Genomic DNA, 72,089 nt, shown 5'->3' with positions numbered 1-72,089 from the left:
ACTCATCAAAAGTTTGATAACTGCCAATGCACGACATTCTCAGAGTGTGTGTGTGTGTGTGAGTGCGTGTGTGTGTGTGTATGTGTGTGTGTGGGTGTGTGTTTGACTTCAGTTGACTTTTATCTTACTATTTTATCTTTGTTCTTGTATTACTCTGGTGGACATTGATGTGGTTGTGGTGGTGGTGGTGGTGATGGTGATGGTGGTTGTGGTGGTGGTGGTGGCAGTGGTAGTGATGGTAGTGGTGGTGGTGGTGGTGGTGGTAGCAACAGTGGTGTTGTTCTTAGCGGTGGTAGTATTGGTGTTGTTCTTTGTGTTTGTAGCATTGGTTGTTGTCAGTGGTCATGATTGTGGTAGTGGTGGTGGTGGTATTTGGTGGTACTTGGTAAGAAAATGGAAAACATAAAAAAAAATGGTAAAAATATGCAGACACAATGACACACAAGACAGTAACACAATACACCCCACCCAAACACACACACACACACATATACAGACTCACCCCCCCCACACACACACACACACATGTTGACAACATCTTGATGTCACTTAACAACAAAAAAAACCCAAGATATAAATACAATCAGTTACAGTAGGGGATAATCCCTGAAATTATTTAAACGGCTTCAGTAGTGTGATAAATAATTTATAACAAATTAATTTGTAGTTGATTAATTGATTGATTTACTGATTAATCAGTTAACAATAAAACTGAAGTGAACAATAGTGCATGTGTGTGTCTGTTTGCTTATTGGCAAAATGACCCTTCCAATGTACAACATTTGTATGTGTATGCATGTACATATCATTTCCTCCAGCCCCTGTGCCAGTGGCACGTAAAAAGCACTCACTACACTCATGCAGTAGTTGGCATCAGGAAGGGCATCCAGCTGTAGAAACACTGCCAGATCAGACTGGAGCCTGGTGCAGCCTTCCAGCTTGCCAGCCCTGCTCAAACCGTCCAACTCATGCCAGCATGGAAAACAGACGTTAAACAATGATGATGATGATGATGATGATTTTCCAAGCTCTCATGAGGACATAATTTGTTGAGGTGGATTTATGTGTGTGTGTGTGTGTGTAATCTCCTCCTTCTCTTCCTCCTCATCAACACCAGCACCATCATCATCATCTTTATCACTTAATGTCTATTTTCCATGCTGGCATGGGTTGAACAGTTTGAACAATTTGACAGGATTGAGCAAGCTGCAGGGCTGTACTGAGAAACCAGAATTGGGTAGAGGGCCAAGCATTGTGTCCTACTATAGAGGAGATATATGGCTATATGTGTATGCTTCTCTGGATGTGCAATGTCAGTGTGCATGTTAGAGTTTAAGCGTCTTGAGAGAAAAGTTAGGCATCAGATGTGGTGTGCAGTGGTATCTCTCTTTCTCTTTTACTTGTTTCAGTCATTTGACTGTGGCCATGCTGGAGTACCGCCTTTAGTCGAGGACTTATTCTTTGTAAGCCCAGTACTTATTCTATCGGTCTCTTTTGCCGAACCACTAAGTGACGGGGACGTAAACACACCAGCATCGGTTGTCAAGCAATGCTAGGGGGACAGACACAAACATATACACACACATACATATATATATATATATATATATATATATATATATATATATATATATATAATATATATATTATATATATATATATATATATACACATATATACGACAGGCTTCTTTCAGTTTCTGTCTACCAAATCCACTCACAAGGCATTGGTCGGCCCGGGGTTATAGCAGAAGACACTTGCCCAAGATGCCACGCAGTGGGACTGAACCCGGAACCATGTGGTTGGTTATCAAGCTACTTACCACACAGCCACTCCTGCGCCACACTCCTCCATGATGTATGGTCATGTGATGTGTATGGATGAGGAAGCTGTGTAAAGAAGTACCAATCTCTAACTGTGGAGGGAGCCTGTGGTAGAGGTAGACCCAGGAAGACATGGGACGAAGTGGTGGAGCATGATCTTCAAACTTTGAGCCTCATAGAAGGAATGACTAGTGGCCTGGACCTTTGGCGATATGCTGTGCTTGAGAAGACCCATCAAACCAAGGGAAATCGTTTTCATGGTTGATGCTGGAGTCACGTAATTGGCACATAAAGATCATCTTTCGAGCGTTAGGCCTTACAGAGGCAAAGTGGCTGAGTTCTTTTGTAGCCTTCAAGTTTACCAGCCCTGGTCAAACTGTCCAACCCATGACAACATGGATAACAGATGTTGAATAATGGTGATGATGATGATATATATATATATCATCATCATCATCATCATTGTTTAACATCCGTTTTCCATGCTGGCATGGGTTGGACGGTTTGACTGAAGTCTGGAGACCCAGCAGCTGTACCAGGCTCCAATCTGATCTGGCAAGGTTTCTACAGCTGGATCCCCTTCCTAATGCCAACCACTCCGATAGTGTAGTAGATGCTTTTTACATGCCACTGGCACTGGAGCCAGTCAGTGGGTACTGGCATCGACCATGTTCGGATGATGCATGCATATACACACATATATATATACATATATATATATAAATATGTGTGTGTATAAAAAAAAAAGAGTCACATGTCCTTCCTGAGCCATGGGCTCATAAAGCTGGTTTTCTAGATTCTGTGGCTTATATCATTCCCCCTGGATAGGATGCCAGTCACTTGCAAGTCAGCTGGATGAACTGAATTAATGTGAAGCGAAGTGTTTTGCCCCAGAGCACATTGCATCACCCAATCCAGGAATAGAAACTGTAATCTTATGATTGTGAGTTGAAAACTCTCTCCCATACTCACTGGGCTTCTTTAGTGTCTGAATACTAATTTCAGTGGGGAGGCATTGCCTGCTCATAGTTATAGTACGGTATGCCAGGCAACAGTATCCATGCAGTGGGACCAAGCCCCTGGCTGTGTGGTTTCAAAGCAAACATCTTAATCACTGACCCCTGCCTGCACACACACACACACACACGCGCGCACACGCGCACACACACACGCGCACACACACACACACACACACACACACACACACCACACACACACACACACACACACACACACACATGCACATGGATAAATGTTCTGCTCAGAGAATCCTTTAGTAAAACCCTTTAGCATTCAAAGGATTCTCTCAAATGCAATTCTCGTTTATTCTGATTGTTTCCATTAATTACGTATTATCTTGTAGCTTCAAGATTTCCATGATACGACTCTATATTTTTAGAATGACAGGGAGGGCATAAAAAGCTGGATCTAACCAGTTTGAACACAAAACAGGTATATTAATTGGGCCAGATGTGGCTGGTTTAAATGCTAAATGGTTAATGAAGGATCTGACAACCTCTTTAATGCTGGTGCTGTGAGAAAAGCATTGAATACATTCTATAAACTGGTTGGTGTTTGAAAAGGCATCAAGCTGTTGAAAGGTTTTATTTATCAACTTCAGAAATATAAACAACAAAATCACTGACATTGTTCAGATTTGAACCCAGAACATAAAAAGGAGTCACTAAGCAATAAAATATTTTAAAATATTTTGTCTATCAAAATGACTCACTCAATAAGATATTAAATTATTTTAATGTGCAATTTATTTGATATCTTGAGTCAGTGATTGTGTATTCAACTGTAAAGGACAACTGGGTATAACTTGCAGTGTCACAGGATTGAACTGGAAAAACTCGTTAGGTAAACATCATTGTTTACATTTATTTACAATGGTTGGCCAGGTGTCCTCATTTCCTTTGTTGCTATCACGTTTCAACTGATGTACTCTCCAGCCTTCATCAGGTGTTCTGGTGGAATTTCAAACCCAACCCTCTATTTGACTAATGGGGTACACTGTTCTCATTTCCAGGGTATGTTGCTGGTGTTATTTTTCTGTGTGGGCAACTAAACGTGTCTGGACTGATGCATCACTTCAAATGGAGAATACTTTGAAGGCAATAAAAGTGTAAACATGTAAGACTAAGTGAATAAGATAATGTTGCAAAATTCCAGTTTCTTTACTACCCACAAGGGGCTAAACACAGAGAGGACAAACAAGGACAGACAAACGGATTAAGTCGATTACATCGAACCCCAGTGCGTAACTGGTACTTATCGACCCCCCAAAAGGATGAAAGGCAAAGTCAACCTCGGCAGAATTTGAACTCGGAACGTAACGACAGATGAAATACGGCTACGAATTTCGCCCGGTGTGCTAACGTTTCTACCAGCTCGCCGCCCTAGTATATATATATATATATAAATGTAATATGTGATAATTATTCGGTAGCCAAGATAAAGCTCTGAGTTTCAGATGTCGAGGTGGATAACTGAAGAGATAGTATTGTGGATTTCCACCTCAGCATCCGAAACTCAGAGTTTTATCATGGCTACCGAATAATTGTCACGTATTACATTTACAGATAAATTCCTTTATTTACATAATATTGAGGTCTCTTTCTTTCTTTTTTTATCTTACCGTTTTTCCCAATATATATATATATATATATATATATGATGGTTGTCTACTCCTTATGCAGAGTTTGACCACCTCTTGTACCTACACCTGAGACCCATCATGGCATCTGATGTGGCTTTTTAAACCAGACAATGTATTGAAAAGACACCCACATAGATTGCACAACTGATTTGGTCACCCAAGAGCTGCAGTTAATTTCTGATCTTTGTGTATTTCAAGATGTCTTTTGAGGTTTTGAGGCCTCCTTTAAAATTGCAGACCTTATGGCATACACGGCATTGAAAGGTGTGCACAGATATATAGGCAGAATAGTTGGTGGAGGTTCGTTTTTCATGGGTCCGTCATTATGAGATTTGAGCCCAGCCAAAGAAAGACATGGTCTATCAAACTGTGTACACAAAAAGGTCAGAGATTCACCTTGATCCCAACATTCTTCTTTAAATCTTACTTGAGTCTTGCATATATTATCCTACCCTCCTCAAATGCTTTCACTTTGCTCCACACATTTGTTCGCAATCAAAGCTCAATCCAAAGCAAGGGTTTCTATGGCCTTTGGATCAACTCCAAGTGACTTCATGGTAGTCCTTATGCTGTCCTTAAACCTCTTTATATATAATAGTACGTAAACACTTTATGTATTTGAAACCAATTCAGCATATATTGATGTCCTCCACTTTCCACTGTTCATTTTCTTGCATTGAATTAAACATTGAATTAAACCTTTGTTGTCAATGGGTATTGAAAATAAATGCAAATGGCTTTCAATTTCAAACTAGGCTTTCAAACTGTACTTATTATACTACAACATTGCAAGTTCTATTGAGATTTTATTTATAGTTGAGCACATTCTCAATGAATATAATTATACACAGATGTTATATATCTACACATACACACATACATACATACAAATATATATATATATAATAATATAAATAATATATAAATATATGCATATATACACACATACAAACAAACATACACATGTATATATACAACAGGCTTCTTTCAGTTTCCATCTATCAAATCCACTCACAAGGCTTTGGTCAGCCTGAGGCTATAGTAGTAGACACTTGCCCAAGGTGCCATGCAGTGGGTCTGAATCCAGAACCATGTGGTTGGTAGGCAAGCTACTTACCACACAGCCACTCATTTATGTATATAAATATATATACTTACACTTTTTTCTTTCTTTCATTTGAATCCGTTTCCCCATGCTTGCCTTTCCTGGCACTAACTCTTATTGCTTTTTCCAAGTAAAGGATTATGTATTTTATACATCCCCAAAGTGAGATGTTGTTCACTTTAAGTTGTCAACAACAGAGATTTCATCAATCTAAGAAGGGAAAAATGTGCATGCACACATACATTCACACATATGCACATGCATATGCATAGATGTATATATAATTATATATATTTATATACATAAATGAGTGGCTGTGTGGTAAGTAGCTTGCCTACCAACCACATGGTTCTGGGTTCAGACCCACTGCATGGCACCTTGAGCGTCTTCTACTATAGCCTCAGGCTGACCAAAGTCTTGTAAGTGGATTTGATAGATGGAAACTGAAAGAAGCCTGTTGTATATATACATGTGTATGTTTGTTTGTATGTGTGTATATATGCATATATTTATATATTATTTATATTATTATTATTATTATATATATATATATGGCAGACTGTATGATGCATGTGTACGAACAGCCATGCTACATGGCAGTGAAACATGGGCCGTGACTGCTGAGGACATGCGTAAGCTCGTGAGGAATGAAGCCAGTATGCTCCGATGGATGTGTAATGTCAGTGTACTTACTCGACAGAGCGTTAGTACCTTGAGAGAAATGTTGTACCTAAGAAGCATCAGTTGTGGTGTGCAAGAGAGACGATTGCGCTGGTATGGTCATGTGGCGAGAATGGATGAAGATAGGTGTATGAGAAAGTGCCAATCCCTAGCAGTTGAGGGAACCTGTGGAAGAGGTAGACCCAGGAAAACCTGGGACGAGGTGGTGAAGCACGACCTTCGGACGTTAGGTCTCACCATGGAAATGACTAGAGACCGAGACCTATGGAAGTATGTTGTGCGTGAGAAGACCCGGCAAAACTAGTGAAGCCATAACCCGTGGCCCCTACCTGGGACTTAGTCAGTCCACTTGTGCATACCTTCCTTCTTGTGACACTTGTGAAGACCTGTTGAGGCAAGTGAAAATCAAAATCAAATCAAATCAAATCAAATCAAACCAAATGAAAATAGATGAACATCAATGGAATTTGTATCCTTGTGGTACCAGTGCTGGTGGCACATAAGAAAACCATCCGAACGTGACCATAGCCAGTACCGCATCGACTGGCCTCCGTGCTGAGAGCACGTAACAAACACCATCCGAGCGTGGCCGTTCGCCAGCCTCGTCTGGCACCTGTGTCGGTGACACATAAGAAAACACCATCCGAGCGTGGCCGTCTGCCAGCCTCGTCTGGCACCTGTGTCGGTGGCACATAAAAAACACCATCCGAGCGTGGCCGTCTGCCAGCCTCGTCTGGCACCTGTGTCGGTGGCACATAAAAAACACCATCCGAGCGTGGCCGTCTGCCAGCCTCGTCTGGCACCTGTGTCGGTGGCACATAAAATCACCCACTACACTCTCAGAGTGGTTGGCGTTAGGAAGGGCATCCAGCTGTAGAAACACAGCCAGATCTGACTGGCCTGGTGCAGCCTTCTGGCTTCCCAGACCCCAGTTGAACCGTCCAACCCATGCTAGCATGGAAAGCGGATGTTAAACGATGATGATGATGATGATATATTTGTATGTATGTATGTATGTATGTGTGTATGTGTAGATATATAACCATCTATATATAATTATATTCATTGAGAATGTGCTCAACTGTAAATAAAATCTCAATAGATGTATATATAATTATGCACGTGCATATATGAATGTATATATAATGATGCACTTGTATATATGAATGTCTAAACAAATACCTCCATCTCATACGTATACAGGCATGGACAAGCACCTTTAACCTGGGGGTGACCAAAGCCTCATGAGATTTAGAGGACGGAAACTGAAAGAAGACTACCATATGCATATGTATGTATGCACGCACACACACACACACAATTGAAAACCAAGAGGAGAGTAGAGATTTATTCACATCCAAAAATTTTCTTATTAAAAATTTTTCCACTGCATATATAACAATGACCAACATAGACGCAGGAGTGGCTGTGTGGTAAGTAGCTTGCTTACCAACCACATGGTTCCGGGTTCAGTCCCACTGCGTGGCATCTTGGGCAAGTGTCTTCTGCTATAGCCCCGGGCCGACCAATGCCTTGTGAGTGGATTTGGTAGACGGAAACTGAAAGAAGCCTGTCGTATATATGTATATATGTGTATGTGTGTGTGTTTGTGTGTGTGTGTGTTTGTCCCCCTAGCATTGCTTGACAACCGATGCTGGTGTGTTTACGTCCCCGTCACTTAGCGGTTCGGCAAAAGAGACCGATAGAATAAGTACTGGGCTTACAAAGAATAAGTCCCGGGGTCGATTTGCTCGACTAAAGGCGGTGCTCCAGCATGGCCGCAGTCAAATGACTGAAAAAAGTAAAAGAGTATATGTTTCTACTGCAGCAGCTACACATTGCTCTATAACCAATTATGCATCCTAGTCACTGCAATTTCCTCGAGGGACCACCACTTATGATGTCTTCAAAGTGAACTTATTCAAACAAGTTTCTTTTGATGGCATTCAGCTGAAGGTGGCGAGCTGGCAGAAACGTTAACACACCGGGTGAAATGCTCAGCGGTATTTCGTCTGCCGTTACGTTCTGAGTTCAAATTCCGCCAAGGTCGACTTTGCCTTTCATCCTTTCGGGGGTCGATTAAATAAGTACCAGTTATGCACTGGGTCGATATAATCGACTTAATCCATTTGTCTGTCCTTGTTTGTCCCCCCTGTATTTAGCTCCTTGTGGGTAGTAAAGAAATAGGTATTTCGTCTGCCGTTACGTTCTGAGTTCAAATTCCGCCGAGGTCGACTTTGCCTTTCATCCTTTCGAGGTCGATAAATAAAATACCAGTTGCGTACTGGGGTTGATCTAATCGACTGGCTCCCTCCCCAAAAATTTTGGGCCTTGTGCCTAGAGTAGAAAAGAATATCCGCAGTTCCTTTGTAAAATAAATGTCGATGTTAGCCATGTACGCTTGATTTTTCAGACACAGCTTCCTTTCAGCTCGTTTCAATTAAGACTGGTCACCCTGTTTGTGATCCCAGTTATGCACTGGGGTCGATATAATCAACTTAATCCGTTTGTCTGTCCTTGTTTGTCCCCTCTGTGTTTAGCCTCTTGTGGGTAGTAAGAAGTTGGTATTCAGCTGAAGATTATAGCATTACTTTTTAAATCAAATTGAATTTTGGTCTTATAATCACCGCTTTTGGTTTTACAGTTGAATCAGGGTTTTAAAATGTTTGTTTATATTACGATTAATTGTAGCAGTTTTGTTTACAGTTTACATTTATTCAGAGCTATTTCACTTATTTTGGGTTTATACCCTCAATTAATATTATTGTTATTATTATTATAATTATATTTATTAGTATTATTTGCATAAATATCATTAATTATCACAATAATTATTTTAACTCGTATAATTACTATAGATGGTAAGTTATGTTTCTTTAAATCATATAAATATATATATATTTAATCCAGTGTGGATATCTCATAGCCTGTTCCTGTCTAGTGTTTATAAGAGTAAATTTAGAAGTGAAAATTTGGTGCATTTTTTCCACACAAAAGTCACATACACAAGTACAACAGGGGTCGCCACCACCCCCTGCCGAAGCCTCGTGGTGCTTTAGGTTTTTCGCTCAATAAACACACACAACACCCGGTCTGGGAATCGAAACCGCGATATCCAACCATAATTCCACTGCCCTAACCATTGGGCCGTTGCGCCTCCACTGACGATGATGTTCTGAAAAGGTGGAAAGACAAAGTTAACCTAAGCAGGATTTGAACTCAGAATGTAAAAGGTTCCAAGTAAATATCACACACTTTCTGCCCTCTACTCTAACAATCCACCAAAATTGATAAAGGTTGTTAAAAATAATTGTTATCAACAACTTATATTACAAAAGTCATGTCATTGTCTTCTACGAACTGTATGAACCATTAGAACTTCAAATGATGTTGGCACTGCACTGTTAAAGATGTCCTTCATTGCTGATACCGAAATCTATACACGCAACTGATAACCTATGAAACAATCTTACGGTCTTAGTCAAAACTACGGCTGGAATTAACAAAAGACAACAGATAATCACAGAGAGATAAATAATTGCAGAGAAATAGAGAAGACGACAGGGAGAGAGAAGGAGGAGGGAACTTTCTGCTGTTTCTTCACTCCACCCCCACCCCCTTCTCTGAAAGGCAGTGGATCACTGATTGGGACAGTGTTCAGTTTGATAGCAAAATGTCAAATGAAATTATTGCTAAAAAATATAGCAATAAAACATGAACCTGTTTCGTTTGTCGTAATTCAACATCTGCCCTTTCAGTGATGGAGTCTCTCTTTCACCTTGCCAGCTGCAAGGTGACCCTCTACGCTCACTCTGTAAGTGGTCGGTAAATTAAATTGTGCAGTGACACCACAAAGCTTGAGCAGGTTCTTTGGTCTTGCTAAGGATGAGACGACCTCTGTAGTGCTGGTGCCATGAAAAAGTTCACCTGGATCACTTTGTAAAGGGTTTGGTGATTGGAAGGACACCCAGCAACTAAAGCCAAGACACTGGAGCAAGACATGTTCTTCTGACCCGTTGGATCCTGTCAAATCATCCACACCATGTCAGCATGGAAAATGGACACTGAATGATGATGATGATGATGTGGTGGTGGTGGTGGTGGTGGTGGTGGTACTGGATGGCAGTGGTGATGTGAACAGCAGTGGCAATTGTAGTGGTAGTCATGCTGATGATGATGATGATGATGATGATGATGATGATGATGATGATGATGATGATGATGATGATGATGATGATGATGATGATGATCATCATCATCATCATCATCATCATCATCATGATTTAACCCTTTTAATATTTAAACTGACCATATCAGGCCCTAACATTCTCCCTCTTTTATGATCAAACTGACTAGATCCAACCTCTCACACCTACCTTACAATGTCATGCCAAATATAAACAGTCAGGTCATTGAAGTCTTGAAGCCACAAGATTTTGCCTGATTAATTCAAAATAATGTGAACAAATAACCAAGTTTTGCATTTGACAGAACAATCTGAATGCCAAAAGGTTAAATGCATATTTATCAAAGAATAAAACATTTTAATGGTGTTGGTATTGGAGGAAGTTTGGACATTTTCAATAAATCCAGTCATCCCACTTGTGTTATTTGCCATATCCAACGGTTATGCGGCTGATAACAAAATATTGTTCAAAATGAAAACAAATCAAGGTATCTACATTCTTGAAAAGTCTTATCAACACCAATTCCTTCAATTCCTCAAAATTCCATCCCTTCCTACTACTCACAAAGAATCCTTCATAAAATAATTTACCTTACTCCAAACAAGGAACTAATCTAAAACCCCTGATTATTTCTGCAATCTGATCCCAGCAGACACATTCTGTTCCTGTTATGCTTAAAGATTATCAATAACCTGCCAGGAACCCACTGAATATACAGTGAGAAATTCCTCTTAAAGAAACCTAACTCTGATGTAAATGCACGCTTATCATAAGCAGGTTATACAACACAGCTCTGGTCTTCAACTGCTCACTGGCTTTTATCCATCAACAATGAGAAAAAAATACAAGAAATCTTTCATACATCCAGATAACTCACGCTCAAAGCATGAACTCATGAGAAAGTGTTAATAATCTGCAACTCCATAATCTGGAACACTGACAAGAATGTAACGTTATAATGAACATTCGTAAAGTTCTTGAACAGAATAAACAAGATCATTTGGAGACTAATTTAGGCTACTGAAATAACCTTCCTTGCAAATACACATCAGGTCTTTGTACTGTAAGAGGCTGGTATTCGAAATACATACAGAGATTTAATTCTGTGAAATCTCATGCCATTGTTTCCTTTCAAAGTTTGCAATGAGATGTTGCTGCATTATTTTCCTGTGTTCCACATCAATTCTATCATCATCATCATCATCATTTAACATCCGCTTTCCATGCTAGCATGGGTTGGACGGTTTGACTGAGGGCTGGTGAACCAGATGGCTACACCAGGCTCCAGGCTTGATCTGGCAGAGCTTCTACAGCTGGATGCCCTTCCTAATACCACAATGCCCTTCCTAATGCTAGCTATGTGAGTGATTAAGGGATTACAGCAGGGATAGAGATGTTTCTAAAAACTTCTCAATCTTTCAATTTCCGATAGAAGACATGACTGAACATAGATTGTTACCAGTAAATGTGGTACAGAAATACAAGGGGAAGACATACAGAATAGTCAGTGACAGAGGCTTCGCTAATGCAAGGTCTCTACTCAAAATGTCTTTAACTGTGTCAAAAATATTATTCACCTTTGCCTGAGGTTCCCTGGAGCCTTAGGTCCACAGACTCAGCTTTTGACTAAATTTAACTCAGGTTTTTCTACATTTTATGTGAAATATAAAAATAGTAAATAAAAGCAAATTAACCAAGGTCTATTGGCCTAATTCTTCCATTCAGAGCTTAACAACTGACTGCAGCACTTCAGTGTATTCAGCAGCATAAATTCTAAGATTCTTAGAAAGAAGTGAGGTGGCACAACATGACCTTCATTCCTAACATCTCCTAAAACCATCACAGTTACTGGAAACGTTGTGTGCATCACTCTGGAGGCATCGGAAACAGTTGTACTTTACCATCTCTCATTTCTCCTCTTTGACCTCTGGTCTTGGTTGAAGTTTTTCTCATCATAGAAGAGCCAAAGTGAGCCATGTTCATAAGAGATTTTAACCCTGTTGAGTAACCACTTGGCACAGATTAAACAGATTTCCTGTGATTTTGCAGACAGGAATTGTATCAAATGTCCTCATGCACCAGAATTTTGATACCTGAAGTTCATTGGTGATGGTCCTCACTAATTTTCCAAGTCCATCGTTGATAATGTTTTGAGTCCATTGGATGGACTGCAGTGTCCTTATAGCATCCAAGCATTTAAGATGTTTTCTGTCTTTGATACAGTTGGAACCAGGGGTGGACTGAGCCATTGGACAATCAGGCACCGCCCGAGGGCCCAGAGCTCTGAGAGGCCCTCACTCAACATGCTAACTCTAGTAAAACAGACATTCAAAGGGGGCCCAGTAAACAGTTATGCCCGAGGGCCCTTAATACTCTTAGTCCACCCCTGATTGGAATATTTCTATTAGAGGCTACCAATTCCATCTGAACTTTGGTGACAAAAGATCTTGCAGCATCTAGAAAATTGGCAATTTCTAAATCGCTGCATTCTGCCCATGTGGCTACGATGACTGCATCTGTTTTGACTTCTTGTGTTAATATTTTATCTGCCATGGGGGATCTGAAAGAAATTGAAACCTTTCAATTGGTTTGAAGAGAGTAATACATTGACAACCATCCTTAAATAACCCTTTCATCCCGTATATAACACTCCCTCTCCCCCTCTATCTCTCTCTCTCTCTCTCTCTATCTATCTATCTATCTATCTATCTATCTGTCTGTCTGTTTGTCTGTCTGTCTGTCTGTCTATCTGTCTATCTCTCTCACCCTACCGAATTTTTTTTTTTTACATTTGATAAACATTTTACGTAATCAAACTGTTTTTGCCGTCATTCCCGACCACATCCACCACCACCACACCACCACCACCACCACACCACCACCACCACCACCACTACTACTACTACTACTACTGCTACTGCTACTGCTGCTGATGATGATGACGACAACAGCAGTAGCAGCTACGTAACCTGTTACACTATTGCGATTGTTTGTTACAGTTGCTTCAACAAGAACAAGAAACACAATACCAACAACAACAACAACAACAACAACAACAGCTGCAATGAAGTATTGCAAAATACAATTAGCTGCAATAAAGATTTCTTTTTTGCAATGGAGGTTGTAAACAACGTCGTCGCCATCATCGCCATGATAGTCGTATTCACCATTAAACAATAACAAAGTTGGTCAAAGACGAAATAAATGTCAGAATATCTTGGTGAGGTGAAATGTGGAAACATTTACCTCCACCACCACCATCACCACCACCACTATCGTAACCGCCGCCGCCGCCACTACAACCACCATTATCGTTCCCAATAACAATAACAGTAACAATATTGCGACCATCATTGCCATCGCCTCTGAACTAGTTTGAGATGTATAAAAAGACTGGATGGTCATAGGGGGAACGTCTTTCATCATATGTCCTGCAACTAAACAAGAACAACATCTATTGTAATATGAGAGACACTGTGATTGTTTTCTACAAAGGGCGACGAATATGGAAGGGGAAGCAGACGATCAGAACGGTGGATGGTGGTGGAAGAGGCAAGGAACAACCACAATTTGAAAGGGTAAGGAATAATAACATCATAATAGGGGGCTCATAACCTCCAATGGTTTTGACCTAGATTAGACCGATCAATTTAGGTCAGTTTAAAGTATAGGTCGTCAGTTGCTTTGTGCCATTTTGACACTTTCATCGAATCGATGATTAGAAAAATAATGAAATTAAAAAGTAGAGACCAAGACTTCTGGAGGTATGCTGTGACTGAGAAGACCCGGCAAATAATGTGAGTCCACAGCTATAACCTACACCAGTGTCATATAACCTGCTCACTCAAAAGTACCTTAGATTGTAGGGTGACATGCTGTGCTTGAGGAGACCTATTGAGTCATATATATCAACATCAACAACAATATCAAAATTAAATCAAATGGAAATTGTAGTTGTGAGCCCCGTGCCGGTGGCACGTAAAAAGCACCATCTGAACGTGGCTTCTATGCCGGTGGAACGTAAAAAGCACCCGCTACACTCTTGGACTGGTTGGCGTTAAGAAGGGCATCCAGCTGTAGAAACACTGCCAGATCAGATCGGGGCCTGGTGCAGTCTCCTTGGCTTCCCAGACCCCAGTCGAACCGTCCAACACATGCCAGCATGGAAAACGGACGTTAAACGACGATGATGGTGATGATGAGTGTTAATGCTCAAAATCGTTTCAAATGTTTATCGAAACCGCCCTCCCCCACCGGCTAAATACAGAGATCGCAGACGAAATACCTATTTCTTTACTACCCACAAGGGGCTAAACACAGAGAGGACAAACAAAGGGATTAAGTCGATTATATCGACCCCAGTGCTTAACTGGTACATATTTAATCGACCCCCGAAAGGATGAAAGGCAAAGTCGACCTCGGCGGAATTTGAACTCAGAACGTAGCGGCAGACGAAATACCGCTAAGCATTTCGCCCGGCGTGCTAACGGTTCTGCCAGCTCACCACCCTAAGGATATTGAAAGACGAATGGTGGGATCTAGAAGCAGACGAAATTCATGTTCTTGCCTTCTCACAAAGATGGAAGCATACGGTCTCCAGAAATGTGGTAACATCCCATTGAAGCGTAAGGATGGCTCACCACAAAAAAACTATGTAAACGACTGTGCGAAGTGAGGTGACGAGAATGGCTCCTTTGCACATCACACGGTCGATACAATAAAATACCTTGTGAGTAAAATCCAATAGTATATATATAATACACACACACACACACACACACACACACACACACACACACACATATTGTAGCAGTGATTGGAAATCTTCCCGCTGGATGCTCGGTCGATCACTGCGAATGGGCCACCATAGTTTTACGTGATCGGTTTATTAAGCGACCAGTCAGTGGTGGAGCTGAGGCGTGATACAGTTTTCTCAGATGTTATTTTGGTCCCTTATAAAAATTGGCTGAGCAACATGCGTCTCCATTCTTGCCAAGAAAACAGTTCTGGACATATTCATAGACAACTCCAGGTTCTCGAACAGATTTATTCTGAACATTCACAAAATGTCCCAAAAGCAACTTCTGTGAATGTGGTGTGGTTTTTCTCTATCCCAGTCAGCAGTTGGTCCATTATAATTAACATTGTTCATTGTAAATAGCGGATCTTGATTGGTTGAAATTGCCGAAAGGCAAGAAATTAAACAACAAATAGCTTACAAACTACAGAATTTTCTCAAGAAAGTCAAGAGAAAAAGATGTTTTATGTAACACATTCTACCAGTATACGAAGTTTAAAAGGGTTTAGTTAGAAAGAAATTATTTTTTAAAATCTGCCGGTCAAAGTGAAAAGATCTTAAATAGCTTTCACCAAATATATTCATGTCCGGCAATAAAGGGTACAGGCCACCTTCTGTCATGAATGACCATGGGATTACACTGAGAAAGTTCCCCTCTGAGGTACAAGTCCGGGCTGGGTTGTTTTATGGAAGACCAGCAGTTGCCCATGCATACCAACTTCCCCTCTCTGCGCCACCGATGTTATCCAAAGGAAATGCAAAGGGGCCGATACAGCTTGGCACCAGTAACGTCGCAGCTCATTTCTACAGTTGAGTGAACTGGAGCAACATGAAATAAAGTGTCTTGCCCCAGAACACAACACAGAACCCAGTCCAGTAATCGAACTCACTACCTCATGATTGTGATCCCGACGTTCTAACCACTGAGCCATGTGCCAATAAATATTCAGCTAAATGTTCGTGGAGCTTTAGGGTGATTTCGCTCAATAAACACACACAACGCCCGGTCTGGGAATCGAAACCGCGATCCTCCGACCGCGTGTCCGCTGCCCTAACCACTAGGCCATTGCGCTTCCACACACACACACACACACATACACACACACACACACATATACACACTGTCTATCATCTAATATGTGTGGTGCCTGTTTTTTTTTCCTGTGCATGTCACTGCATAAATGGGGATGGCGGAATTTCAGCTGCACGAAGGAAGGAGTTAGATAACGAGTGAAAGATCAAAGACAGGCAGAAAGGGGAGAGAGTCATAAAGAACAATATTGTGCAATAGCAGAACGTATCAGATAAGAAATAAAGAGAGAGAAGTGGCAGGGTAGACGTTTAGGGTGTGTGATGGAGGCTTCACTGCGGCTGATCGATCGTCTGGATACAGCAGGAAGATCTCCCTTGTGGAAACTGATGGATAAACTGGATGAAATAGTTTTGGGTATAATAGGTAAGGAAAAAATATAGGAAGGCCATAGCTGGATTGCCGGTCGAACAATGAACTCGACACACAGAAGGTATGATAGGTATTGATGGAGAGAGAGAGGGGGGAGAGGAGGAGGAGGCGAGACGAGAATGGTGATAAGTAGAGAGAATTAGCTGTACACGAATGAGAGATGGGAAAAGGATAGAGAAGGAGGAGGATATGTGGCATAGGATTATGAAGTGGAGGGAGGTTGGGGAAAAGGATGAGGAGAGAAATAGTGAAAGGAAAGCCAAGAGGAAGAAAGGAGAGAGAAAGGGGGGAGTAATGAATTAAAGTGTGTGTATGAGAGAGAGAAAGCGAAAGAGAGAAAGAGAGAGACTAGTGTGTGTGTGTGTGGGGGGGGGGGTTCAAGGAGAAATGGAAATAAGCGAACGCGAAGTGGTGAAAAGGTTAAGATATGAATAGAATATGAGGAAGAAGAAAAGAATGAAAGAATGGTGAAGAAGAGAAAGTAGAAGAAAAAATGACAGACTAGAAGATATTGAGTGAAATGCAGAAATGAAAAGAGAAAGCTAAGCAGAGGGAGGGGGGAACGAAAGAGTAAAAAATAGAGGGAGGGGGGCAAGAGAGTTAAGAAAATATGAGAGAGAGAGAGGGGGGGTTATGTTTTTATATGTACGTAGGTACAGATTTATTTTGACATGCATCTTGTATGTATTAATAGCCTTCTGTAAGTTTAGCCACCAAGGCCAAGGCCATGCTAGAGCAACGTCGCTATGTAAGCAATATAGGTATTCATGTATGTATGTATGCATTTGTGTATGCGTCTGTATATATATGTGTGTGTGTGTATATATATATATATATATATATATAGTTTTTATATATATATGTGTGTGTGTGTATACTGTGTCGTCTTCTAGAGTTATACGTTCTTGTCCATGTTGTATTTTTCTACATACCTTAATATATATATATATATATATATATATATATACATACACACACACACATATATATATAAAAACTATTTGTCTATATGTACCGGTATGTATGTATGCATGCATGTATGTATGTATGTATGTATGTATGTATGTATGTATGTATGTATGTATGTATGTATGTATGTATGTATGTATGTATGCATATATGTATGTATGTATGTATGTGGTGTGTGTGTGTGTGTGTGTGTGTGAAAGTTCTGGTTATACCACTCGAATTTCTCACTAGAGAAGAAGCCGGTTTCTTTACCCCGGCTCATTAGAATATAGAAGCTAACTAGATACATGTGTATAGTCTTCTATAAGGTAAAGAATACGTACACCCGGTGGTTAGGGTTAGGGTTTTTGTTACGCCGAAAACCGGTGGTGTAAGTATTCTTTACCTTCGCCCTATATATATGTATGCATGGCGGAGGGAGGTAAAGAATACGCGCGCCACCGGTTTTCCGCGTAACCCTAACCCTAACACCTAAACCCCTAAACACTGGATGTGCGTATTCTCTACCTTCGTCGATAAATGCTAACCAATCTATTCTCGTTCGCAACCGATGGCTGCTTTTAATCGTTTAATATTTGTTGCAGACGTAGCTGTGTTTACAAGCATCATTTGTCAACTCGTTATTTCTTAATACCCATTTCTTTATTACACACAAGGGGCTAAACATAGAGGGGACAAACAAGGACAGACATAGGTATTAAGTCGATTACATCGGCGCCAGTGCGTAACTGGTACTTAATTCATCGACCCCGAAAGGATGAAAGGCAAAGTCGACCTCGGCGGAATTTGAACTCTTTGTTTTAAAAAACAGTTTGTCGACATATTAAGTTAGAATTGCTGAGAATAAGACATTTCTGTTCTTCTTCGTTTCCGAGGCCCCATGAAAGCGAGAAATACTTGCTTTGTCAAAAGTAGGTGGTTTTTGAGTGAGAAAGTGAAAGTGTTTTCCTGTAAAATGAAACTATTGGCGCAAGAGTGGCTGTGTGGTAAGTAGCTTGCTAACCAACCACATGGTTCCGGGTTCAGTCCCACTGCGTGGCATCTTGGGCAAGTGTCTTCTGCTATAGCCCCGGGCCGACCAATGCTTTGTGAGTGGATTTGGTAGATGGAAACTGAAAGAAGCCTGTCGTATATATGCATATATATATGTGTGTATGTGTTTCTGTGTCTGTGTCTGTTCCTCTAGCATTGCTTGACAACCGATGCTGGTGTGTTTACGTCCCCGTCACTTAGCGGTTCGGCAAAAGAGACCGATAGAATAAGTACTGGGCTTACAAAAGAATAAGTCCCGGGGTCAAATTGCTCGACTAAAGGCGATGCTCCAGCATGGCCGCAGTCAAATGACTGAAACAAGTAAAAAGAGAAAAAGAGTAAGAGTATTGAACAAAGGTACAATAATGGAGAGCAGAAAGTGTTGCCTGGATACCATGAAACCATCCTGGATTATTAGTGATGGTGGATCAATCAAATATCTTAATCAATGTGAACAAAAGCGTAATTATTAAGTATATTGAATGATAACAGAACAAAAAAAAAAAACCATTGACAACAGCTACAGGAGACATTTCCCCGCAAAATTATGGCTTTTTCATACCATTTTATTTGTCCTGGTTGTGTTGAATACATAAAACTAATTAGAAATCTGCTGAAACTCGACCCAGACTAAAACGTTAGATCTATACTTGTAATTACTCGGTTGTTTGAATATGTAACTGCCTCGTTGCTCATCTTGGTAAGCTGTGCTTCCCAAAGCTAGACAAGACACACTGTTATAATTGTAAAAACATACAAAACCTGCACGAAGTTTTGCATGGAATAAATACATACACACACCTGTAGATATGTAAACATACAAAAGAAAATACACGGAGCCTGATATGCAAGGACATCCATAACTGCACACATACATACGTGTGCTCATACATACATAGATACATGCATACATGCACATAAATACAGTTTTGGTAAAGCAAACAGGAAAATAGAACTCAAAACATGAGTATATATATATATATATATTGCAAAACCTAGCAATCTGGAGCCTACACAGGTGTATTTAAGGCACAGGTTTAACCATCTCGCTACAGTCAAAAATTGTGAAGCATGACTGTCACCACTACTACATGAACATGAAGATTGCATAATTTAATGCATGAAAGTACTAGTTCAATCAGAATGAACATTTAACATTCTATTATTTTATTTTATTTTATTATATTATATTATATCATTATAAGATTGTAAATAAAACGTGAAAATCAGACAAGGTTGGAATTCCTTTTATTAATATATATATATATATATATTATATATATATATATACTTTATTTTAAGCAGCAGAAAATTCAACAAAATCTGTTACTCTGAGTTTCTCGTTGCCGTTCTACTCTACCACTGGTATTTGAGTACTCTTTTTTCCACCTTGTTTCACATTTATGTGTTTACTCCGGTATATATATATATAGATAGATACAGAGATACAGAGTAGATACAGAGATCCCCTAGATATTCTAACCCTTTCAGTCACCATCATAGCCAGGATGTAACACTGAAATAAAGTTGTACCAGCGGGCATTCATTTTCAGCTGAGTAGACTGAAAATGGAGTGCTTTGTTTAAAAGCAAAACAAGCTGTTCAGAACCTAGGAATTATGATCGTAAACCTTTAACTACCAAGGCTGCTATCAATTCTCCAGATCTGACCAAAGCCGCTATCTTCAAGAGAGACAGACAGACAGAGATAGAAAGAGAGAGAGAGAGATAAGAGAGAAGAAGGATCAAAGGGACAATGACATGGAGTTTATTTCCTTTTACAATGAGAAATAAAAGAAGTAAAAACGAAAGGTGTTTATCTGAACAAACAAACATTGCATTTGAAATAATAAATTTATACAGAATAACCATGATTCTTTTACATCAAATTGGTTACTAACCGGCTTCTTTATATTCCGGGCAATGCTGTATAGACTTTTAGAAATAAAAACAAAATAATTCAGTTTCCAGGCCAAATATCACAGGCACATTACATGTAACCTGTATTTTTAAGTGTATTTATTTAGCAGTAAATAGCGGTGAACAATAATATTCATAAGTGGGTCAATGGAAACAAAAAAAAAAAAACAGAGATAAAAAAACTTACTGCACTTTTATTCATCATCATTCTCATCATAATTGTTTTGCCGTCCACTTTTCCACACTTTCATGGATTGGATATAGTTTATTGAGATAAGTTTCCTATGTCTGGATGCCTTTTCTGTCACCAACCCTTACCTGTTTCTAAGCAAGGTAATATTTTCTTATGGACAGACATATTTTGACAGAAAATTGGGAATGAACGACATTCATTAACAACAAACAATGTCAAGACAAGGTCACACACACACACACACACACACACACGTACGTACACCTATACACACATGCATATATAAACCTGTTGCATGCAGTCACTTAACCTCTCCCAGACAGGTGTGCAGTATTACAAGGCGGCGAGCTGGCAGAACCGTTAACACGCCGGGTGAAGTGCTTAGCGGTATTTCGTCTGCCGTTACGTTCTGAGTTCAAATTCCGCCGAGGTCGACTTTGCCTTTCATCCTTCGGGGTCGATTAAATAAGTACCAGTTACGCACTGGGGTCGATATAATCGACTTAATCCGTTTGTCTGTCCTTGTTTGTCCTCTCTGTGTTTAGCCCCTTGTGGGTAGTAAACAAATAGGTGTGCAGTATTACTAAAAACTTCATATAAACCATAGGTTCTCAAAGTGAGCACTACCTCCCCCACCCGTTGGGTGTTGAAATGGTCCAGGTGGGTACTGGTGCTAAGGGGGCGACGGGGGTGGTGGTAGGAAAAAGGAGGCGCTATGAATTTATTATAATATTATAGTATTATGATATCATTATAGTATTGTATACAAATAATATGATATATTAAATATCAAATGATTCATAGTATATTCTTTTATTCGTTTCAGTCATTTGACTGTGGCCATGCTGGGGCACCGCCTTTTGTTGAGCAAATTGACCCCAGGACTTATTCTTTGTAAGCCTAGTACTTATTCTGCTCAAAGTCTCTTTTGCCAAACCGCTAAGTTATGGGGACGTAAACACGCCAGCATCCGTTGTCAAGCGATGCTGGGAGTACAAACACAGACACATATACACACATACATACATATATATATATGTGTGTATATATATATATATATATATATATATATATAGAGAGAGGAGAGAGAGAGAGGAGAGAGATAAATAGATAGATAGATAGATAGATAGAGAGAGAGAGAGAGAGGAGAGAGAGAGAGAGAGAGAGATACATGATGAGTTTCTTTCAGTTTGCCTCTACCAAATCCACTCACAAGGCTTTCATCGACCCGTGGCTACAGTAGAAGAGACTTGCCTAAGGTGCCACGCAGTGGGACTGAACCTGGAACCATGCAAGCTACTTACCACACAGCCACTCCTGTGCCTATATATAAATTGGTAAAATATAAAATATTTATTTATACATAAAAATAGGGATGGGGGGTGCTGAGGGTATTATGTGACCATGAGGTGGGTGGTGGCCCAAAAAGTTTGAGAACCTCTGTCATCAACAGATATTTTAACCAAACTATTTACACCCATAACTAATATGACCAACAGCCTTGCTGCTGTTAGGTTGGCAACAGGACAAGCAAACCTCCTGCTCAAAGTCAGAAGGTGCTTCAACTACTAACAGTTATTGATACTCTATAAAGTTTACATTGAGACCTACAATAGAGTTTTGTCCTCTCTCTCACATCTGGGATGGTACTGTTGTTGTTGTTACACACACACACACACACACCACACACACACACACGTACGTACACCTATACACACATGCATATATAAACCTGTTGCATGCAGTCACTTAACCTCTCCCAGACAGGTGTGCAGTATTACAAGGCGGCGAGCTGGCAGAACCGTTAACACGCCGGGTGAAGTGCTTAGCGGTATTTCGTCTGCCGTTACGTTCTGAGTTCAAATTCCGCCGAGGTCGACTTTGCCTTTCATCCTTTCGGGGTCGATTAAATAAGTACCAGTTACGCACTGGGGTCGATATAATCGACTTAATCCGTTTGTCTGTCCTTGTTTGTCCTCTCTGTGTTTAGCCCCTTGTGGGTAGTAAACAAATAGGTGTGCAGTATTACTAAAAACTTCATATAAACCATAGGTTCTCAAAGTGAGCACTACCTCCCCCACCCGTTGGGTGTTGAAATGGTCCAGGTGGGTACTGGTGCCTAAGGGGGCGACGGGGGTGGTGGTAGGAAAAAGGAGGCGCTATGAATTTATTATAATATTATAGTATTATGATATCATTATAGTATTGTATACAAATAATATGATATATTAAATATCAAATGATTCATAGTATATTCTTTTATTCGTTTCAGTCATTTGACTGTGGCCATGCTGGGGCACCGCCTTTTGTTGAGCAAATTGACCCCAGGACTTATTCTTTGTAAGCCTAGTACTTATTCTGCTCAAAGTCTCTTTTGCCAAACCGCTAAGTTATGGGGACGTAAACACGCCAGCATCCGTTGTCAAGCGATGCTGGGAGTACAAACACAGACACATATACACACATACATACATATATATATATGTGTGTATATATATATATATATAGAGAGAGAGAGAGAGAGAGAGAGAGAGATAAATAGATAGATAGATAGATAGAGAGAGAGAGAGAGAGAGAGAGAGAGAGAGAGAGATACATGATGATTTCTTTCAGTTTGCCTCTACCAAATCCACTCACAAGGCTTTCATCGACCCGTGGCTACAGTAGAAGAGACTTGCCTAAGGTGCCACGCAGTGGGACTGAACCTGGAACCATGCAAGCTACTTACCACACAGCCACTCCTGTGCCTATATATAAATTGGTAAAATATAAAATATTTATTTATACATAAAAATAGGGATGGGGGGTGCTGAGGGTATTATGTGACCATGAGGTGGGTGGTGGCCCAAAAAGTTTGAGAACCTCTGTCATCAACAGATATTTTAACCAAACTATTTACACCCATAACTAATATGACCAACAGCCTTGCTGCTGTTAGGTTGGCAACAGGACAAGCAAACCTCCTGCTCAAAGTCAGAAGGTGCTTCAACTACTAACAGTTATTGATACTCTATAAAGTTTACATTGAGACCTACAATAGAGTTTTGTCCTCTCTCTCACATCTGGGATGGTACTGTTGTTGTTGTTACACACACACACACACACACACACGGACATCCTAGATGCGAGAAAGGCAGGGCAACTGACTAGTTATTGCAAAAACACTTATTCAGCATACTCCAGCCTCTGACACACAGACACTCAGTCCCCTTCTCTCTACCTTCTCTGCTCTGCTCCTCAGGGCTGGCTGGACTCATGTCACTGTCACTCTGCGAGGTCGACTTTGCCTTTCATCCTTTCGGGATCGATAAATTAAGTACCAGTTACGCACTGAAGTCGATGTAACCGACTAAACCACTTTGTCTGTCCTGGTTTGTCCCCTCTATGTTTAGCCCCCTGTGGGCAATAAAGAAATTAAAAAAATATTCCTGACCCACTTATCTCTCCTCTTTCTATCACCCTTGTTTTCCCACCCTCCACCACTTACCAGACTCTCACACTAACCAATACAACCAATCCTTCTTTCCTCCCGGAACATCTTCCCACTGGAATTTCCTCCTTGCACATATCTTTCATGACTGGTTTTGATTTACAAAGGTTCAAGAGAAACAATAATGACATCAATATCACCAGTCTAAAGGAGCCTGTATTGGCTACAAGTACTGTCTTCCTCCAGAACATGCAAATAATATATATATGTAGATATATGAAACACACACACACACACATTTACATACACACACTAGCTGAGTATCCTGTTGTTGCTGAGTAATTTTCAAAATAGAATGCCTTGCTGGACTTTCAGAATAACACATCCATGTAATATGGATTTTCTTTGTTTTGATGGGGACTTTTCAAATTTTTTTTTCTCGATGTACCACTGCAAATGACATGGGGAAGCCTTTCACGGAAAAAAACAACAAAAAAATGGAGTGGCTGTGTGGTAAGAAGCTTGCTTACCAACCTCATGGTTCTGGGTTCGGTCCCACTGTGTGGCACCTTGGGCAAGTGTCTTCTACTATAGCCTCAGGCTGACCAAAGCCTTGTGAGTGGATTTGGTAGGCGGAAACTGAAGGAAGCTCGTCGTATATATATATATATGTTTTTCTACACGAGGCACAAGACCTGAAATTTTGGGGGAGGGGGTAGTCGATTAGATCGACTCCAGTACGCAACTGGTACTTAATTTATCGACCCTGAAAGGATGAAAGGCAAAGTCGACCTCAGCGGAATTTGAACTCAGAACATAAAGACAGACGAAATACCGCCAAGCATTTCGCCCAGCGTGCTAACGTTTCTGCCAGCTCGCCACCTTAATATACATGTATGTTTGTGTGTCTGTGTTTGTCCCCTCAACATTGCTTGACAACCGATGCTGGTGTGGCAAAAAGAGACTGATAGAATAAGTACCAGGCTTACAAAGAATAGGTCCTGGGATTGATTTGCTCGATTAAAGGCGGTGCTCCAGCATGGCCGCAGTCAAATGACAGAAACAAGTAAAGGAATCCTCTCCCCACCTCCTTCTACACTAATTTTGTCCAATTTTTTTTTACCACTACGCAATTAAAAAGAAAATATTGAAAATTTATGAATTCTTTTCACCCCCCCCCCCACACACACCCAGTAGCGCTTTTGCTAATTTTGTTTTGCATTTTACACTCAAAATGAGAAGCTTTGAAGGTTTAAAAAAAATATTTTGGAAATCAGCGATCACCATTATAAATATTTATAAATAATACAGTTCTATATTTCAGAGATGAGGAATTGTGTACGTTATTTACATGGACATATGGTGTAGTGGTTAAGAGCGTGGGCTACTAACCCCAGATTCCGAGTTCGATTTCAGGCAATGACCTCAATAATAATAATTTTTTTGTTTTTTCTTTCGAAAATCTTGTAAATAATTGCTTTCTTGTTGGTTTCGTTTATTAGTGATTGTGGAGTATTGAGGAAAACACTATTTCCTTCTTTCCTCAATAACTCTTTTGCACTTTTGATGTTTTCCATATAATAATAATAATAATCATAATAACAACAACATCGAAAAATGCCTTAGGCATGAGAACCCAAGTTCAAAATATCCCCCAAGACACCTGAAGAAGGCTAGAGGGTATATCAGCCGAAACGTTGTGTTAACAACAAACAAAATGAGGACAAATATCTGTCAAATGTAAATAATGTATTTATAAATATTATAAATATTTATTTTAAGTATTATAAATACCCTTTTCCGTTATTTTCAAACAGAAAATAAAACGTAATTTAAAAACAATAGTGAAATCTTAAAAAAACTTTTTCATTAACCCAGTGCATCCCAAATAAATCCGAAAATTCAGGCTTTTAAAAAACAAATTTTTTTAAATCATAGTTTTCAGATACAGACTGTCTGAATCTATAATTTGTTTCTGTTTATAATTTCAAAATATATTTAGATGAAAAGGTGATTTAAGAGAAATTTAGCTGGTTTTTCCGTTTATAATTTAAGAGAAATTTAGCTGGTTTTTCAAGAATATATCCCACGACCTTCCCCATCTCTTTGTCACCTTCCCCATTTCTTTGTCACTCTGACATATACTCTTTTACTTGTTTCAGTCATTTGACTGCGGCCATGCTGGAGCACCGCCTTTAATCGAGCAAATCGACCCCGGGACTTATTCTTTTGTAAGCCCAGTACTTATTCTATCGGTCTCTTTTGCCGAACCGCTAAGTAACGGGGACATAAACACACCAGCATCGGTTGTCAAGCAATGCTAGGGGGACAAACACACTCACACAAACACGTATATATATATATATATATATATATATATATAATATATATATATATATATATATATATATATATATATATATATATATATACATATATACGACGGGCTTCTTTCAGTTTCCGTCTACCAAATCCACTCACAAGGCATTGGTCGGCCCGAGGCTATAGTAGAAGACACTTGCCCAAAGTGCCATGCAGTGGGACTGAACCCGGAACCATGTGGTTGGTAAGCAAGCTACTTACCACACAGCCACTCCTGCGCCTTATTGATGGTTTTCAATATTTTTCGCTTCAAAAAAGTATTTTTTATGGAATGATGATGTGGTGCTCCATTGCTGGGATGTAAGCAACAACACCAAAAAGTTTGTTACTTAAATCTTTAATCCCCACCCCGAATCAAGTGAGTCCGAGTGTGTGTGTGTGTGTGTGTGTGTGTGTGTGTTGTGTGTGTGTGTGTGTAAGGAAAAACATTCAAAAGGAAAAGATCCAACATATTTACTAACAAAAGTACGCTATTAAAATAAATTATCATTTACATACCCTGTTGCACTAATGAAATGTTATACATATGCATACACACATACTGACAAACACACACACACACACACCACACACACACACACCACACACACACACACACACAGAGTATGAGTGATACACTTTTATAGAGAAGGAAAAAGTTTACTATGAGATAATGAGATAAACAAATAAAGAGATCTTTTCTGCTGCAGTCACAGATTTTGAAATTTTAAAATTAAGTGAAAAATCATCGAATTTGGTATATTGCTATACTTTTTCACGATGGATCCGAGTTTGTGACTTATTTATTGAAGAAAACCTTTAGAAAAATGTTACGAACGTTTAAAGTTTGATCATTTTTACCAGAAAAATAGTTTTGGAAGCTAAGCATTTCGGGCGAGATAAGGTGTGTATGATAAAATGACCATTAGGGGCCAAGAAACGAAGTTTTAAACAAAACGAAAGTAATGCGTGAGAGTTAATACATATACAAAGGGAGTGAGTGTCAAAGCGTATGATAAATATTAGAGAGGGAGAGAGAGAGAGCGAGATTGATGGTGGTAGAGAGAGAGATGGAGAGTTGTCGATCTAAAAGTTATTTCTCGGTGCAAATTATTTTTCTTCATTATTATTTATGGACGACACGAATATCAAATTCGTTTTTCTCTATAGGCGTAGGGAGTGGCTGTGTGGTAAGTAGCTTGCTTACGAACCACGTGGTTCCGGGTTCAGTCCCACTGCGTGGCATCTTGGGCAAGTGTCTTCTGCCTTGGGCCGACCAAAGCCTTGTGAGTGGATTTGGTAGACAGAAACTGAAAGAAGCCCGTTGTATATATGTATATGCGTGTATATATATGTATGTATGTATGCATATATGTGTGAGTATATGTTTGTGTGTCTGTGTTTGTCCCCCCCCCCCAACATCGCTTGACAACCGATGCGGGTGTGTTTACGTCCCTGTAACTTAGCGGTTCGGTAAAAGAGACTGATAGAATAAGCGCTAGGCTTACAAAGAATAAGTCCCAGGGTCGATTTGCTCGACTAAAGGCGGTGCTCCAGCATGGCCACAGTCAAATGACTGAAACAAGTGAGCAAAGAGTAAGAGATGCACCATTTCTGAGCCTTTGGGGGCTAAGCACACACACACACACACGAGCGCACGCACACACACACACACACGCACGCACGCACACGCACACACACACGAACGCACACACACACACACACACACAAATGCGCAGGCGCGTAACCATATGGTTCCGAATTCAGTCCCACTGCGTGGCACCTGGGGCTTGCATCTTCTACTACAGCCTCGGACCGACCAAATCCTTGTGAAGGGATTTGGTAGACGGAAACTGAAAGAAGCCCGTCGTATATATAAATATGTATATATTTATGTGCACGTGTCTTTGTGTCTGTGTTTGTCCGCCCCGCCACCGTCGCTTGACAACCGATGTTGGTATGTTTGCATTCCCGTAACAAAAGTGACCGATGGAATAAGTACTAGGCATACAAAGAATAAGCCCCGGGGTCGATTTCTACGACTAAAAAAACCCTTTAAGGCGATGCTCATGGCCGTAGCCAAATGAGTGAAACGAACACACGAATACATGATTACAAACTCGCATTCACACACACACACAGATGGAAAGATAGATAGATAGATAGATAGATAGATAGATAGATAGATAGATAGATAGATAGATAGATAGATAGATAGATAGACTGTGCTTCTTTTTCGGATTTATGCATTACTGACGATATATATGTATGAGTATATATATATATATATATATATGTATATATACATGTATATGTATGTATGTATGTATGTATGTATGTATGTATGTATGTATGTATGTATGTATGTATGTATGTATGTATGTGTGTGTGTATGTATCTGCAAGAACCGGAGGCATGTAAAAAGCACCTGTGCCAAAGTCACATAGAAAGCACCTGTGCTGGCGTCACGTAAAATGTACCTATGATGGCACCACGTAAAATAGCATCCGTGCCGGCACCAAACCATCCGACGATGTCTGCAAAGGAAACGGACATTAAATGGGGATGATGAAGATGTATGCATGTATGTATGTACGTACGTACGTACGTATGTATGTATGTATGTATGTATGTATGTATGTATGTATGTAGTATGTATGTATGTATGTATGTGTATGTGTGTATGTATGTATGTACGTACGTACGTATGTACGTACGTACGTATGTATGTACGTACGTATGTATGTATGTATATATGTATGTATGTGTAGGTGTCACACAGACACACAGTACAGTGTCACTCAAGCTATATGCAAGAAATAATTAGCAAATACATCCTACACACAAAACTGTAGGCACCCGAGTGACTCCGGCATTTGTTTCAGATTGAACAACAAAACTGTACATGTGTATGTGTGTATGTGTGAATGTGTGTGTATGTATGTTTGTTTCTGTGTATGTAGGTTAGTGTACGTACATGAGCGTGTGTGTATGTATATGTGTATGTGTGCAAGTGTGTGTGTGTGTGTGTTCGTACGCAGCGAAAACGTAACGAGACAATCAATGAGAAAGTGAGCGAGTACAGGTTGGGTGTAAGCCAATATAAAAGAGTGAAGTGTAGATCGGCGTTAGTTGAAGTCCTGCAGCCCACTTGTCAACACGTCTCTTTCATTTCTACCACGAAAAAGAAACCAGGTAAATCCGTTTATGTTTGACACCCGATACACTCTCCTAGTGACATGTAGCATTCGTATAGCATGTATATGCATATAGATGTAATTTATAAATAACATGTTTATATATATACATATGTATGTATTCATTCATTTATCGAAACTCACTTTTCCCTCCTTTTCTGCTCCAAGTTTCACGGTGACCCTTTTCGCACCAACTCTTCCCCCCCTCTACTCTTTCTCTCTTTTCTTTCTGTCTACCTATCTGTCTCTCTCTCTATATATATATATACACACACACACACGTGTGTGTGTCTGCATTTATGTTCGAGGTGGGTGAGTAGTGGAAATGCGAAATAAGTAAGGTTTAATGTCCACACGAAGCAATAAACACAGACTGACGCTCATAATAATCCCCAACATTATGGGTGCGCACTGCGTCTGGGCTTACATGTTTGTGTCTCTGTCTATATGTGTGTTCGTCTGTTGCATTTACTATATATGTCTACATGTCTGCTTCTGAACAAGCGCTTATTGTACTGTTTACATGTGTGTGTGTGTTGTGTTTGTATATATATATATACAATGTACGTGTGTGTATGAATACATATATGTATACATAAATATATGTATGTATGTATACATGTTTTTATGTATGTATACATATATGTATTTATGTATGTATACATGTATTGTGTATATATATGTTTGTGTGTATATATGTGTATGTATATGTATGAGTGTATATATATATGTTTGAGTATATGTGTGTATATGTATGTGTGTATGTATGTATATGTGTGTGTATATATACACATATATGAGAGAGACATACATAGACACATACATATGTATAAACACCCACCCACACACACTCATACATATATATATTATGCGTATAATAGAAACACCGGTGGATTTCGTCATAAAATTCCGACCAGAACAACGACTCTCTGATCATTGCATTCTGAACAAAAGCGGGAGTGCCTGTGTCCCTTCCCCATCACACACACACACATAAAAGTGCAGTAATTTTCCTAATGAAACTGTATTTAATGTTCAATATAATCCGAATGAAGTGTTGCCATGGCCTGTTAAGCAACGATGTATATATATATACAGGGACACACACTCACACCGCAAATGTATATACTACACACCCCTCTTTGTATCTATACCCACACACCCTCAAATATAATTACACTTTATACATGCATACACATATGTCCAAACGTAAACCAGTGTGCCCTTCACTTATAAAGACGGCAGACTATTAAGGAGGGACATTTGACTTATTTCTAACAGTTCACCCACCAATCCCATTAGCCGTTTCCCCTCACTGCCTCGTCATTATCTTTTATTTCTTTAATAATCCTAGAAGCCCTGCATTCACTCCATGTACTAGTTGGTCGGGTCAGCCTCTGCTCGGTCGGTCATTCATCCTGTGACCCCACCCTATCGCACTTTTCTGCTGCTGCTGCACCAAGGAGTTCAAAAGTACAGAATTTAATTAGTCCCTAAAAACAAATCCATACTAATTACTTTAAGCTTCTTTTAAGTTGTTTTAATTATGTTTAATTAAACGAGGTAAACTACATATTTTTCATAAATATTTGATAATGTCCATACGAAGCACCGAGCAATTTTTTAATTTGGATATGAAGTGCCACCCCCCCACCCCGCCCCAAATGATTAGGGATCACAACCTCATAAGGAAGGGTACCGTGGATAATGGTGCCCTTTATAGGCTGCTGAATGAATAAAGGGTATGGTGGCCACAAGCTTTTGATCGTTGCTCTCCTGCATTATGTCTGAACCTGGGTCTAAACAACAAATAACCTTTAGCTAATAAACATTCTCATACCTTTGTCGGGTGCAATAACACGTGCATCAGTGTACATAGACATAGATGGGGTGGGTATGTGTGTGTGTGTGCGTGTGTGTACATCCGCGCGCGCGCGCACACACACACACACACACACACACACACACAAAGCTGTGTAGATACCTATACAGACGCGCGTGCATGTATATATATATATATATATATATGTATATGTTTACGAAAGCACATATACACATCCACGGATGTATACGAAATTTACAGGGAGTTTCTACAGGGTTGTTGAACTCGCTAGAAATAACAACCAAATCCGAGCCAACGATAGGACACTGTAGAGAGATCGTTTGAACGGCTAGAAAAAACTACCAGCCAAATCTCCATCGTTACACCACATTGGATAATGTAGTCCTAGGTACACTTGGAAAATAACCTCTCGAGATGGTAACGTTTGACACGTGTAGTATATACATTTTTGTCCCATTCGGCTTTGTATGGTACTAAACAAGCAACACCGAAAGTTGGATTATCTTGTAAGGGATCTTGACAAGTAAAAAATGCGTAACGGCTCCCTAATTCTGTCTCAAAGGGTTGATAAATATCTATCACTCTTCGAAATGCAACATGTATGACCTTGTGTTATACTGCTAATTCCAGGGACGGGGTTGCAACATGATACTCTCAGATTATGCAGTTGTAAATATTAACTATTGCGTCAGACGAGTTAGTAAACTTGCACTGGAGAGTACTTTCTGTGTGTGTATATAAATACACACATGCATACACATATACACACACTCATACAGACAGATATACACATATTTATGTGCCTGTCTATATCTGTCTCTGTATATGTGTGTATGTATGCATCATCATCATCGTAATTTACACATATCCGTTGCGTAGTTTACACCCACATACGTAGGCACTTGTATGATTTGGGTTGTGTGTATGTATGTGTGTTTGTGTGTGTTAAGTGATCTGTTTAAATAAGCAAATAATGAATGGAGATCCTTATCATAATTACTTATTTCCGTTCCATGTTGCGGCACGTTATTCTAACAAACAAAAAAGAATTTCTAGGAGCTGTTGCTATGCCAACCCTACGTTGGACTCCTTTCCACGATGTCTGGAGAAATGGGGGTGAAAAAACGAGTGGGGTACCTCACCACTCTGCTCATAGACGGACACAGTGCCGTAGCTTGGAATGTGTGTTGCTCGGGGCTGCTCTTGAGTTCGCTCCAGCATCCCCTTCCACCTAGCCTATACAGCTGGCCCTCAAAATACAGCCCCATAAAAACGTCGCCTGCAACCCCCTCCCCCAGAGAGAGAGAGAGAGAAAATGAATCCAGTACTTTACTGTACTTTGTTTATCGATGTTGAAATGCTTGCTTGAATGTGTCAGCGTTTAAAGTGAACTGCCACGAATACAGCAACATATCCTCCTATACAATATCCTATACAACTCCCTAATGTCTCTGCAAATTCCCTATCCACATACACATTACAAGATATACTTATCCATATTGGCGCGCGCGTGTGTATTTGTTTTCACCCTCTCTTTCTATCCTGTTGTATTTTTCATTTGTTTCTAGTCCAGGACTGCTGTGATTGATATTTCTAATGACATTCCAACAATGACCTCCCCTTCTAGTTGAGGTATTGAATATCTACAGCTCTATTATCCAATACCCATAGTTCTTTTTATTTTTTTAAGAGGAGTGTTTAGCTGCTATTTATAGCATGTTTAGTGGCCACAATGGGGTACCTTAGTTGGTACATTATATCCATGGTTTTGCAGTAAGATTGATAATTTTTATTGAAGTACCGAATCACTTTATTGTTATACTAGCAGTATCACCTGGCGTTGCTCGGGTTTGTTTCGACCCTTTAGAATTGGAATCTTTGAAAAGTAAAAAATTTGCATTATGTAGCTTGTTATTCTCTTTAAGTGAACATTTTTCTAGTTGAAATACACCGAAAAATGGCAACACAGCAGTAAAAAAAATCGTAAAAAATAGGAATTTTCATAGAAAAAAAGCACCTTTTTTATGTAAATAATTTTTGGTGTTAACATGGTCCGATTTGAATTTTATCTTCTGCAGAATGAAGAGCAAGCCTTCTTCTATCATACTTTCAATTTTGGTCAACTTGCGTCGCAGGGTCTTGGAGGAGATAGTGTTAGTTGAAGGCTACCAAACCTTCAGACAACTTCAGCTTTATATATATAAGAGATAAGAGATTTATTTTTTTTTAGGTACATTCCTCTTCCATTGCTCTGTCTAGTTATTTTATCAAAGTACCTAACTATTTTACTGGTGTATGACACTTCTCTAAACTGCTGCTGAGACTTCCAAAACTCTAAGAGATTTCTCTGCTTGAAGTCTGGTGGTGTTGGTGGATTTCAGGATTACACAAAAGGACCAGTAAGGCCACCTACCCCTAAATATTTTCTGCTATCGTTGACCAATGTCCTACAACTATTAAACCACAAACATGCTTGAAGGAGATGTCAGCCTATGCACATGTATGAAGACCCTATCTGTGCATAGATGTGAGTTTAATGTGGTAAAGAATGTTTTACATCCCAGACATGCATACAAACGTGTGTATGTAGCCTTAATACACTAATAAAGAATTTTTATCTACCAATGCAGTGTTGACCACTAATTCTCATTGCTCAATATTTATGGCATCATCATCATCATCATCTCACGTTCTTTTCCCATGCTGGCATGAGTTGGACGGTTTGACAAAAGCTGACCAGCTGAGAGGCTGTTTTAGTGTGTTTTCTACAACTGGATGCCCTTCCTAACACAAACCACTTTACAATATATGCATATTGTATCCTATCACATTATCATTATTTAATATGTTTTCCATACCGGTATGGATTGGACAGTTCCACAGGAACCAGCAAGTCAGAAGACTGTACCAATCCTTGTTTTGGCAGGGTTTCTACAGCAGGATGCTCTTTCTAAGGCTAACCACTTTACAGTGTTTGTGTGTGTATAAAACACTTTAACTCAAATACTCCTGACCTCTGAAGAGACTGACATATCCTACTCACCCACGAGATTCTAATCCGCATGCAATCAAGTCAAACTTATTTGAAATATGTCACTCACTACTGCCGGGGAATTTTTATTTGTTGTTGATGTATTTGTGTTATTTAACACATCTGAAAGAGATTACTTTCTTCAGACAAATACCACAGTTTATTTGGATTTTCAGGGTGTATCTACATTAAGCATGATACACAGATGGCTGTTTTAATCTGATGCTACTTCTTTTGCACATAACAGATATAGGTGAAGACGTGTGGCCTAGCGGTTAGGGTTTTGTCCTCACGATCGCCAGTTCATGGATTTGATTCCCAGACTGAGTGGCACATTGTGTTCTTGAGCAAAACCCTTCATTTCATGTTGCTCCAGTCCACCCAGCTGTAAATGGGTCAACTTGTGACGGACAAGCCTTCCAAACGTGCGGGGGAGGGGGAGGTGGAATGTTGGTCTGCTCACCTAACCTTCAGGATGGTATCACTCGAAAGCCAAGTCGATACAAAGTGCATATATTTGGTGTTAGGAAGAGCAAAGCCAAAAATGAAACTCAAAAGTGAGATGCAGTCCACTGACCCTTCTAGGTTAGAAGAATCCCCCACTCCAGCTGCAGCAACCTGTCATACCCACACATCATCATCCTCATCGTCATCATTTAGCGTCCACTTTCCATGCTGGCATGGGTTGGATGGTTTGACTGAGGACTGGCAATCCAGGAGGCTGCACCAGGCTCTAATCTGTTCTGGCAAGGTTTCTACAGCTGGATGCCCTTCCTAATGTCAACCACTCTGAGAGTGTAATGGGTGCTTTTTATGTGTCACCAACACGGGAGCCAGTCAGGTGGCACTGGAACCGACCATGCTCAAATGGTGCTTTTTACGTGTCACCGGCACCAGAAAGTGAATGCTAAATGATGGGGGTGGTGACGATACCTGTAATGGGTTTCATACATCTTTCTGTCAATGCTCACAAAATATCGATCAACCAGGGATCAAAGACCCTTGCTCAAGGGGTCATGCACTAAGACTGAACCTGAAACCATTTGGTTGAGAAGCAAATGTACCTTAGAATGTATTTCCTGATCAGAGAGTTTAAATTAATGTCATTTGAAAATAATTTCAATCAATTAAAAATTGCTTTTAGTCCACCTTATTATATTTACCATCATTAAGTATGTCTTTATTGGATTTTAGTTATAGCTGCAGTGTTTTGTTGGTGGTGGCAGGACACATAGTCCTTGGCTACCAACCCACTTCTGTTCTCTCTGTCTGTCCAGTTCTCTCTCTCTCTTCATATATATATATATATAATTTTTTTCCTTTTGCTCTTGTTTATAAGTTGTTTATAAATTTAACCTTTAAAGGTATTTTTTAATATGCTGGCCATTGATAGAATTTTTTTAGAAAAATTTTATCCTATACTACCAGTATCGCCCGGCGTTGCTCGGGTTTGTAAGGGAAATAACTATAACGCATTTTTAGAGAGTTATAGCCAAAAAATGGAAAAAAAATGATGGTAAATATTTTTTTTAGTTAAAAAGGTCGAGTTGCATCCCCTAGACAGTCTGTGGTTTGTGTTTCTGATTCTTGACCCCATGTCGAATTTATCGATTTTTTTCAGAACTGGGGGAACTTTTCAAAATTTTCGCTGCGTTAGTTTTGAATTATGACATTGGGCTATGTGTGTGTCAAGTTTCATCAGAATCGGTTGAAAGCCGTGGTCAGGGTGAGGGTACAAGCAAACAGACACACAGAAACACACACAGACAAACTGCCGTTTATATAGAGAGAGATTAGATATATATATATATTATATATATATATATATATATGACACACATAGAATGTTATGTCACGATCATATAAACTATGACCATGAAAGAACTAACAGACCATATTGTGATGCCTTTGTGTTCTACAGACAGTCTTAGAATGTTGTAATATTGACATCTGTTTAGTCAATAATGCAGTGTATGAGGTGAGGAAAGGGTGAAAGCGAAATATAGACAGACACAGAAGACATACAAAGAAGGGGAAAGAGGAAACAGATAGGCAGACAGAGGGGGAGAGACCAACATAGAGAAGCAACAGAGGATACACAAACACATGCAGTGAGACAGAGAGAGATGCATCCGTGTGTGTGTGTGTGTGTGCACACATACACATGCAGAGAAAGACACACGCATACACACTAGCAGTGAGAATTGAAAATGGAGGGAAAAAACATTAACAGGCAAAAAAGTTATGGAGGCTGAGAAAGGAAGAAAAAAAAGATGGAGATAGAGAGACAAGGAAAGGGAGAGAGAGAGGAAGAGAAAGATTAGAAAGTTTTTCCCAAATATTTGGCAATAAGATGAGATGTTAAAATTACGTAAATGGTCTATAATTTGGTTAAAATTGTTAAGTGATGGGGGTGAGGTGGATTGTGGCTGGGTGGGGAATGAAAGGTCAGTTAAACAAATTATAGTTGATGTCTCTGTCTGCTAGAATCAATAGCTGCACTACATACATATCATATATATACACATACACACGTGTACATATATATATATATATATATATATATATATAGCATGTATGTGCACGTGTTCAGTGCATGTCATGCATATAGATATGCCATGTCCTGTATGTGTATATATGTATATATATATGTGTGTATATATGCATATATATGTGTGTATATATGTATATATATGTGTGTATATATATGTGTGTATATATGTATATATATGTGTGTATATATATGTGTGTATATATGTATATATATGTGTGTATATATGTATATATATGTGTGTATATATATATGTGTGTATATATATATATATATATATATATATATATATTATTTCGTACATGGCTACACTGTAATGTCATATGTACACAGTGAACCTCATCATTTTACTCTGGTTTATTTTTATAAAGCCTGGATTGCTCCTGGTGGTGGTGTGTCTTCTTCATTACAGCATATCACCACATGTTGCAATCTTTTCCTTATTTTCCTCCTTAAAGTTCAACGTCCTGAGATTAGGCTTCCTCTCTCCCACCTTCTCATTATCACATTTGCTCTTCCAAAACTCTGTGCTACGATGTGAGATATGGTATGGCATATAATAACCAATTAATTGTATAATTTATATCTAATTTAAATTGTATTTCACATAATTGATATATAGGCGCAGGAGTGGCTCTGTGGTAAGAAGTTTGTTTCCTCACCACATGGATCTGGGTTCAGTCTCACTGTTTGCCACCTTAGGCAGGTTCCTTGTATTATATCCTTGAGCTGGCCAAAGCCTTGTGAATTGATGTGACAGATGAAAACCGAAAGAAACCTGTTGGTATCATGCCACTGGCATCTGTGCCAGTGGCATGTAAAAAGCGCCGTTTGAATGTTGGGCCTTATGGAAGCAATGACCGAGACCTTTGGCTTTATGTCATGCTTAAGAAAACCCATCAAGCCAAGTAAGATTGCAGTTGCGGCACATACTGGTGTCATGCAAATGGCACCTGTGCCAGTGGCATGTTAAAACAGTCATCACACTCTCGGAGTGGTTGGCATTAGGAAGGGCATCCAGCTGTAGAAACCATTCTGAATTAGACTGGAGTTTGGTGCAGCCTTCCAGCTTGCCAGCCCTGGTCAAACCATCCAACCCATGCCAGCATGGACAACAGACATCAACTGATGATGATGATGATGTGTGTTTGTGTCTGTGTTTGTCCCCACAATACTACTTAACAACCAGTGTTGGTGTGTTTACATCCCTGTAACTTAGTGGTTTGGCAAAAGAGATTGATAGAATAAGTACCAGCCTTTAAAATGAAGAGTACTGAGGTCAATTCATTTAACTAAAATTCTGAAGACGATGCTCCAGCATGGCTGCAGTCAAATGACTGAAGCAAGTAAAAGATAAATGGAATAAAATATGATAAAATTATTTCTTCCGTTCCCTCAATCCAGAGAATGTAGAATATTGTAAAATCTTCCGTCCACTGTTTTGTCCTCCTACAACAAAATGTCTACAGAACAACTTGAAAGAATATACATTTCAATATTTCAACAATATATCTGTCCATCTATTACAATATAAATTTTATATCTAAAATATCTATTCCAATATGTCACCAATATATTTCTCTCACTCTCAGTTAGGATTTTTCTTTTTTCATTTCTTCAAGCTGGCAAAAAAAACCCTACCCAAATATTTGTCACATCATCAAAGTAATTCTCTCTTCCAGACCAAAATTTGCAGAGTCTGAAGAATTTTGCAATACATAACAACTATGATGTAATTTCTGCTCACTGTTGCACCAAACTGAACTTCCCACCCCCATCTTTACCATAGTTTCAAATTCTGCTTGACAAACCATTTTGCTGTACATTTTAGGTGACATTTTTGCTAGATTTTTGCTAATGACAGGTTTGTTGTTGCGAAGAGGGAAATGGGAGACATGCAGTGTTGTAACTACAAATAACAGAAGGAATTCTATGATGACCCCTTGTTCTGGTCAGTCAATATAAAAAACTGGTGTGGTTGGGTTTTGAAATCTGTAAAGATGTGAAGAATTCTATCTTGAAATCTACACAAAACTCACTGCAACCAACAGAAACCTCGCCAATAAAGAGCAGGGCTGCCATACAACTGAGGGTAGTCTGCAAAGCTCTCTGTTGTGCATGATGCGTGTGTGTGTGTGTGTATACACCTATGCATGTGGTGTGGGGTGTTTACGTGTCTGTGTCACCATGACCATCATCACTTTAACATCCACTTTTCCATGCTGGCATGTGTCGGACAATTTGTTGAAACAGATTTCGTATGGCCTGATGCCCGTCCTGTCACCAGGAATTTGTGTGTGTGTGTGTGTGTGTGTGTGTAAACCTCATTTTATGTTAAAAAGGTCCGCTTTAATCAGTATATATATTCATTATCATGGTCCAGATATTTTTGATCATTCAGTACATTTTTTTATCAGCTTCATTAGCATCTAATTGACATGCCAGACATAATTTTACTACTGTATCTATCTCTATCAGATTAACATTTTCAGCCAGTAACAATATCTACATTACATTTCATCCCACTTATGTCATAATGACCTTCATCTAGTTTACTCAAAAGTTTTCTTTGTAATTGTCTTTGGAGAGTCATTATGCCAAAGACCAAATTACTTCTGTACTGTTAAAATTTATAACTTCCTCTACTTGTATTGTATTTTCATCAGCATTTTTTTAAATGGTTGTTGGCAGTATAGGCGCTGGAGTGGCTGTGTGGTAAGTAGCTTGCTTACCAACCACATGGTTCTGGGTTCAGTCCCACTGCGTGGCATCTTGGGCAAGTGTCTTCTATTATAGCCTCAGGCCAACCAAAGCTTTGTGAGTGGATTTGGTAGACGGAAACTGAAAGAAGCCCATCGTATATAAATGTGTTTGTGTGTTTGTTCCCCCGCTATCACTTGACAACTGATGCTGGTGTGTTTACGTCCCCGTAACTTAGCAGTTCGTCAAAAGAGACCGATAGAATAAGTACTAGGCTAACAAAGAATAAGTCCTGGGGTTGATTTGCTCGACTAAAGGTGGTGCTCCAGCATGGCTGCAGTCAAATGACTGAAACAAATAAAAGAGTAAAAGGAATAAAAGAATATTCTGTTCTTTGATAATTTAAGCTCTAATCTTGAAACTCTTTAGATATTGCTTCCAAATTATTCAAATGTTCTTCACCTTTCGTCCCAGTGATGATGATGATAACATTAGATTTGGCCCACATATTGTTCGTTCCAGATAATGTTTTTATCGATAGCAATTCGTACAATGGCAGCTGCACTACAAGTTCTTTTCGGCATTCATTAGCATTTGTTAAGACCAAAAGGTTTATTTATGAAAAGTCAATTTTTGTGATTGTTCTGTTCGCTTTGATCTGTTAATGCACATTTTCTGTTTTTTCATTCACTTCAGTAACAATCGTTGTAGTCCATTCACTGTCATCAGTTGGTTTCAATGTACCATTGGGTGAAATAAAAATCGGAGATGCTTTGTCCCCAGGCAGAAACTGCAGGAGCTACTCATGAGGTTTTGCAATCTCTTCTAAACCCATTGCAATGCTGGAAACCCTTCCCTATCATCATCATCTACCTCAGATTTATAAGGATCTCACCCCTTAGTCTATGCTTCACCTGAGTGGAGCTGTGAAGACTGAGCTAGTCTTCACCTACAGAATGGTTCCAATTGCAATCTCTTCTAAACCCATTGCAATGCTGGAAACCCTTCCATAGCATCATCAGCTACCTCTGGGTTATAAGGGTCTCACTCATGAGGACTGAGCTAGTCTCCACCTTTGGAAGGGTTCCGTTTGTAGTCCCTTATCAAACATAGCCATCTTGAACTAATTTCAGCTGCTGTGCCTCTTTTCTCGATGGCTTTCTTCAGTTCCATGTTCTTTTATTAATTTTGGCTTTTGAAAACAGTATTGTTTGGTCTTTAAGTAAATTAGTTTCATATCTGGACATATTCAGACTGACTTGCACTTTGAGAGGGAAACACCCAAATCCAGGTGAAAAGACTTTGGAGTAACTTATACAGAGATTATTAATCATATTTTTCAGTCTACAAATCACTTGAATTGTCATCATTATCAATATCAGTAATATTAATGAATTATTATCATCAATATTAATTTTATTAAGCACAGATAACTGACCTATTAAATGCTTTTAATTAATTCATTCTAATTAACCCATATCAGAATCATTTACAAAAGCTTCTAAATGTTTACAATGGTCTCTTTTCATTTTTAATATTAGTATTTTCCTTCGATGGGAGCATTCATTATTGGGATAATTGAATTTGCTTTTAAATCCAGATCCTGATGGCTTTGTTTGTTTGAATTATTGAATTAAAATGTAGTGTTTCTGATTTCTTGATATAAATTTATATCTTCATCATTTAACATCTGTTTTCCATGCTGGCATGGGTTGGACAGTTTGACAGGGACTGGCAAGACTGGAGAGCTGCACCGATCTCCAATTGTCTGTTTTAGCATTGTTTCAATGGCTGGGTGCCCTTCTCAAAGCCAGCCACCCCACAAAACGTACTGGGTGCTTTTTATGTGGTACCAGCCCTGGTGGTTTTCACATGGCACAAGCACCAGTACTTCTTATAGGGTACCATTGCCAACAGGATTGCCAAGTACCTTGCAAGATAGAAAAAGCAAAACCCCCTCAGTTGGGAGCAGGGTAGTATTGAAGTGGGGCTGGCTTTGCACCAGTTGAGAAATTAAAGGTACAAAGGTATCTTGCTGTAGGTGCATGGATACCCTAGTTGGAATGCTAAAGAGGCACGTGAAAAAAAACATTCGAGCGAGGTCGTTGTCAGTGCCGCTGGACTGGCTCCTGTGCAGGTGGCACATAAAAAGCACCATTTGAGCGTGGCTGTTGCCAGTACCACCTGACTGGCCCTGGTGCCGGTGACATGTAAAAGCACCCACTACACTCTCGAAGTGGTTGGCGTTAGGAAGAGCTGTAGAAACTCTGTCAGATCAGATTGGAGCATGGTGCAGCCATCTAGTTCGCCAGTCCTCAGTCAAATTGTCCAACCCATGCTAGCATGGAAAGCAGACGTTAAATGATGATGATGATATATATGTACATATATGTGTGTGTATATATATATGTACATATATGTGTGTGTTTATATATATATATGTACATATATGTGTGTGTTTATATATATATATGTACATATGTGTGTATATATATATATATATGTACATATGTGTGTGTGTGTGTATATATATATGTACATATGTGTGTGTGTATATATATATGTACATATGTGTGTGTGTATATATATATGTACATATGTGTGTGTGTATATATATATGTACATATGTGTGTGTGTATATATATATATATGTACATATGTGTGTGTGTATATATATATGTACATATGTGTGTGTGTATATATATATGTACATATGTGTGTATGTGTATATATATGTGTGTATGTGTATATATATGTGTGTATATGTACATATATAGGTATATGTACCTATATGTGTATATATATGTATGTATATGTAGATACGTAAGTGTTCCATATTTTGACAGGTGTCGGGTTCAAGTTTGTTTTTGTTTTGGCAAGAGAAGTGAGTCACTCAATGAGGAGGAGGAGCTGCCAATGAAAAATTCATTAGTGATCAATTAATTTCCCTTTCGTGATGAAGTAAGATTTTGTTATCTGTTTATCAAAACATGCTGTATTGATATCTTTGACCTTGAAGTCAAGGTTCAGATGTCAGGAATCTAAGAGAGAGAGAGGGAGCAAAAGTGCATTAAGCTGGTCTAAATATAGTAGTTTAGAAAACTATTACCAATTTCTTTTGTTTTCTGGTCTCTTTTATTTATTTTTCATCTTGGAAAGGTAAACCTAAGAAGCATATTCTGTTGTGTCTGGGGAGAGTCATTTTCTTTTTGTGCCTTATAATGTAACACACTCACCTGTAAAATTTCCACTTTTTAAAAATATTTTTGCAAGGTGCAGGAGTGGCTGTGTGGTAAGCAGCTTGCTTACCAACCACATGGTTCCAGGTTCAGTCCCACTGCGTGGCACCTTGGGCAAGTGTCTTCTGCTATAGCTCCGGGCTGACCAAAGCCTTGTGAGTGGATTTGGTAGACGGAAACTGAAAGAAGCCCGTCGTATATATGTATATATATATATGTATGTATATGTACATATATAGGTATATGTACCTATATGTGTATATATATGTATGTATATGTAGATATGTAAGTGTTCCATATTTTGACAGGTGTCGGGTTCAAGTTTGTTTTTGTTTTGGCAAGAGAAGTGAGTCACTCAATGAGGAGGAGGAGCTGCCAATGAAAAATTCATTAGTGATCAATTAATTTCCCTTTCGTGATGAAGTAAGATTTTGTTATCTGTTTATCAAAACATGCTGTATTGATATCTTTGACCTTGAAGTCAAGGTTCAGATGTCAGGAATCTAAGAGAGAGAGGGGGAGCAAAAGTGCATTAAGCTGGTCTAAATATGGTAGTTTAGAAAACTATTACCAATTTCTTTTGTTTTCTGGTTTCTTTTATTTATTTTTCATCTTGGAAAGGTAAACCTAAGAAGCATATTCTGTTGTGTCTGGGGAGAGTCATTTTCTTTTTGTGCCTTATAATGTAACACACTCACCTGTAAAATTTCCACTTTTTAAAAATATTTTTGCAAGGTGCAGGAGTGGCTGTGTGGTAAGCAGCTTGCTTACCAACCACATGGTTCCAGGTTCAGTCCCACTGCGTGGCACCTTGGGCAAGTGTCTTCTGCTATAGCTCCGGGCTGACCAAAGCCTTGTGAGTGGATTTGGTAGACGGAAACTGAAAGAAGCCCGTCGTATATATGTATATATATATATGTATGTGTGTGTGTCTGTGTTTGTCCCCCTAGCATTGCTTGACAACCGATGCTGGTGTGTTTATGTCCCCGTCACTTAGCGGTTCGGCAAAAAAAGAGACCGATAGAATAAGTACTGAGCTTACAAAGAATAAGTCCCGGGGTTGATTTGCTTGACTAAAGGCGGTGCTACAGCATGGCCACAGTCAAATGACTGAAACAAGTAAAAGAGAGAGTAAAGAGTAAGACGCAACGAAAATTTTAAGAAAATAAAAATAAGAAATAAGTGGAAATTTTACCAGTGAGTGTATTAAATTATAAGGCACAAAAAGAAAATGACTCTCCCCAGACACAACAGAATATGCTTCAACACACAAACTTGTATAAAGAATCTTGCAAACCAAAAACGAAATATAAACCTAAGAAGCTTTCTAGTAAAGAAACTTGGGGTGATCTTTTGTAAGATTGAAATTTTTATAAATACCTTGCATTCTGACAAAAAGATGATTACTTGGAAACATATCCACACATTCACACATATTATTGTTCTGCTGTCCTCCCTACTCCTTTTGCGGGTTTTTACTACTCCCCTCCAACCAAATTCCTGCATCATTGGTCATCCCCTCTGCCCCGTCTGTGTTTTGAATCCCCACTCTCCTACATTCTGTCCCAACTCACTTCTACTCACTTTGAAGGACACCCAGACACCCCATCACCACCATTTCTATCTCTTTCAACCCCCACCCAGTCACTCATACCCTCTCTTTCAAAATATGAGTAACCACGTAGCTCCTCTACAGCTAGGAACCTGTTCAACTTTGACCCCCTCATCTCGTAGTATAAAGCCACCTGTCTTGGGGTTCATAGTCTTGCAAGCTGCATGGTAAACTCAAATTTGTAGTGCTGATGGCACAAGAAGAAGCACCCAGTTTGCTCTGTAGAGCAGCTGGTGTTTGGAAGGGCATCCAGCCATTTAAAACCATGTCAAAGCAAATGTTGGAGCATGACGCAGTTCTTTGTCCCATCAGATCCAGTCAAAGCATGCAACAAATGCTAGAATGCAACAGCATGATGATGATGATGATGATGATAAACCTATCTGTAAGCATATATGTACACTAGTATATGTCTATAAGCATTTGTTTAGGTATATTACAGGCATAGATGTATTGGGAGTGTGGAAAGGATTGATGTGTAGAAAAGGAACAGACGGGGATACCATGGGGTGTGTCCTTTCAAATATGAAGTGTGTTAGTGGAGGCGCAATGGCCCAGTCGATAGGGCAGTGGACTCACGGTCATAGGATCGCAATTTCGATTCCCAGACCAGGTATTATGAGTGTTTATTGAGTGCAAACACCTAAAGCTCCACGAGGTTCCAGCAGGGGGTGATGGCAAACTTCTTTCACTACAACTTTCTCTCCCTCTTCCTGTTTCTGTTGTACCTGTATTTCGAAGGGCCAACCTTGTCACACACTGTGTCATGCTGAATCTCCCCGAGAACTATGTTAAGGGTACATGTGTCTGTGGAGTGCTCAGCCACTTGCATGTTAATTTCATGAGCAGGCTGTTCCGAACAATTATTTCTGAAATGTCATCAATTTATGTGAATTTTTCTAAATGGTGTTGTTTGGGTATTTTGAAATTAAACTTGGTTTGAAAAAAATTTGGAAGTGTCATGGCTTTGAGATGCCATTTAATAGGTGTAATTGTGATGTTGGATTTAATAGGGTAGACTAAAGTCCCTACATCCACCCCGCCTCAGTCTGCTATAGTCAGATATGACGTGACAAGGGGCAAGAAGACATGGAATTAGGAGTTACATGGTGATCCATCCAATATTTATTTGTAATCTAAAAGTGACTGGGGCCTTTTTTTCTGGGACACTTTACTACGAAAGAGGGAGGAGAGTAGGGGTGTTGTCTATTATTAATCTTTCTCTGTATTGGGTTCAATGTTTGGTTTAATGTAAGCAAATTTTTATTGCTTTTTTTATTACCTTTAATAATAACTTCTGAGATAAATAAAAATAATTACTAGTGATATATTAGGTTGAAGAGTGGAGATGGGGGTGGGGTCATTTAAATTGTTATACTTTTCAATTTAGATATGTGCTAAATAAAACAAAAAAAACATGTTAGGTGTGTGGAGATATTTAACACCAGGTAATGCAGACACTGCGTAAAGCACTTTATGTGTTTCATGCATTGTGAGAGACCTCATCACACCAACATTGTACTAACCTTCCCTTCCCATTTCTCTACCACTGACTGACATCTCTTGCACATTTGACATTTTTAATACTGGTTGTTTAGAATAACGACATTTATTAGCTAACCTTTTACAGTGTCACACCTGAGTCTTCCTCCCACACATGCACACACACACACACACACACACAAATACGCAGCTCAATGTATCTCTCGTACCTACAACACATCTACAATATGCCACGCTCCCCAAACATGTTCCCCTCCCCACCCCCACTGCTCCCTTCTACTCAGGCAGGTGTCACCCCCTCCCACCTTTGGTAAAGTGTCCCAGAATCACACTCCAGTCACTTGGTTCTCAAGTGGATCACCCCTTATTATCAGCTCCATGTTCATGTCTCTTACAATCTGTGTGTGTGTGTACGTTTATTTGTCCTATATTTGGGGGTAGGATTATAAACTGGGGGTGGGTCTATGTAATCACACACATATATACAGTCAGTCACTGTTGAAATTAGATAAGAGATAACACACACACACACACAAGTATCTTGATCAGCCGTTTTCACTTTCCCTTCCCCTCCTCTTCCTCCGGGGTCACTGTCAAAAATCACTGGGTGTCAGGGTAGGAGTGGGTTGTTGATCTTTGATACTGTAATATGAGTGGAAGTGGAGGGGTGGAGGTGATGGTGGTGGGGAGGTTGTTTACACTTTAATTGACAGGAAAGATATGGATGTAATTTATGTTGGCTGTCCCCCCCACCTCTCTCTGTGAACTCTCCACCAGTGCCCCAGCCCCCCCCCCCACCACCACCACTGCTATCATTGCTACCCACCCTAAAACCATGCCATTCATTATTAACCCTTTCGTTAATATATTTCTGACCAAAATACACCCCTCATGAGTTTCAATTAAATTCTAAAATAATCATGAATCTAGGCTTGTTTCATTAAATAACTGTAACTTTTTTACTTATCAACATATTAATGTGATATTTGGAACATAATTAAAGAAAGGGTTATTAATCAATTCTATTGCATAACTTTTGTCTCAAAGTGACTTTAATTACAGGCAAATCCAGGTAAATTGAGCAAAAGGTAAAAATATTAAAATTTTGTTTAAACGTCACCATAGAAAATGAATCATCAGCTAATATTCAAATGGGTATGCAACAAAATTTTGATAAAGAAGAATTGTGCACATCACTATATCATCAGTTGAATTTAATGCACAACAGGTGTACCATAAAGGTGGAATAAAGTGAAATACTGGAATCCACCGCAAGTTTGACCGAACTAAAGAAATTGGTCAAAAAATAATATACGGCCCTGGTTATGGTATGGAAGTGATAAATTCCAGACCACATCGTTCCCTAGGCCATGCTGACTAACATTATTTTCCCTGTATAAAAACTAAATCCACGCAGTACCCAGTATTTGCTTCATAAATTTTCCAAAATTTGAACCCCCATTTTGTGTTTGTTTACATTCTGCGTAAGTTTGTTTCCGCATTGATCGCTTCAAACAATAACTTCCAGACCACATCATACCCTAAGCCATGCTGACTAACATTAGTTTCCCTGTATAAAAACTAAATCCACAACAGTACCCAGTATTTTCTTCACAAATTTTCCAATTCGGAATCAATGCTTGATAACATGAAACTCCTATCCATTTTCAAAGTTGAAGAAAAATCGATGCTGAAAAAAATGTGGAAAAAAATCTCCCAAAATTCAGGAAATTAAAATTACACGTCAATCGTTGTACAAAACTGTAGATGAACTGTTTACGAAGTATAATCACGTGTTTTCACGAATGTACAAAAGAGATTTGCTCTGATATTCTCATTTAAATATGAATAGGTAAATACGGGCAGGTTTGGGCGGTTTGGTCACATTAACCAAAATTTTTTTCAGGCGGCTTTGGGCGGTTTGGTAACGAAAGGGTTAATAGGCCATGAATATTTTATTCTTTATAACAAGCACTTAGGCTCTAACACAGAGGGGACAATACAAGGACAGACACGGCACCACAGTGGGGACAAAAACATAAAAGGGATGACATGAAATGTATAAAATTAATAAGGAAATGGCTGCAATGAGCTCCACTCTCAAGCAGTACCATTTTAAATGTTTTTAAGTGTTTTTACATACAGTTTTTAATCGTTTTCTTTTTTCAACTCTTTCTCTCTTTTAGCATCATACTAGCACTCTTGCCTGGCGTTGCTCAGGTTTGTTTTGACCCTTCAGAATTGGGATTTTTGAAAAGTACAAATTTTGCATTATGTAGCTTGTTATTAAGTGAACATTTTTCTGGTTGAAATACACCGAAAAATGGTGACACAGCAATCAAAAAATCGTAAAAAATAGGGATTTTCATAGAAAAAATAAAGCAGCTTTTTGATGTAAATAACTTTTGGTGTTAACATGGTCTGATTTGCATTTTTTCTTCTATGGAAGGAAGAGCAAGCCTTCTTCTATCATACTCTCAATTTTGGTCAACTTGCACCGCATAGTCTCGGAGGAGATAGTGTTAGTTGAAGGCTACCAAACCTGCCATACATAGACAACTTCAGCTTTATATATATAGAGAGATTTATATTCTGTTATTTTAACATTTACTTACTTACTTTTTTTTGAAGTCATTAAAGGTTCTAATTCTTTGTATTCCACCACTGGTGGCAGTTCATCAAATTCTACTTCTGCCCCCAGTGGACCAATTTCGTTTCCAATAGGCCATGAATATTAAATTAATGACTTGTTTTATAAGCATAAGACCACAAATTTGGGGCAGGCAAAGGTTATACGTTCTCTCTCCTGTAATTCAGTGGTGTTTTATCAGCCCTGGAGATGATTGAAGACACATGCAATCTCTTGTGAAATTTGAACTCAGAACATAAACAGTTGTAGGTGCAGGCATGGCTGTGTGGTAAGACGCTTGCTTCCCAACCACATGGTTTCGGGTTCAGTCCCACTGTATAGCACTTTGGGCAAGTGTCTTCTAATGTAGCCTTGGGCTGACCAAAGCCCTGTGAGTGGAGATGATAGACAGAAACTCAAGAGAAGTCCATGATGTTTGTGTGCATATGTGTGTATATATATGTGTGTGTGTATATATATATATATGTGTGTGTGTGTGTATATATATCCGTCCAACCCGTGCTAGCACGGAAAACAGATGTTAAACGATGATGATACACACACATATGCATATATATATATATATACACACACACACACATATGCATATATATATATATATATATATACACACACACACACACACACATATGCATATACATACACACATCATCCTCCTCATTATCATCATTCGATGTCCATATTCCATGCTGGTTTGGGTTGGATGGTTTGACAAGGATTCAATAGGTCAAAGCACTGCAGTGTAGAAACCCTATCAAAGCAGATCTGTTTTGATAGGGTTTCCACTGCTGGATGCCATTCCTAACACCAACCCCGTTTACAGTATGTACTGGGTGCCTCTTTTTCGTGCCACCAGCACTCGTCATGATGTAGCTTGCAAGTCACACACACACACACACACACACACACACACACACAGTATCCTAGCAAGGTCATAACCTTTGAAAACTGATAACAGAATAACAAACTCCAGTTTGTGTGAATGACTTTGTCTTTCCCTTCTTCTTTTTTTTTTGGTTTCTAAGCAATGGCTTCCAGGCTGTGTCGTTTTCTTGTAGTCCACTACAAATGCATATCTGCAAGTATTTGGGCATGGTCCCCCTCCCCACTCTCCCATTCCTTCTAAGGGGCCTCAGAAAATCCGTGCCCCACCCCACCTCTCTTCTGATTAAACCAATGAGAAAATAATTTCATAAACATTGCAATCCCCTTCAGACAACGAGGCATTAATTATCATTAAACCTTGACACACAAGTCTTCAGAATCGCTTTCTAAATATGCTTAATTTATTTTATTTTATTTTATTGAGTTGTCAGGTAGTTTGTTCATTTCTCTTTTCTACTTGGCCTACCATTGTCATACGAGTGAAAAGAGGTAAGATTGATTCAAATTTCAAAAAACAAGAAGCAAAAATTGTAAAGGAAGAAATACAAAGAAAAAAAAAATAAAATTCTGTTACAAATATTTTTCATGTTAATTCAAAAAATGTAAGAAACGATTAAAATGAATCTCTTTCACTTGCTTCAGTCATTAGACTGTGGCCATGCTGGGGCATCGTCTTGAAGAGTTTTTTTTGTAGAATGAATCAACCCCAGAACTTATTTATTTTCTTTTTGCCTGACACTTATTCTATTGGTCCCTTTTTCCAGACTGCTAAGTTACAGGGAAATAAACAAACCCATTTTAGTTGTCAAGCAGTGATAGGGTACAAACACTGACACAAAGAGAGAGACACACACACACACACATGAGTTTCTTTTGGTTTCCATCTGCCAAATATACTCACAAGGTTTTGGTTAGCCTGAGACTGTAGTAGAAGATACTTTACCAGACCACTGTGCCATTAGACTGAACCTGGAACCATGTACCTGGGAAGCAAATTTTGGGAAAAAAAAACAAAAAAAAAAGGATTTGTCCAATAACTCAATATTTCTCTTTGTTTTATTTTTATTTTTATTTATTTTCCTTTCACAGAATCATGCTCCGAAAGTTTGTCCAACAGGCCAGCACCCAGCTCTACCGAGCTGCCCACACCCAGCCTGCTGTATCAGCTACAATTACCAAAAATGTAATTGGTGAGAAATCCCAAATTTATTTTGAGAAAGAGAGTAAATATGGTGCACACAACTACCACCCAATCCCTGTGGCTATCTGCAGGGGTGAAGGTACGTATCTGGAGATTTGCATTACTTCAACTTATCTACCTATTCTCACCCCTATCCCATCCTTTGGGCCCTTTCTCTTGTATTCCCCTCCCTGAAACTTAAGGCTGTACCCTCACACATTTTCACAACCTTCTCCCCTCTTTTCTCCCAACTGGGGTAACTTATTTCTTTATTACCCACAAGGGGCTAAACATAGAGGGGACAAACAAGGACAGACATAGGTATTAAGTCGATTACATCGACCCCGGTGCGGAACTGGTACTTAATTTATCGACCCCGAAAGGATGAAAGGCAAAGTCAACCTCGGCGGAATTTGAACTCGCAATGTAACGACAGACGAAATACCGCTAAGTATTTCGCCCGGTGTGCTGACGTTTCTGCCAGCTCGCCGCCTTCAAAACTGGGGTAACCATGTATGCCCCTGCAGCAAAACACTTGTACCTGTCCCTCTATCATGCTTGAACCTCCCATCGCTTGACACAAAGCCACCTCCCTCAGTACCCTTCTTCTCATATGAGGGCTGGTGGGGGTCTTGTCTTGTTAGATACCTGGTAACTTCACTGATGCTGGTGCCACAGAAAAATACACCCGGTCCACTCTGTGAAGTGGTTGGTTTTAGGAAGGGCACCCAACCAGTGTAACCATGACACAGCAGACATTAGAGCATGGCACAATCCTCTGGCTTGCCAGTGTTTGTTGAACTCTGCAAATTATGTCAGCCTGGGAAATGGACGTTAAATGATGATGATGGTGATGATGTTCTTACTGGTCCCATCTTTTCCCAATCTATCACCCTCTATGATTAGCTGTTGTTTGACCCAAGTTAGCTCTGATTTCACAGATCTATGATCAAAGACGTTCCAACTGTGACCATCTCATATCTTCCTTTATTCAAACTGTATTTACGATGGCATAATTCAAAATTATTATTCCTCTCCTTCCCCCTCTCTTTCTCTCTCTCTCTCCCCTCCCTCTCCCCCTCCCCTCTCTCTCTCATTCCTTCTCTGGCATTCATACATACTAACATTACACATCCATCAGATCATGCTTGCTTCATTTCTTTCTATCCTTTGCAAGTCTTCTGCATTCATAGCCCATGTTTCACTATTAGACAACATCATAGTCTTAACACAGGCATCATACAATATATCCTTCACTCTGAGGGGAAATAAAAAAAATACTTTATTGCCAGCAGTGATAGAATCTCCCTGATCTTTTTCTAATCTATTTTTACCTTTGCTACTTATGCTTTAAGAGCAAGAAACCACCCCTCCTGCTAATTATTTCTCCTAAATAACAGAAACCATTGACTACCTACGAGTGAGCCAAACAGGCATTTAGGAGAATCTGTTTGTCTCTGTAGTGTTCATCACACATGCCATACACATTGTTTTAGTGAATCTGTCACATTCAGACCTATCTTCTGCTAGTGTGATTGCAGTTCCACTACATCTCTTATGCTCTTATACTCTTATACTTGTTTCAGTCAATTGACTGCAGCCATGCTGGAGCACCGCCTTTAGTCGAGCAACTCGACCCCGGGACTTATTCTTTGTAAGCCCAGTACTTATTCTATCGGTCTCTTTTTTGCCGAACCGCTAAGTGACGGGGGACATAAACACACCAGCATCGGTTGTCAAGCAATGCTAGGGAGACAAACACAGACACACAAACATATATATATACATACATATATACGACGGGCTTCTTTCAGTTTCCGTCTACCAAATCCACTCACAAGGCATTGGTCGGCCCGAGGCTATAGTAGAAGACACTTGCCCAAAGTGCCACGCAGTGGGACTGAACACAGAACCATGTGGTTGGTAGACAAGCTACTTACCACACAGCCACTCCTGCGCCTCTGATTGTCTGTAATTTACACTGGGTACATCACACACACACACACACACACACGAGGGGGTGCTGATAAGTTCCTGGCTTTGGATAAAAGAAAATACAGGAGAATCAGTTATGATTTTATTCAACATAATCCCTTCTCATATTCACAGAATTATTGCGACGATCCTTCAGTTTTTCTAACTCCTGTAAAAGAACTCAGAAGGCTGGGCTTCACACCCCCTCATACATACACACACTGTGAAGGTGCATGGCTAGTAGTTAGGACATTGGGCTGACAAATGTGGGTTCAATTCCTGGGCCTGGCTGTGTGTTGTGTTCTTGAGCAACACACTTTATTTCCAGTTGCAATCCCATGGTCATTTGTAACCAAAGGGGATTTTCACCCATTATGTATGTATTATCAATAATATTAATATGCCAACTTATTCTTTTTGTATGTACCTGTGGTGTGTGTCACACTTACTTCAAAGAAGAAGTGAGTGGCAAAGTGGAGGTGTTTACGTTTTTATTCTGGGAGTTCTAGAAAGATCGCGTGTTAGTTCTCTCTTCTTTCCCTCACCCCGGTACTTATTTGCCTTCTTTCATAGTTCTTCATGTCTTTTAGTTGAAGGAGAAAGACCATGTTTATTTTTTTCAGGCACATTTAACGTTTTCTCTACAAACTACAAACAATCCCCCCTTCCTTTCCTTTCCTTTTTCTTTTCATACAAAAACTAATACAAATTTCAAATGGAGTATAGCTGTGAAAAGAACAAAGTATTAAAATTCACTGTTCCCTTCAGTAAACACATTCTCTCTCTCTCTCCCCCTCTGTCCCTGTCTCTCGTTTTTTTCTCTCTCTTTCTCACATTCCTTGTTTCCCTGTCTCTTCTTGTCTTCTCCCCTTCCCTGATATCAGCCACCCTCATTATGCCACCACATTTCCCTCAACCTAACACTCTTTGCACCCTTCTCATTTTATCATATAATAGCCCAAACCCTGTAAGGGGCCCATTATCAATTTTTATTGAAATCCAATTAACCAATAATTGAACTGGACGTTAGTTTAATATGAATGCAAAGTTTTGTTGAAGATTGGTTTGCTAGTATAGCAAACAGACAGAAAAAAGCAATCCAGTTAAAGTATGCACCTAAATTACCAACACAATCTTGCCATTATATCAGTAGCTTATTTATGCCAGCAGCAAAGAATTCTGGAGAGCAAGAGGTGATGAAATCATGAAAGGCTGCTTTTGCATCTTCTTCAGATTTTGAGTTTTTTCCTGGCAAAATGTTGTCTAATGCCTGGAAAACATTATAGTTAGTTGGTGCAAGGTTAAGTGAATATGGTGGACGACAGAGTACTTCCAAGTTCAATTCCTGTAACTTGAGTAACGTTCTTTGTGCAACACGTGGTCAAGCATTGTCTTGCAAGAGAATTGGCCTGTCTCTATTGACCAATCTCAGCTGTTTAATTGCAAGTTCACTCATCATTTCATCCAATTGGTTGATGTATCTCATGATGCTGTAATTTACTTACCAGGTCTCATGAAGCTATTAAAAAATTTGAAATCTGAGCACACTGCAAGGAAGAGGTGTTATGTCAACCTATGGAAAACGGACCCATAGCTTTCGTTTCTCCACCTCTCTCTTAAAAGGATGACTTTTAATGACCTTGTTGCTACATTTAGTGGAATTACAGTTTGATTTCTCCAAGTGGGGTTAAGGTGAAACAATCACAGGGAGAGGAAATAGCTTTGACATTTGGACTGACTTCTCCTCTGCTTTCACCAGTGGGAGAGAGAAGGGGTTAATGGGTGATGACTTGGTGTGTGTGTGTGTGTGTGTGTGTCTGGGGAGAGGGGACAGGTTGATTGGGAAATTACATCTTGTTATGAATGTCATTGCTGTCACATTAATATGTTACATAAGAAGATAGGGTGTGGTGTGTGGGAGGGGGAGAAGAAAGGATGGGCTGGTTGTTGTTGTTGTTGGTAGTGGTGGTGGTGGATTTTGAAGAGGGGAGGAAGGAGATGGAAAGTAAGGATGTTGAGAAGGAGAGTGGTGGGAGATCAGAAGGACAAAGGAAACATTGACCGGAAAATCTGAGAGAAGAAAGGGGGAGAGGGATGAGGAGGAACCGAGAGAAAGATGGAGAGGTGTGAGGGTGTGAAGGTGAGTGATGGAGGAGGAGGAGGAGGTCAAATAGGTTGAGTGGCAGATGGTAGATGGAGATAGAAAGGAATAAAGAGGGGGTAAGGGGTGGTGGGGGGGAGAGAGAGAGAGATGGATGGTGATTAATCTTGCTTCTTGAGGAGTGCTGTTACTTAGTTCTGGATTAAATCCTGTTTCAACAGATTTAGGATGGAAAAACAATCCAATCCTGTCATACCCATCCCACCTAATGTCTCCTTTAACTATTTAAGACAGTCAGTTGATGTTTTTGAGGGATGTATGGTTACTTTTTCTAGTAGGATGAACAACTGCCTTGAGGTTCACTTGTTAGCTTAATTAGGGAGCTTCTGTATGGCCAATTCATCTGCTAGAAATAGCAGCCAAATTTCCCTCATTATTCTTGGTAGTTGTGTTAATGTCATTATTGTTGTCTAATCATAGGTCAGTCCTAATTTAGTAGAAGTATGATCAAAGGCATTCCTGCCATGACCATCCCATCCTTTATTCTCATTCACTTACAACTGCATTGCCCTATGTGTCCTTTCTTATTTGAGATAGTGGTAGTGAGTTTTGAAGGAGAATTGGCTGCTAGTTCTAACAAATCAAATGACCTCATTGAGGCTTCCTCATTGGCTTGCAATGGTGGTGGTGGTGGCAGAGGGTGTTGTTGTTGTTATTGTTATTGTAACAGTTCCAAGTACACACTTATTTGCCTTGTTTTGATGTTAGTTGAAAGGAACTTTGCCAAGATGACCTACAAATCTTTCTCATTGCTTCTCCACCATCTCTGATCTGTTACATAACAGGTAATTACTTGACAGCAGTCTGATGTCATCAACATTCCCCCTTCACCCCACCCTAAAGGTCATATATCCTTGACCTTTCTCCCCCCCCTCCATGATGTAAGTGTTTGAATTCCCCTGTTTTTGCCCCCCAAATAAAACCCCCTCCCTTTTTACCCCAATCAGGAAATTATATTTTGTTTTGGTTTAGGTTTTGTTATTTTTAACCCAATAATAATGGATTTGGTCGTAGAATGGTAGCAAAGTCTTGGAAAAGTGGTCAAAAGAAATCATCATCGTTTAACGTCTGCTTTCCATGCTAGCATGGGTTGGACGGTTCAACTGGGGTCTGTGAAGCCAGGAGGCTACACCAGGCCCAGTCTGATCTGGCAGTGTTTCTACAGCTGGATGCCCTTCCTAACACCAACCACTCTGTGAGTGTAGTGGGTGCTTTTTACATGCCACCAGCACGGAGGCCAGTCAAGGCAGTGCTGGCAACATATTGAAGTTGAATTTTTGGAGGACACTGAGTGATCTCTTAGGTTATTGATCTTTGAAAATTAGTGGAAAATCATTGGATTTTGAAAATGATCTGGATCGGGGTTTTGAAGATGGATTTGTAAAACTGGAAACCACACGACCTGGTCGCAGTAATAAGGATTTCTTATCTTGGCTAGAAAGGGCACAACTACAGGGATCATCATCACCATCATCATGGTCATGTGCTTATATTCTTGCCAGGTCCTCTCTAACCCCATTATTCCATGACAATAGAGTGGAAGTCACTGGTTCTCAACCAGGGACCTCTTGACCCTTGGGTGTCCATATAAGATTTTACTGTTAAAACTTGAAGCATTGACTGGCTAAGGGGGTCCGGTAGAGTAAAACAGGAATTTAAGGGGGTTGAGGACCACTGCGCTAAGCGGTCTGCCATAGTGCAGTCGATTCTGACAAAAAAGAGGAATTGGCCCCAGTATTTCACTGGTATTGTATGTTATGGTACAGTTTGAACATGTTGCTTTTCATCTATTCTCAAGTGAGTTGCTGTAGCTTCATGTGATGACCACAGGAGAGGTGGGCAAGGAAAGACTCAATCGAGTTGTTCTTTTGCACTTGTTTCTGGTATTGTATGTCCCAGCACAGTGTTTGGGGGTTAATGAAGGTTGATCTTCATAAGGTCTGTCTCGGCCGATTGGATGGTATTGAAGCAGTGGTCTAGAATCACTTGGATTGAAGGACCAACATACTCAAGCTTCTGACTGAAGGGCCAACATATCCTGGCCACCGGCTATAAGGCAATGGTAAGGGCAGGTGATTTATCTCCCTGCTGGGGATGCAAGCAAGAGTGCTTATATGCACTGAAAACCAATATAAGAGATTCTCTCGTAACTATTGCAGTATGCTGTGCTCTAACACAACGTCCACTTTGAAGCAGGGGACAAAGAAATGTTACCTTTTGGTATTAATATAATAATAATAATAATGAAATTATTGTATACAGTGCTCAGGTGCACCACAACTTGTCAAAAGTGCATATAAGGCATATGCAGTAATGTACAAATGCCTGGAAAATGAACATATTGCTTATGTTGTTGTTAATTATTTTTTGAGTATAATAATGTTTCCCTGTTTCTCTTTTACTTTGTTGACAGGTATATATGTGTGGGACGTAGAAGGTAACAAATACTTTGACTTCCTGAGTGCATACAGTGCTGTGAACCAGGGCCACTGTCACCCCAAAATCATCAATGCCCTCAAACAGCAAGCAGATATTCTGACTCTCACGTCTCGCGCCTTCTACAATAATGTCCTTGGAAATTATGAAGAATACATGACAAAACTGTTTAACTACGACAAGGTGCTACCTATGAACACAGGTAAGTCATTCATCCACTATTTTAGTTTCTCTACAGGTGTAGTAGCCAGGTGTGATTGTTTGACAAAGATCCCCAGCCATGTTGTTTAAGGTTCAACCCCACTGCGTGGCACCTTGGGCAAGTGTCTTCTATTGTTATAGCCTTGGGCTGACCAAAGCCTTGTGAGTGGATTTGGTAGATGGAAACTGAAAGAAGCCCGTCTCTGTGTATACATGTGCACGTTTGTGTCTGTATATTTGCATTTGTCATTATCATCATCATTTAACATCTGTTTTTCATGCTGGCATGGGATGGAGAGCTTCATAGGAGCTGGGGAATTAAAGGGCTGCACCAGGTTTCAGTTGTCTGTTTTGGCTTGGCTTCTGTGCCTGGATGCCCTTCCTAACACCAAGCACTTCACAGAGTGGACTGGGTGCTTTTTATATGGCACCAGCATGCATGTACATACATATACTCACATACATACATTTACACTCATCTCAGAGACCTCCATTATCTTTCTAGACATCACCCCTGTCTCTCTGTCGACCACCTCATGCACATCCTCAACATCAGCATCTCCATCTGACACTTCTTTCCACCTTCCATGAATGAATCTTCTCTGCAAAAAAACACTTGTTGCTATTCTTCTGTTATACTTTATCTTCTCATCACTTGGCAAAAAGCCACCTCCATCAATGCTACTCCCCCACCTCTCAGTCATGGGGTCTTTTCTTGCAAGTTATCTGGTGACCTCATCATTTCTGGTGCACCCAGTTCACTCTGTAAAGTGGGTGGCATTAGGAAGCCCATCCTGCTATAGAAAACCATACCAAAGCAGATACTGGCGCTCAGTGTAGCCCTCATGTCAAACCACACGTCCCATGCCATCCCATAATCTCAATTCCTCCATTTCTGCCATTTGGGCTCTCACAATTACGATATGAGACACAGTCACAAAGCATGATTTGCGTTTTCATTCAACATGGATATCCTCCACCCAACTCCCAACCCTAGGCCATGCTACCCTCATTCATGTCCACCATGTTGACTGTACTTCTGCCCTCTCCCCCACACCCATCTCACACCCAATTGTTTCCCCTTCTCATTTTCCATTCGCCCTAACACTTCCGTTATAACATTCCTTCTGACTTGCTGGCTATAAATCCTTTCCTGGATTCTCCCTTTGTTCCCAGCTCCTTTACAATATGTTTCCATGCCTCACCAACACCTCATCCGTTACAGGACCCAAGTACCACATCTTCTATATTTCTGACCCTTTCACCTGCATCTCCACTCATATCTTCTCTTACCTTGTATATATACATCAAACCATGTGCTCAGTGGTTAGAACATCGAGCTTACGATGGTGAGGTTGTGAGTTCGAATCCTGGACCGGGTTGCATGTTGTGTTCTTGAGCAAAGCACTTTATTTCACGTTGCTCCAGTTCACTCAGCTGTAGAAATGAGTTGCGATGTCACAGGTGCCAAGCTATATCAGCCTTTGCCTTTCCCTTGGATAACACTGGTGGCGTGGAGAGGGGAGGCCGGTATGAATGGGCGACTGCTGGTCTTCCATAAAACAACCTTGCCCAGACTTGTGCCTGGGAGGGTAACTTTCCAGGTGCAAGCCCACAGTCAGCCATGACCAAAGGGGGTTTCAATACGTCCAACCATTGGCCACACCAATCACTGTTTACCTGACTAATTCATGTAACATCTTCACTCTATCTCCTGACTTGGATACCAAACTTTGGTCTCTTGCCATTTCTGCTCTCTGGATCACTCAATTCAACATCTTACCACGTCTGGCTCAGCCTTACGCACTGCATCCATGTTGTGGATCTTATTGACAGGAAAATATGATGTTAAGGGTTGTTGTGGACCCTGTTCACAGTAGAATGTAAACAAGTGGCTGTGTGGTAAGTAGCTTGCTTACCAACCACATGGTTCCGGGTTCAGTCCCACTGCATGGCACCTTGGGCAAGTGTCTTCTACTATAGAGGCCAACCAAAGCCTTGTGAGTGGATTTGGTAGACGGAAACTGAAAGAAGCCCGTCATATGTGTGTGTGTGTGTATATATATATATATATATATATATATGTATGTGTGTGTGTGTGTATATGTTTGTGTATCTGTGTTTGTTCCCCCAACATCGCTTCACAACCGATGCTGGTGTGTTTACATCCCCGTAACTTAGCGGTTCAGCAAAAGAGACCGATAGAATGAGTACTAGGCTTACAAAAAATAAGTCCTGGGATCAATTTGCTCGACTAAAGGCAGTGCTCCAGCATGGCCGCAGTCAAATGACTGAAACAAGTAAAAGAGAACCTGTTTGTGATGGACTTGATTGAGTTACCTGTGATGATTTCTTTGAAAATTAATAAACAACACCTGTCTTCATATATTTTTCTTACTTCGTGTTCGTTACAGGTGTTGAAGGTGGTGAAACTGCTTGTAAGTTGGCTCGGAAATGGGGCTACAAAGTGAAAAAGATCCCTGAAAACAAGGCCAAAATTGTGTTTGCTGAAGGCAACTTCTGGGGCCGAACTCTTGCTGCTATCTCTTCTTCAACTGACCCCAGCAGTTATGATGGGTTTGGACCATACATGCCTGGTCTCGCCATTGCCCCATATAATGATTTAGCTGCCCTCGAGGTAAAACTTGCCACCAATCCTATTTACTGGTGATTTTTGTTGTTATTCCATTGTTATCATCTTAAATATTTAATATTTTGCATCATTGAGACTCTCTACAAATGAACCTTTATAATACTGTAATCACTGCCTTCATCCACATCATCCTCTCTCTCTCTCTTTCCTCTCTCTCTCTCTCTCTTTCCTCCCTCTCCCCCTCTCTCCTCTCCTCCCCACCCCTTTCTCTGTCTGTGCAGTCCTGGCCAAATGCTAAGCAGTATTTTGTCCATCTTTGTGTTCTAAGTTTGCCTTTCATCTGTTGAACACTGAGTTCAATGTAATTGATTTAGCCCCAATCCCCAAATTTGCTGGTCTTGTACTAAAATTTGAAATTATTACCCAGGCAGTGACCTGACAGAATCGTTAGCATGCTGTACAAAATGCTTAGCAGTATTTTGCCTGTCTCCACGTTTTGAGTTCAAATTCTGCTGAGATCAACTCTACCTTTCATCCTTTCAGGGGTCGACAAATTAAGTACCAGTAAAACACTGGGGTCGACGTAATCAAATCTTTCTCTCCCCCAAAATTGCTGCCTTTGTTGCAAAATTTGAAGCCATTATTATTGCCTAATTCTTAATGCCTAATCTTTAATCAAACCCCTAATCTCTGTACTAGTGTCCCTTAATTTGTTACTAACAACCCCAAATTTCTTAGTACTTTTTATGTTCCTTTTCTATTGCAACCTATTCTTCCCCCTCCCCAACAACCCTTAATCTCTCCTCACACTACTTAATCTATTTACTAATTAGTCCCCTAATCTATTTACTCAATAGTTCACTGATCTATTTACTCACTGACCCCCTTATTTGCCAATCTGCCTTGTCTATTTACTTACAAACCCTTAATTTTCTTACTAGTCCCACAGATTTTCTTTCTAGTTCCTCTAACTAATCCTTAATTTATTCACCTGTTAATCGGTTTAATCAGTAGTTTCTATTTCTTGCTCTGTTTACTCTCTAACCCCTAATTCATTTGTCAGCCTCACTACTCTATTTACTCACAAGCCCTTAGTTTTTTCACTGGTCCTTTTAATCTGTTTACTTGCTAACCCCCAAATTTGTTTACTTATTAATTCCTTTAATCTGTTTGTTCAAGCCCCTAAATTTTTTTTATTTGCTCTTCCCTTTAATCTGTTTATTTTCTAATCAATCCAATTCATTTTATAGATATGTCCCTTAAGTTGTTTACCTATCACTAATTTCATTACTCATTAGTACCCCTTATTTTTCTAGTTCCCTTAATCTCTTACAACATCCTTAATTTATCCTCCTCATGATCCCTATTCTCCACACTATACAACAGCTCTATATAGAAACATCTCTTTATCTCGGCCCCTTTTTCCTGTTATTATTTCTAGGAGCATATCAAAGACCCAAATACTTGTGCCTTTATGATGGAACCCATTCAAGGTGAAGCTGGGGTGGTTGTACCCCATGAAGGTTACCTGCAGGGAGTCCGAAAGCTCTGTGATAAATACAATGTGTTGTGGATTGCCGATGAAGTACAGACCGGAATAGCAAGAACAGGAAAGTACGTATCTTTGTATAATAAACCACACACATATATATACATACATGTGTATAGAATGATTTAATTAAACAAATAAAACCGCTTGGGCTAGATATACAAAATATACATACATATCATTATCATGATGTAGCTCCCCTTTTCCATGCTGGCATGGGTTGGACGGTGTGATTGGAACTGGTAAGCTGGAGGGCTGCACCAGGTTCCAACCTGATTTGGCATGGGTTCTGTGGCTGGATGCGCTTCCTAATGCTAACCACTCCAAGAGAGTAATGGTTGCTCTTTACATCCACCAACATGGTTACCAGATACGTGACACCAGTATTGGCCACGACCACAGTCTCACTTGGCTTGATGGATCTCCTCAAGCATGGCACATCACCAAAGGTCTCTGTCATTTGTCATTGCCTCCATGGGGCCCAATGTTTGAAGATCATGTTTTACCACCTTGTCCCGTATCTTTCTGGGTCGGTCCTTTCCACAGGTTCCCTCTACAGTTAGAGATCAGCACAGATATACATCAGGCGATGAATGATTATGTATAAATTGATGACCAAGATCCAGCCTCTGTCTCCACACTGAAGACGGAGGCCAGATCTACCCAATGTTTATATGCTTCCACTACTGGTTGCATAGCCTTGACTTTTTGCAAACAACATGGGCATCCAGCTGTAGAAACTTTGCCAGATCAGACTGGAGCCTGGTGCAGCCTTCAGTCAAACCGTCCAACCCATGCCAGCATGGAAAGCGGACGTTAAACGACAATGATATAATGATAAACATCTGCCAACATTATGAATTAATTCTGAGCCCCACTCCCCCAAAACAGCTGTTGGATCTGTAACACCACACCTTCACCCCTCAGTCTTCAGTGTCTTTGTATTCTCTTTGTTTGCTCTGTTAATAGAGATCTTTATATTTGAACATGAATATTCATCATCTGAATATTTTTCAGTCTTTGTCTTCTCCATTTATGCGTAGGTATATATTTATGGATATTTTGTATATCTAGCTCAAGGTTTTGTTTGTTTGTTTGCATCATTCTCTCCAAATCTACTCACCTGGATTCCTCTTATGGCCACTCTTTACCCCATAGACTTAGTCCTTCAGTAAAGAGGGGAGAAGTTGATTACATCGCCACCCCCACCAGTGCTTGACTGCTACTTATTTTATCGACCCTGAAAGGATGAAAAGCAAAGTCCACCTTGGCAATATTTGAATTTGGAATGTAAAGACTGACCAAAAGCCACCAAGCATCTTGTCTGCTAAACTCACAATGCTGCCAGCACTTTGCCTTGACAAGAATAATTCTTTCTACTATAGGCACAAGGCCTGAAATTTGGGCGAAGGGGATACTCCATTACTTAATAATAATAATAATAATAATAACTAGCTAGATACATGAAAGATTCACGGAAAACATAAAAAAATGTAAGCAACTGTAAACAGTGTAATGGTGTCTTGAGAAATGTTTGTATATTATGACCATCTGTCTTTACGTTCTGAGTTCGAATTCTGCCGAGATCGACTTTGCCTTTCATCCTTTCAGCGTTGATAAATTAAGTATCAGTTGTGTACTGGGGTCGATCTATCAACTGGCCCCCTCCCCACAAAAAATTCAGGCCTAGAAAAGTATATTGTGGCAGTTACAGAAAGTAATGTAACACCAATGACTATACAATCCAACCAAAATATCTCAGTTACACAAACGTAAATGGAATTACTATTCAACCTTGAAATACATCGTACATATTCAAAGAACCTTAATGTACAAATTGAAATACAAAAGAATGAAATAATAAATGGATTTATGAATGAAAGTTTGGTAATTGTGTTTATTTCCACCACGCGACACTTATTATTGCAAACACGTTTTAATTAACCTAAACTATACATACATACATTCATATATATATATATATATATATATATATAGTTTCGAGTTGTAGTTGTAATGCAAAGGGGCCAGCTTTGTCATATTCTGTGTGAGGCTGAATCTCTCTGAGAACTATGTTAATGTTATGCATGTCCGTGGAGTACTCAACCATTTGTGAGTTAATTTTATTCTCGTGTGGTAATGAAAAGTGAAATTGACATCCAATATTTGCTGTGTGTATGTATCTATGCATGAAGTTTTCTTTGGATTTATGTATCTACTGTCTCTCTCTCACTTCCCTTCTCTTTCACTTTGTGTTCCTCTTCTCTCCTGCTTTTGATTTAACAATGTGTATCTATGTATCTACTTCTCTTGCGATGTGATAAATATTTAAAATCACAAAATGAATGCCACCATCACTCACTGTCTCTTCCACTCTCTTTCTCTCTTACTTCCTCTCTGAAATGTTTAAAAACACAAAACGAATGCTGTCACCACTCACTTTCTCTCTCTTCCTCTCTGTCCTCTTCTCTCTCACTTTGTCACTTCATTGAAGTAAGCGTGATGCACACAACAGGTACAAACAAAAACCAAAAGTTAGCGTCGTATTAATATTATTGATGATATTTATTGTCATTATTTTAGGATGTTGGCTGTTGATCACGAGAATGTTCGACCTGACATTGTCATCTTGGGCAAGGCTTTGTCTGGTGGGGTTTTGCCGGTAAGTAGATATCCTTCATGTATTCATTTATACTAAATATGTGTAACACACTCAGAGAATCTATATGCCACAGAACCTCCCAAAAGTACACATCAGCATCTAAGCATTGTCTAAGCCTAATTAGGTTACCTATGAAGAATAATGTCAAAGTAAGCAATTCTCCACAAATTATATTATGAATCTACAAACATTTTCCACTTTGCAAGTTTAAAGAACAACCCAGAATAACAAGACTAAGATATAAGAAATTCACAACTGAGCAGAACACATGTGCACTCTCATCATCAGCTGCCCAAGCAGATATCATTATAGTTTTGACACCTGAGCAGTACCATTCTATCTGATAGTCTCTACAGCTTCAAAAATATCAGTACTTCCTGAGAATTCACTGTATATATATATATATATATATATATATATATATATAATATATATATATATATATATATATATATATTAGCAAATGCATCTGTCCTTTGGGCGGTTTAAGATGCTTTAGTGGCATTTTTTTCACCAATAATTGAACTACTGAGAAGGTTTATGAGTAGTACAGCAATCTATGTTTCCAATTAATCTCGGAACAAAAAACCAAATTGAAGACTGGTTATTGTGGAGGTCATTGCACTTTAATCATCATAGAACATATAAGTTTGCAAGCAATGCAAAGTAGGGCTACTGAAGTGTTTTGGGAGTTTATGATGGATAATGACTACAAAATATAGTTGTTTTACATGAAAGCACGAGCTTTGAAACGTTGGGCCATCACAGAGGCAATGACAAGTGACAGACCTTTGGAGATATGCTGCGCTTGAGAAGACCTGGCAAGCTAAGTGAGATTGTAGCTGTGGCCTATACCAGTGTCACATAACTGGCTCATTTAAGAGTTCCGTTCAATCATCGGGCAATATTCTGTATGGAGAAGATCTGTTGAGTCAAATGAAATCATTGTTGTGGCCAATGCCAGCACCGCTTGAAAATCGTAGTCGTGGCCTATGCCAGTGTCACATAATCGGCTCATTTAAGAGTTCCTTTCAATGGTCAGGATACATGCTGTGCTTGAGAAGACCTGTTCAGTCAAGTGAAACTGTTGTGGCTGATGCCAGTACCGCCTGATTGGCCCCCATGCCAGTGGCATGTAAAAAGCACTCACTATGCTCTCAGTGTGGTTGGTGTCAGGAAAGGCATCCAGCTGTAGAAACCTTGCCAGATCAGATTGGAGCTAGGTGCAGCCTCCTGGAAAATGGACGTTGAAACACTGATTTATTTTTTCCAGCATACAATATTCATCATCCAACTACGAAGTATGACATCACCCCTTCCTTTCTCATTCATAAACACGAGTATTATTATAGTAGATTATTTTGATAACCATGGGAGCTATGAAAAAAATACAAAGCCCAGCAACACCATCGGATCATTCTACACATCTGTGTAATTTTTCGTGCATTTCTACCCAGCTGTTTGACCGTGAATCCCAAGACAAGAAAGAATCGACCATATCAAATTTATATGTGTAGATGTAATCATAACCATCATTTACTGTCCAAGCTGCATAATGGCATGAGTTGACGACAACTTGGCAGCATCCAATGAGTCTAAGGGCCAAATCATGCTCTCCTGCCTGCTTTGGCAAGGTTTCTATAGCTTATTATATATAAGATTTTATGTAGATAGGGTTAAAATCCAAGCTGTATCCTCTCTAAGTGTCTCTACTTGTTTTAGTATTTCAAATCTGTTGATTCTCTGTCTGAAAAGTTCCTAATAGGAAATATCTTCCATGTTTTCTGCAACAAGTGCACTTCTTTCGCTGCATTCTCCCAGTGCTGTCCCCCAGCAACGGTGTTCTTATGCTGCTAACACTATTGTCCTATTTTCTTCTATTTCACAGGTGTCTGCTATTCTGGCTGATGACGAGGTGATGTTGACCATCCAGCCAGGTGAACACGGCTCTACGTTTGGTGGGAATCCTCTTGCATGCCAAGTTGCCATAGCAGCAATGGATGTGATCAAAGATGAAATGTTGGTAGAGAACTCTGAGAAGATGGGACAAATCTTACGTGCGGAACTGTCCAAACTTCCGTCCTCCATTGTTAAGACTGTACGAGGCAAAGGTTTACTCAATGCCATTGTCATCGATGCTAGTAAGTATATATATCTATAGACATAAGTTCAGCAAAATTTAGATTCAGATGAATATGGTACTTAAGTCAAATTTTGTCTGGTATTATCCATATAGGCGCAGGAGTGGCTGTGTGGTAAGTAACTTGCTAACCAACCACATGGTTCTGGGTTCAGTCCCACTGCGTGGCATCTTGGGCAAGTGTCTTCTACTATAGCTCCGGGCCGACCAATGCCTTGCGAGTGGATTTGGTAGACGGAAACTGAAAGAAGCCTGTCGTATATATGTATGTATATATATATATATGTATGTGTTTGTTTGTCCCCCTAGCATTGTTTGACAACCGATGCTGGTGTGTTTACGTCCTCGTCACTTAGCGGTTCGGCAAAAGAGACAGATAGAATAAGTACTGGGCTTACAAAGAATAAGTCCCAGGGTCTATTTGCTCGACTAAAGGCGGTGCTCCAGCATGGCCGCAGTCAAATGACTGAAACAAGTAAAAGAGTATAAATTAAATGGGGTGATTATAAATCAAAATAAGCAACAAGTATATCCAAGGTAGAGTAGTACGATTGTTTCATGCTACTTCATTTTATTAAACACTGTAAGTATTATATATACATATGTATATACGAGGTCTGATCAAAAATATCAGGACTGTTGCTACAGTAATGGAGCTAAAGTACACAAAGAGAAGCCACTTGGCACAGCTGGGCCTTGAACTCTAACATTCTTGCTCTCTTTCTTTGTTCGTAGCAGTGCTTGAAAGTAAAGTGTGTAGAGTGTGGTTGTCTCAAAAAGAGGATCAGGTTTCAGCTGCCCATGAACTTCTTGATTGTGTTGAGGAAGAGGAAACCTGTTTGCAAACGGTCATAACAGGTGACGAATTGTGGGTCTATGGCTACGATCCTGAAACCAAAGCTCGGTCTTTGCACTGAGAGACCCCAACAAGATTTCTTGACATAAAGGCGGCGAGCTGGCAGAATTGTTAGCACGCCAGGCGAAATGCTTATTGGTATTTCATCTGCTATTATGTTCTGAGTTCAAATTCTGCCGAGGTTGACTTTGCCTTTCATCCTTTCGGGGTCGATAAATTAAGTACCAGTTACGCACTGGGGTCGATGAAATCGACTTAATCTCTTTGTATGTCCTTGTTTGTCCCCTCTTTGTTTAGCCCCTTGTGGGCAATAAAGAAATAAGATTTCATGACATTGAGGAGATCCACGAGAATACGACAAGGCAGCTGCTTGCTATCCCCAAAAAGGAGTTCCAGGGATGCTTCCATCGATGAAAACGATGCTGGATAAAGTGAGTGACTTCCGAAGGGGATTGCTTTGAAGGAGATTAAATGCTGAACCGACACGAGTTGTAGTTTTCTTTCTATAGCAGCAGGCCTGAGAGTTTTTGGTCAGACCTCATATATATGTTCCTTTATTACCCACAAGGGGCTAAACATAGAGGGGACAAACAAACGAATTAAGTCGATTACGTCAACCCCAGTGCGTAACTGGTATTTAATTTATCTACCCCGAAAGGATGACAGGCAAAGTTGACCTCGGTGGAATTTGAACTCAGAACGTAACTGCAGATGAAATACGGCTGCGCATTTCGCCCGGCGTGCTAACGTTTCTGCCAGTTTGCTGCCCTCAAAATATATTTCTTTATTACCCACAAGGGGCTAAACACAGAAAGGACAAACAGATTAAGTCGATAACATCGATCCCAGTGCGTAACTGGTATTTAATTTATCGACCCCGAAAGGATGAAAGGCAAAGTCGACCTCGGTGGAATTTGAACCCAGAACGTAACGGCAGACGAAATATGGCTACGCATTTCGCCCGGCATGCTAACGTTTCTGCCAGCTTGCCGCCTTCAGACCTCATATATAAATCTCTACAGTATGTATGTAGTGCTTCAGTAGATGTTATGTTGTATCACTGGGAGTTGGCAGGAGAGGGAATGGACACAGCATGGCCAAATTGGTTCATAAGTTTGCTTTGCAATCAAGAGACCTCGATTTGACCCAAGCTATTGCTAGTCTGGAGCATCTTCCATTGCTGGTTGAATTAATCTGAATCTAAACAACAAAACTCTTTCGTGCTGGACACTCGTACCATTCCCCCTATTCTCACTGTCCCCCCCCCCCCTCCGAACACTATCACATACTCCCACCATTCCCACACTGACATTACCTCCTCCCATCCTTTCCCCCCGCACTCCCACCTCTCCTCAAACACTTTTTTTTTTTTGCCTAAAGGTAGATAACTCCTCCCCGATCCTCTAATTAAACCATTAAAAGAAAATATTCAGTAAAATGTTTCCCTTGCTACCAGTGACACTGAGGTAGCATGCATGGTCATTTGATATGTTAGATACAGTAGCTAAATCTCCCTCAAAATACATCCCACTTAAAATATAAATGATTCGGACATTGAACTCCTATATATGATATCCCCCCCCCCGATAGGATTATTAAGGCTGGAACACTTTTGATCAGAGGTCTGCTTGATCAATGTTTTACCGAAGGCTAAACAGGAGCATAACTCCACATATTTTGCAGCAATTGGGTGTGGATTATCTCCACTTGGATCAAGTTAGTGGGAGATGATGGCCACTTGGAAATTATTGGATACATTGAAACTCCGACGTCTGGCAGCTGACTTGGCAGACCCCCCCCCCCCCCATAAAATTATTTACAAACAATAACTCTGAGCACCTTTTCAAACTCCACCCATCTAACACCCGTGGACATGTTTACAAAGTCAGAAAACAGCACAGCTCCCATGACTTTAGGAAACATTTTTTCATGCTAAGAGTTGCTGAAGCGTGGAACAAACTGCCGGCATCAGTTGTTAGTTGTCGGAGCACTGCATCCTTCAAAACTTCCATGTTTCCTGAGATTCGCCAACACTACACCTGATTTTCTCCCCTCCATACACACGCAAGCATGTATCTGACTCATACACTGTTCGCTTTCCAGACATTTGTACATTACTGCATATGCTTTATATGCACTTTCTGACAAGTTGTGGCGCACCTGTGCACTGTATACAATAAGTTCATAATTATTATTATTCCATCATAAATTGGACAATTAATTCAATGCTACCCACTGACATGACAAAAGCAAGTTATGTCGTTAAGATTCATTATTTTTCTCTGTATAAATGCTTCACACACAATCCATTCCTGGTACGAAAAAAGATTCTCCTCACTTGGTTTAAAGGTTGACCGTATGAACTCAGTTCAATATAGAATATGACACAGGTGTAGGCATGGTTGTATGATCTTCCACCCTCAAGTGTAGCCAGAGTGCACCACCCTCTCTAGACCACGTACCCGTAGTCCTTTTGTGTTCAGGTTACTCTATCAAATGTAATGCTTATTTATTCACATTGTTTTGAATTATGCATTAGCTTGTAGCTTCGAGATTTCATTGATGTGATTGTTTAGAATGACATTGCAGAGTATGTGCAAGAGGTCAGATTTGACCAGGTTGAATATAAAATAGTATACTTTGGCCTGGTATGGCCAGTCAGCCCAATCCTTCAAACCACTGTCCCCCACCATCACCATTATGTTTCATATTTCCAACTCTGTTCTTTTCTAGAATACGATGCCTGGGACGTCTGTCTGAAGCTTAAAGAATACGGCCTCCTTGCCAAACCTACTCATGGTGATATCATCAGATTTTCCCCTCCGTTGGTGATCACAGAATCCGAGCTACTCAAGTGTACAGATATTATCTCTCACACACTCAATGAGATTGTTGGTCATTAGAACAGTCCGGAATGTACAGCCAGAACTGACCAACACCAACAAGTCTTAACCATTCCTAGTAACCTTGAATTCTGTTAGATTCTTAATTCTGTCCACCTTCCAAGCCAGAACCTTTTTCTTTCTTTGACAATTGCTGGCTTCACTTTTGCAGGCCCCTATTTTAAATATTATTTTCTAATTAAATAAAAAGAGGAGGGGGGTATCTTTTGGGAATCTAGAGAGCACCAAATACAAATTCTCTCTCTTTATACACCCACACAGTTAACTTTTGTTAGAATTTGGTTCTACTATCATGGTTATAAATTTTCTATCTGTTAAAGATTTGTTGTAAACGATTTGTTTTTTTAAATGAATAAACAAAATATTTCCCTTTTTTGTGGTCATTACTCATTTTCTTGTCACCCCCCTCATGTCACTCTTACTTCAGTCTCCCCCCCCACACACACACACTCTCATTACCTTCATCATCTTTAATAAACAACTGAGTCAATTAAAAATCAGTTATGTCCATGACTGACTATAGTTAAGTCAAAAAAATATAAACGTGCCCTTTTAAAGCCTAGCCAGGCTCATGGGCCCGGTTTCCTGGTTTCTATGGCGTATGTGTTCCCCAGCTGGACGGGATGCCAGTCCATTGCAGCGTTACTCATTTTTGCCAGCTGAGTGGACTGGAGCAACGTGAAATGAAGTGTCTTGTTCAAGAACACAACGCATCGCATAGACTAAAACACTACCAAATATTTAATCTGTTGCTCCACTGGCTTTAGCATTAACACAAGGTATAGACTGAGTGAGTAAAGGGCTGGAAATAGTAACCTAATGGCTTTGTATTATTGCTTTGGGTTAGTTGTGTGTATGGGTGAAAGACATCAACTTTGCTAGGATTCGAACATTTAAAATGCATTGTTTTGTCCATGTAATAACTATTTGCAACATATTCACAGCTGGTTACTGTGTCAACATCTGAAAGGGTGAAAGGCAAAGATGACATCAGGGCAAATTCAAACAGAGACCCTAAAGGAACAACAGATCTATATATAATCTCTGCCTGGTGTGTCCCCTGACCAACGTCCTTAATAACAAAAGCAACAACAACAGGAGTAAGTTTACCATGGTTAGACCTCTTTATTGTATTTATTTCTGAACTGAATCTGAGCCAACTGGTAAATAGTTCAAGTGAAAAGTCTGCTGTCTGGGTTCAAGATAGGGTGAGGCACCAAAAGCAAACAACGACAGACAAATATAGGGGTCACTGAATATGATGGCAGCTATTGGGGGGAAGGGGCTATATGACTGGGGGTGGGGGGAAATAAAAACATAACAAAACTATGGGTGAGTCAAGAGGGAAGTAGGGGAGTGTCTACAGATTTTGCATAGCTACAGACTTAATTATCATCATCATCATCATGACTGGGAAGGGACACTCCACAGAGCTGTGTCCCAATAAATTGGGGGGCGGGGGTTAGTTGGTAGAGAGCTTCTGTTTAAGCTAAGGGGTTCCAATGTAAAGAACGATGTCAGTTGTTGAAGGTCGTAAGGGGGCAGTGTTAAATGTTTCAATGAGAACAAGGACTGAACTCCAATGTAACGACCTTAATGAG

The 72,089-nt window shown here is 39.8% G+C and overlaps 1 protein-coding gene across 1 annotated transcript; it reads left to right on the top strand.

The window, feature by feature from the left end:
* The first annotated feature begins 29,665 nt into the window (after positions 1-29,665).
* On the top strand, positions 29,666-70,860 carry LOC115218845 (ornithine aminotransferase, mitochondrial). Its single transcript, XM_029788792.2, has 8 exons — positions 29,666-29,817; positions 50,923-51,113; positions 57,562-57,786; positions 60,200-60,423; positions 61,820-61,992; positions 64,511-64,589; positions 66,478-66,730; positions 70,319-70,860. Exons 2-8 carry the CDS (start codon positions 50,927-50,929, stop codon positions 70,486-70,488), a joined length of 1,311 nt encoding a protein of 436 aa, XP_029644652.1. The 5' UTR covers positions 29,666-29,817; positions 50,923-50,926; the 3' UTR covers positions 70,489-70,860.
* The last annotated feature ends 1,229 nt before the right edge of the window (positions 70,861-72,089 follow it).

The sequence above is a fragment of the Octopus sinensis genome, linkage group LG14 (assembly GCF_006345805.1).
Source record: "Octopus sinensis linkage group LG14, ASM634580v1, whole genome shotgun sequence".
NCBI classification, from domain to species: Eukaryota; Metazoa; Mollusca; class Cephalopoda; order Octopoda; family Octopodidae; genus Octopus; species Octopus sinensis.
This window is presented reverse-complemented; position numbering and strand designations above follow the sequence as displayed.

What these genes read in the sequence shown, in the direction of transcription:
- LOC115218845 (XM_029788792.2), top strand. Translation starts at nt 50,927, where the DNA reads ATGCTCCGAAAGTTTGTCCAACAGGCCAGCACCCAGCTCTACCGAGCT. An exon ending in GGTGCTACCTATGAACACAG is followed by an intron (nt 57,787 to 60,199) that starts GTAAGTCATTCA and finishes TGTTCGTTACAG; the next exon opens with GTGTTGAAGGTGGTGAAACT. An exon ending in TGCCATTGTCATCGATGCTA is followed by an intron (nt 66,731 to 70,318) that starts GTAAGTATATAT and finishes GTTCTTTTCTAG; the next exon opens with AATACGATGCCTGGGACGTC.